The 72,089-nt window shown below is 38.0% G+C and overlaps 1 protein-coding gene across 2 annotated transcripts; it reads left to right on the top strand.

The window, feature by feature from the left end:
• The first annotated feature begins 15,977 nt into the window (after window positions 1-15,977).
• On the top strand, window positions 15,978-66,214 carry LOC122811781 (keratin, type II cytoskeletal cochleal-like). 2 transcript variants are annotated; one of them, XM_044083841.1, is made up of 8 exons: window positions 15,978-16,540; window positions 20,424-20,644; window positions 37,264-37,324; window positions 41,398-41,493; window positions 53,527-53,691; window positions 55,843-55,968; window positions 58,301-58,521; window positions 65,319-66,214. In XM_044083841.1, exons 1-8 carry the CDS (start codon window positions 16,097-16,099, stop codon window positions 65,566-65,568), a joined length of 1,584 nt encoding a protein of 527 aa, XP_043939776.1. In that variant the 5' UTR covers window positions 15,978-16,096; the 3' UTR covers window positions 65,569-66,214. The 2 variants fall into 2 exon arrangements, with proteins under 2 accessions (XP_043939776.1, XP_043939777.1); XM_044083842.1 differs by lacking the exons at window positions 55,843-55,968; window positions 58,301-58,521 and adding exons at window positions 59,916-60,041; window positions 62,365-62,585 and having other exon boundaries at window positions 15,984-16,540.
• Window positions 66,215-72,089: the final 5,875 nt, after the last annotated feature.

The following is a 72,089-nucleotide window of genomic DNA, read 5'->3' as shown; positions in this document are numbered from 1 at the left end:
AAGGGTCTGTGTGTGTGTGTGTAATGATACTTCAGTCTACCTTTATCTGTAAACAACCAGGCTAAAAGCATGAATGCTAAAAGAGACTTTTCCATTCTTTTGTCGAATCAGATTACCTGTTGCTGCCTCAGGGGAAACATCCATTAGTTCACGGATAAGCTGTTTGCTGGAATTCTCTTGTAAAACCATGTGACCTGAAAGATGATTTCAGAGTTGCTATATTGGAAGCTTCAGGGACCAGCAAATATTGCTTCTTCCTGGGGATCTTTTCAGTTTAAATGGCAGATTCAATATGACTAAACCACATAAAAGTTAGATGTATTTGTGTTTAAATTAAGCAGAAAAAGTAAGCAAAAACTGATGTTTTATGCTGGGTGGGTCTTACTGCATAGTCAAAGTAACTAACTATTCTGTATCATAACACATCAAGGCACTTTACATAGATGTTGGTAGTGCAGGGTGTTAACCACACCCAGCTGGTACTCAACTCTACTTAACAAGGACATGTGCTTTCTCAAACATAATATAAACCCTATCATTAACTGTAACTATCCCTTCATTGTTTAATGTGGGATACTGCGCTACATGTATATAATAATTATATGTTTAGTTATATTTTTCTAGACAACATCACTAAAGATAGTTTGGAATGCCTAATAATAATAATAATAATAATAATAATAATAATAATAATAATAATAAAAGTATACAAATCGTAGTACCTTTTTTTTCTCTCTTTCTGTTCTTGCTTAGTGCACATGCTCATTCTAAGGTCTAATAAAGCATTAGACCACACAATTATTTCATGTGCTTACTTGATAGAACCATTGATGTATTTCCTAGGAACATGTCTATTATTCTATACGGCTGTAACTAAAAAAAAAAGATGATAAGGATTTTGACTGCAGTACACAGAAGCATGAATCACTGCATATTTATTCATATTGTTAGCCTGAAATTCTGAATCATGATAGATTCTGTTCTTCAGCACACAGTTCTCTAAAGTTAGACATGGCATGCAAACCTTACTTTTGTTATGCATTATTATACCATATCAGGAACTATTAGCTGACAGGTTATCACAGTTATTGCTATTGAGTGATGTTGACTCCGGAAGTTAAAACCACATAGCTCCTGGGTTAGTGACCCCCTGGGTCAGTAATGTCAGGTCTTCTAACTCCTAACTTCAGTCTTCAAAGCTTGAGTCTCACTAAAACAGCAAGCAAATACGAACAAAAACACAACAAACTCAAATCATTTAAAACTGTTAAAAGTTAGTTATATATTATACTGCATCATAAAAGCGATTAGCACCACACATGTGGAAAATTTAAAGCAGTTGATGTATTCCCACAGCAAGCAAAGTGATAATATTAAAACCGGAGACACTCTTAGAGGATTAATGCAGTATAACCGATGCTTTAAACAAAATTAAAAGAGAACTGGAGTATTCTTCCCATTACTAAGACAAGTAATCATTTGTAGTGTTAAAAAAATCAATGTAGAGGAATATAATAGATGTTTATGCCTGCCAATAATACCAGGCTTACTCCTCTTAGTAATTTTGCCTCTAGTGAGCTGCTTCACAAATGGCAAAGATCTTCTGGCTGCTTTCAGGAGAAAGGAGAAGATGGGAGAGGGAAATGCTGGTGCTGGCATGAAATTAATGATAATTACTTCCATATTGTTTGGTCACTCACTAGAAATGCAGTTATGTGGCAGGAATTTGTTAAGAATATTAGAGCAGCCACAAGGACGAATTTACCGCCTTTTCATTTTCTGAAACTGTGGTTATTAGGCATCTCCCCTCACAACCTTTCATTGCCATTGACTGCGCTCTGCCTGACCAGGAACACCATCTACATCTTGTTAACCATTATTATTCAGGCTTGGAAACACAATTTTGACAACTGAAGTCTTTGTTTCATGTTAAGAGTTGCAAACTCAAGACATGGTCTAATAACCATATACACATGAAAGCATGGTCTAAATACTGGAATATTCATTTGCACCTACTCAGTAATTTTTAAGGAATGTGAGACAGATATATTGTGTTTACAATTGTTTATCAGTGTAGAATCCAAATGTGGTTTGCAACTGTGACCTTACTCAAAAACCATATAAGTGCTCGAACCATTTGAAATGTTAGCACCTGCTAGAACGAGATAGCCATTTTTTGCAATATTCTCTTTACTCCAAGGTATGGCAATCTCGAAGTTGATATATTCAAGTTCAGGAGGTGTGGGTGGGTTGCTTCTGCATTGAGAGGTGTAGGGGCTTGCTCCCTACAAAAAAAAGAAATGTTTAAAGGAGAAGAGCAATCTTCAAGATCACTCTTTTTCTGCATTTTCAATTTTTTTTTTCTTTTTCAGCGTTTTGGCCCTCAGCAGTTTGAGTGTTGGCATTTCAGTAGGGAGCTACTTGATACAATGGTTTACACTGTTGCTTATACTTGACTGTGCTAGTGTGTTTGGTCTATGGGCATTTGTTGGTCAGAAAAGATTTGCAGAACACGATGTGAATAAAGTCGGTTTTATAAAAATATTAAAGTATTATAGAGTACACTGCTGCACACACTCAGTACTTTAATGTTGCTGAGTTAGCACTATGACAAACCATAAATAATAGATGTTCTGACATGGCAAAATAGCTATAACACCAACAAGGTTTAAGATATGTCAGAAGTTTTCGCCTCTTAGCTTCTGGGTTTGGCCCTACAGACTACAATTAACATATTTCAGTACCAAGCTCTTGCACCATATACACACTCCTTACACAACCACACCCCGTGTAACAAACTGCCATCTCTCCACAAGCAAAGTAACAGAACTATGACAATGCATCAGCATATAAAATATCCAAAAGTGGATCCGGTGAGAAAAGGAAACTTTGGAGTTTACTTTAACAACAACAAAAGAAAAATAGCAATTCTGAAATAAACAAGTAGTTTTATTCAGGTGAGGAAAACAAAAACAGAAGCTGCATTCAACCAGCTGAACAAAAGGAAAAGTGAAAAAGTATTCCTGCAGCTCTCAGGGAAGCATGTAAAATGGAAACTACCAAAAGTAAAGCATGTCATGCCAAACGAAAAAAAATGCAATAATGTGGCTATAGTTATCATAGTGATAATATCTGTCTTTACCAAACTCGATAGACAAGAGTCCTGTTATGTGCAAACAGAATTGTGCATATCAGAACTGCGGTGGAAGAATTATCATGTTTACTAGTGCACTTACAGTCCTCATGTTGTATAATTTCATCAGCTGCTATCCCACTTGCCTCCCTCCTGTCTCAAAAATGTCATCAGGTCTTCCTCTGGACAGGTCACCTTCCCATCTGAACTGGTTCCTTCTCATCTGTTCTCCTTGTATTTTGAGGTACTTCTTTCCCAGCTGATTGCTATCCAAGCCCCTCCTAAATCAGCATATCCCTCTGTGAAAATGTTTCAGTTATCTTTATAGTAGCCATACATTTGTTGTTCAGTTATAATAGAGGAATGCAAATATCTAGTCCCACCCTACAATTCATGTGCACACATACCTCTCAACTGTCCAGATTTTTGCAGAATGTCCAGATTTTTGCCTCATATTTTTGGTCCATTTTTCATAAAATTGTGTTTTTTCTTGCAAATTAGTAGCAAATCATTAAAGACTGAAGTCAGAGAATAATGACAGACATTTGAGTTTCAGACTTCATACCATTCAGAAAGTTCATGCTAATGCAAAACCTGTTATTCTATCAACTTTTTAAGTTTGTAAGGGCAATATTTAAAAACTGTCCCTATTTTGGGGGCTTTGTCCCACTTTTATTTATAGCTTTTTCCAGATTTCTAGCTCTAAGAGGTTGAGAGGTATCACAGAAACACACACACACACACACACACACACACACACACACACACACACACACACACACACACGTGCAATCACGCGCACACACATTTTGCCTGTTTTCAGCATATCAAAATTCAGCATTTTAAAGCTATTTTCTTTATAATTGGTCAAACAATATGTGCTCAATATTCTACATATGAAGACCCATGAGAAAGTAAAATTCATCCTGATGTGATTATTTGGGCAAGATGTTTTAATGAAAGGAAAATTAAATGAACTATTATAGAAACAAAGGCTAAGCTGTGAGAGTTATAATGCAGAGTGAACTAAATCTAGATACATTAAAATTAAACAAAATTGAATGCTATCAATTTATGGACAAGAAACAGGTTTGGCATACACAGTCGGTGCTACATACTTAGTAACGGCAAAAGTAAAGATTTTATTTTTGGATGTTGACTTACGGTTGAGAATAGATAACCTAAAAGTCTACAGATAAGTGTGAGCAGTCGGTTATGAAGGATCTTATGGAAATTCCTGCCATATCTCTGAAAGTCATCTGTAAGCAACTATGTTGATGCAATTATGGGCAGATAATGTGACTCACCGTAAACACAATGGCAAGAGAAAAGCTACAAAACTGCATGACAGTTTGACTTTTAAATAGGGTTGCCACCTCTCCCTATTTATGTAGGACAGTCCCTATTTGGACAATTGATTTCTGCAAAGAAACATGAAAAAATGTCAAATGTCTTAAGATTCTAGGACAAGATATAGTTCCTGTTTCCTTTAATTGCATTTATGTATCTGAAGAACCTTGACAGGATATGAAACAACTCAAATTCTAAAAAAGTGAGTTCTTATTTTGCAAATAAAGTCCATTCCTTGGCACTGGTCGCAGGTACAGTTAGTCCTGAGAAATTCCAAGATTCCATTAAAATGCCCCACTTTTCTCTAAAGAGGTGGCAACCAATACAAAGATAAATGAAATCACCTTTGAAAGACAACAAACAACAAAGGGTAAACAAGCACAATGCATTGCTGAATTGGTGTTTTAAGCCAGTTTACTGAGATGTATCAAATAAGCATTGCAGAAGTTACTGACAAGGTGATGCAGAATGATGGTCAGCGTGCTGGAGTGAGCTGCTCATGTTCATATTTCTTGGTATAGTGTTGTGTCACTTAGAATACTACTAAACAATATGAGTTGTGCAAACTGAGTTTAGTGGTATCAAGTACTTATCCATTACATGTTAGAAGGCAAACTGTAGTGGTAGGTCAGTTTGCACAGAATGAGATGGACAGCAGTGTCATTGGTTTACTGACTTTAAAGGCCAGTCCTCTTTGCTGTGCATTTTCATCAAGCTATTTACAGATGATACTGACATTCTGGGATTTATCTTTAGCTTGAATATTCTATTTGTTTGGGCTCATCTGGATTTATTTGCCATTTGCTGGTAATCCTTTTCTCAAGTTTGAGGATGATATGCCACTTACGTGGACTTTGCTGGATTTAATTGCCATTTGTTACTGAGCTCTATCTGCACTTGCCCTGGATTACTTGTCATCTATCTGTGTCAAAAACTGATATAATATCAACAAAGTTCTATATTCCAGTGAAGATTGTTCCTGAAGTGTATCTGGGTGGACAACCTGTAAGCTAATTGTCTTAATAATTATTCAAATATCAGTGGACCTCTGTGGGCCATTGTTTTCAATTTGGTTATGTAAATGTTTTTATCCCGTACTTTTTTCTGACTTTCACATCTTTTGAATATATTTGGCCTTGTTCTAACTGAGACTAATGGAGCTGTTTTAAGGCTTGATTTATCAACATCGTTTTGGCCTTAGTTTTTGTGATGACTGAATATTAAGGACACAATTTTATAACATTTTAATTAATCCCTGATCTTTTATTTGTCTGTGGTAAGCTGTACATTGGCTTCAGGTAATTATTAACAGCCTGCCTTTACATTACTTATTTGCTTAGTTCTTTCATTGTTTAGTTTTATTATTTTTCTCCATTTAAAACATATTTATTTGCATTTTATAATGCAATATATCTTATAACTCTTGCACTATTGGGTTTGATGAAGTAAATGAAAGAAACCATTTGCTGACCTTCTCTTCCTTTCCACTATCCAGGCTTTCACAGAGCATAGCATATGTTTTGCTTCAGGATGGATATTATGAAAAAAGCACAGAGGCCAGTTACTACTTACACTCGCATTGGGAGCTCAGGGGATTGAGTTGTTCAATACACCAGTGCTGTGTAATTTCTGTTGTGGGGGTGAAGTATTGCTTAAACATACTTAGTGTTATCCTGCACAAGGTGCCATCTGATTCCCGAGGTAAACTTAGACAGACGGATGAAATCTGATCTCCTTCTGCACTTGTTATGGTTTTATACTCAAATACCAGCTTCATTCAGAAATAATCAAGTATTATATTTGATTTGTGCCATACAGTTGTGCTGTTCAATGCAGAGAACAGGGTGAATGAGAACTTTAGTTCCACACTTTAATTCGTAGTTCCACTTGGGGTGTCTGTTTTGCAGTATCAGCCTATGAGTCAGGTTAAGAGAGGTTATTATATGTTCTCATTTGAACTGAAGAAGCATACAACTGGGGCCATGGTTTTAGGAGCAAACCATGGGCACCTCCCCATCTACTGTCTACCAGATAGTATTGTGGTGTTCACTCAGGAGTTCATGGACTGCTGTATCTCCTCAGTTCTTGGTTTTCCAAGGTGAAGTATCCTGAATTATTTCCATATCAGGGTTGATAAGGAGTCACTATCTTTTGCAAAAGAATTCCTTTGAATTATTAAACTATTTGAGTGTGCCTAAGGTATTGCCACAGCTACCAATAGAGTCGGAAGTGCTCTTGACTGGATGTTTGTTAGGAGTGAGAACTACTGATGTGATTGGTGTGATCATTCTTTTATTCAGTCCATGACCGATCAACTACAGATGGCACCCTTTAACCTTGATTTGGTGTTATACAGAAGCCCTGGTATCATCATTCCATAAAATGTTTGCTGTACTTTGTGTCAGCAGCTACAAGAATGTAGTGTATGTAAAGGATGAATTTGTCAAGGTTTATTGCAAGCCATTGATGACTTCACTAGATCTACTGTCTCATTTCTTATCAATTTTACTTTGCACAGGTAACTATGGTTTGATACTGAGCATTACAACCTGGAAAAGGCTGCATGGTGATTAGAGCAAATGTGGCATCATACTGGTCTGTTTGAAGACACATTTTTATTAGAACAACACTTTGCAGAATAACCAGGCAGAGAGCTCCAGGAAGAAGACTTTATGCTTGTCTTAGGAGGTATCTGCAGTGGCAAAGCAACCAGTCTCCTCCAGCTCATGGGCAGGCCATGGTGTCATCTTCTTCTTTCAGCTTTTCCCGGTTTGGGGTTGCCACAGTGGATCACCTGTCCGCTCATGATTGGCAGTGGAGTTTTATGTTGTCGAGTTGTCAGCCCAGCACCCAACCTTCCACAGAAGGCACACACATGTAAGCACTCACACCTAGGGCCAATTTAGAGTGTCCAATCCACCTACAGCATGTCTTTGGGATGTGGGAGGAAATCAGAGCAGCCGGAGGAAACCCATGCGACCATAGGGAGGACATGCAGACTCTGCACAGAAGGCACCCCAGCTAAGGATTGAACCAGAGAACCTCTTGCTGTGAGGTGGCAATGCTAACCGCTGCACCACCACTGCCACCTGGCAGGCCATGGTGTCTGACCTGTCTTAATTGCCAACACAATTTTGCTTTATGAAGAGTATGAACTGGCACTCAGTAGTTTTTCACAAAATTTTCCTTAACTGGATTAGCGGTAGCCAATGGGTCCTGTCTTGGCTTACCAGTTCTTAATGACAGTATATGCTGTTCTAGAATTGCAGTGAGTATTTACTAAGTGCCATACGGCATGTACTTGACCAGGCACTTACAGCAGCTGTTGTGACCTCAGAGGTTCCTCACAGAAAATACAGGATGCGAACAACATGAACTATGTGAACAGACAAGTCCTATACCTTTACTCTGTTTTCTACAGACTATTAAAGGGCCACCTATGCTTAACCTATGTGGCACTCACAAATCCAGCCCTGATGGAGCTGCTACACATCTGCAAGTCAAACAGCATGAAGGTCACCCAATCTAGGGAGCTAAACTTAGTCAGTGACACAAACAATCCATGCTGGAGAGACAGATACATGCCTCAGAGATTGCTCCTTCTTTGGAACAGGCGTCCTATTCACACTAAGAAGAGCCTTTCCCTGACCCTCTTCAAACACAGTTTGGATCAATGGATGGGGAATCACAAATTTGCATCTAGAGTAGTGCCTATGTCCCTTATGGACAGGGGTAATCTGGAAGATACTCAATGCACAGGCACAGATCCATGCCATTGTCTTGACCCTACGGGACAGATATTGGGTAAAATTGGATTTTATTGGCTAGGTTTGTAGGGACCCTCAAGCCATTAGATGAGTAATCCTCAATGAACCTATGAATCTGATTACAATAATTTTGTTTCTTTTGCCTCCAGTTTACTTACTAATACCAGAAGGTAGATCCATTCCTTACCAGGCTTGTATAATCTTACCAGGAGATATTAGGTCCAGTCCTTTACCAGACTACGCAGACATCACTTTGAGAGTTTTTTTCCAGCAATTTTGAAGGAGACCTTGCTGGCAGCAGTCTTTAAAAATTATGAGTTAGATCCTGATGATCTAGTTAATTACAGATTTATCTTTAACCTGACATTTATTAATAAGGATTATAAGAAGATGGAATATATGCAGCTGGACTCTTATGTGAGAAACATAAAGGATATTGGTATTTAGATGGTAATGCTCTTTCAACATTGTAATCTACAAGTAATAATTTGATTTATTCTGAAGTATTGCTTAACCATAAAATTCATGTGAGTGTATTACTGTTAATATAGTCAATTTAAGCTTTAAATGTTACTGAATAGTTAATAGAGAGCAGTCATGTCATAGTTATGTATAAATAGATTTAACCATTTTTATTATTTCAATATTAGAAGTCTTTCTAGGCATAAATAAAATAGACTAGAAGGACACAGGTGGCTTGTGAAACATATCTTCAATTTTCTTGCACTATCTGGTTAACAGGAATAGCTCCCCTGTTTACGTATACCTTCCACAACTGGTATATCTCTATACATGCAGGATTAACAACATGAGTTATATAATTTATGCTGCATAGCACTTACTGGATAATGGACCTTTCTCACTTCTAACTGACTTTTACCTTCTTTCCTACAATGTAATACAAAGCCATGTCACATGTCCAGTGTTGGAAGAGTAGGCCAGAACTATAACACCAATGAGATGTCTTCTCTTTGCTCCATGCTACTAAATAGCTTGATGGTTAATATGGCTGCCTTTGGTATCAAAAACATCAGAAGTTGTGTATTCTGTCTCCACGCCAGACATTTGGATTCAGATTCACCTACTGACATTGTAGTTCAGCATTAAGGCATTACTCTCCCTTCTGATACTATCCTTTGGTTGAGACATTAAGCAGTGGTCACAGGTAACTGAGTTTGTAGCAGTTCAGGTATAAGTTAATGATCACACGTCAGTTATCAGAAGAAGAATATGAGAGTTTGCTCTGATATCCCTATCAGATATCTCTAGGCTACTTTAAATACAACCTCAAGTTCTCTCCTGCATAAGAGCCAGAAACTCAATCACTGGAATCTACCAAGTCAATACACCTAAGTAAATGGATAATCTACTGGATAGCTTCTGTTTTATTCACATGTAGTAAAAACAATCTGACGATACAGCAAAATGAAAATAGACCAAATGTAGATGGGATACTTTCTTTGTTAATGGTGTTTTGAGCATTTCTACTGTTAAAAATGCTAGTATTTCCCAACTGGAAACAATTGTGTCTGTATGACTGTGTGCATGCCCCTGTGTGAATCAAACTGAAATTTTTTCTATCGATTTCTTCTATTATTATTACACACTCTATTAATAAAAAATAAAATGTTCTCCTTAGTCATATTTTTTAATAATTACATATTGCTTACAACTTCTTTACATTTATATTAATTTGTCTAGTTGGAGTAGTTGGAGGTACCATTTTATAAGATATTCTGTGGTGAGAGTTGTTGCCATAAGAACATGTTCTTGGTGCTAAAGATACAAAGTGCCGTGATGGACAGGTTGACAGATGAGATCAGACAGGAGTCCCCGTGGACTATGATGTTTGCAGATGACATTGTGATCTGTAGTGAGAGTAAGGAACAGGTGGAGGAGACCCTAGAGAGGTGGAGATATGCTCTAGAGAGAAGAGGAATGAAGGTCAGCAGGACTAAGACAGACTATATGTGTGTGAATGAGAGGGAGGATAGAGGAATGGGGAGGATGCAGGGAGTAGAGGTGGTGAAGGTGTATGAGTTTAAATACTTGAGACCAACAATTCAGAGTAATGGTGAGTGTGGAAGAGAGGTGAAGAAGAGAGTACAGGCAGGATGGAGTGGGTGGAGATGAATGTCAGGAGTGATTTGTGACAGACGAGTACCAGTAAGAGTGAAATGGAAGGTCGACAAGAGGGTAGTGAGACCAGCTATGTTATATGGGTTGGAGACAGTGGCATTGACAAAAAGGCAGGAGTCAGAGCTGGACATGGCAGAGTTAAAGATGTTAAGATTTGCACTGGGTGTGACAAGGGTGGACAGGATTAGGAATAAGTATATTAGATGGTCAACCCAGGTTGGAAGGTTTGGAGACAAAGCCAGAGAGGCAAGATTATGTTGGTTTGGACATGTGCTGAGGAGGGATGCAGAGTATATTGGGAAAAAGATGCTAAGGATGAAGCTGCCAGGCAACAGGAAAAGAGGAAGGCCTAAGATAAGGTTTATGGATGTGGTGAGAGAGGACATGCAGGTGGTTGGTGTGACAGAGCAAGATGCAGAGCACAGGTAGAAATGGAAACAGATGATCCGCTGTGGTGACCCCTAACCTGAGCAGCTGAAAGAACAAGAAGAAGACACTTTCACCACACAGTCAGATGTACGTCATCTTATCTTATTCCTTATTAAACCAGAAAGTCAGAAATTATACTCATACGATCAGAATCTTTTTTTTTTTTTACATCAACTACTTACTATAAATGGTTTACAGGAAACAATAATGCAGCATGCTGTAACTGTGACTCTGCTTAGTTTGGACTGTACTGTCTTTTTCTTTGTTGCTCATAAGAATAATTTTGAGCTTGAATGTTTTACTAGTGCTGCAATCCTTGAATAAAACATTTTTCAGAACAAATATAACAGGAAACAACAATGAGGTGAGCAGTTCTCTTTATTATATCCATTACCAGATCTTCAAACATGATGCATTTATATTCATATTTTACATGCTGTTCACCTGGGATGTACCACATACAGACACTGGGGTACTGGGCAGAATGCTCCACATAAAAGGTACAGTGGGGTGTAGTTTTCTACTGTGATAGATAGCTAGATAGACAGATGTATAGATAGATAGATAGATAGATAGATAGATAGATAGATAGATATAGATTGTTTTATATAGTGAATCTTGAGTTTTTTTATTTTGTTCAAATGACGTATTAGTTTGGTTAAGATATTTTATATCTTATCTAACTTCATTACAGATCCATGAATAAAATGGCTTTAAACTGAATATATGGCAGGTGGAGGGAAATATGTTGTCAAGTTTAACAAAAGTACCAGCAGACTTATTCTAGTGTAGTTTCAGCAAGAATTTTTATTTATGACAAATTATTTAAACTCACTTATGAAAAATATTTAATAGTTCAGAACCTGGTGAAGCAGAAGATGCAGCATTCACTAATAAGAAAAAAATTAAGAAATGTACTTTTTAATAAGATATTTAATAATATGAAATAAAGAAGTTTACATTTTAAATAAACCAGAATGTTAGGGCTATTTCTTATTCACAAACCAGCAAAAAAATGACTATCTGAGCTGTGCATTTCAAAACTAGCTGTTTGCCATAATAATGATATTATATTAAACTTTTAAACTTGTAACCTTATTTTACCAGAGGAGCATGTGCCAAGTCTGTAACACAGGAACAGCACTGCTAACACTGCATTCACTCTCTCCCTATATGGTTTGTATGCTGGGAAAGGACCCTCAGAAAGTTGGAATTCCATATGGCGTTAGATTACCATCACTAACATAATGGTTAGTAGGGCAGGTGGTAAGATCTGAATGCAAGTATGTATTAAGGCCATCAGTTTACTAAAGATAAGAGCAAAGGTATTTTATGATGTGGTCTACTGTGGTTTCTGTTTCTCTGCAGTGATACGTTTTGAAATGTGCCAGGTGTTTCGTTTTTTTGTGACAGTGTGGATAAAATGTTACATGCAGTGATGCATCCTTGAATAAAAGTGCCCCTAAGGTTCACCTTCCGTGACTTTGAATATTTACTTATGTAGTTTTTGGTAAAGGAAAAAAAATAACAATATTTAAAAAGGGGGTGGTCTATGTTTAACGATTGAACGGAATGCTCATCGAACGGCCATTCATCATACATAGACTATTGAAAGCTCCTTTATTTGAAAGGCCAAGATCGTAAATAAGTTCATCGAACAATCACAGTTGGTCCACATAAAGGGAACGGAACTAGTATGTACTTACCAGTAACGTAGGGATAAGGAAACCTTCCCTTTCCCCCATTGTAGAAGTTGGGATATATAATTAGGGGGGAGCCCTCCATAACAGGAGGATTCTGTGAATACCAGACTCTCCTTATGTGGAGGGCTGCTCCTCCACACCCGCTAATTATATAATCCAGGCAGCTCCATAATATGGCGGCGGCATTACAGCGCTCTCAACCTCTTACCACCTAAATCATAGACAAAGCCAAAAAACAGTAACAAAGGTTTAAGAAAGGACCATTTTAATTATTAAAACTAATGACTTAAAAATCTGGCTTATGAGAAGGTTGGAACATTATGCTTTTTCCTGAGGTAAATGAAGTTAATAGCTGTAACAGCTGACATTATTTATTAAATTTAATACAGCACCTTTTTGCAAATTGTCAGGAGTTATTGTATTACTTTTTTATCGTTTTTCTAAGTTCTACACTGAGCACGTTTTCTAATATTCGGGAAAAATTGCATACAGAAATGGAAATCCTTCTGCAAAATGTGTTTTAAACTGCATGTGCTACAATACTTTGGCTAAGAATGTGGTGGTATGCAGAATGTAACTCCCAGGTTTTCTGCTAAGGAATTCTGGACAAAGCCAAAAATAATGGGGGCATGGAAAGCAATGTTTAATAATGCTATAATGCTGCAATTCACTTTAAAAAATAATAAAATGGTACGATTTGCATTAGCATGCATTTTTGAAGAACACGAAGTATGGAACTCTAATGTCTGGCTTTACTGAATGAATCCAATCCTCTGTGATTTACCAAAACATTAGAAACGTTTAGAAGGGACAGGGCAACTATATGAGACGAGATCTGGAACGGTTGCATACTTCCCAACTGTCCCTAATTTTCACGGACGTCCATGATTTTGACTCAGTCTTTAGGTCTGTAATTGTTAATCCCTCTTTAAACTGGTGGCTGTTGGAGAAAAGGTGATGAAATGCACTAAATAAATAATGGTAGCAATTAGTTATAGACTTATTTCAGGTTAGAAAAGGTATATTCACACCCTCTTATTCTGTTAATGTCTCAGATTAATAGTGCTACTATTTTAAAAATGGCCCTGATTATTCCTAGATATGTCCCTGATTCTGTTGAGAGCTATGGACCCGTGGGAGCTATGAATTCAGTCAAATGAGTGCATTTTATGGATTTCATTCTGGGGGTGGGGTGGGGGCAGTAAGATGATTACATCACTGCATTGCGTTTAGGACACAGAGAAGTTACTATGGAGAACATCTTTACAAGAGTAAGGTTTACAGGATCAGGTTAAGTAAATGTGGAGGGGGATGGTTAATGTAAACTAATGTGCGCATTTAGATAAGATGTGCGCATTTAGATAAGGACTGGAATTACCAGGTGTACTAACTGACAAGAAAAATCGCCATCACCCTAAACAGGGGTCGTATTTCACTGAAGGGCACTGTTTTTCGTTTTTCATGGAGGTCTACAACTTCTTATTTAAAAGTTTTATCTGGTATTTCTCGTCCATTTAGAAAAGCTTTCAGCGTAGGCAGTCAGATGGAAAGACAAATAATGTGTGTGCGTTGGTATTTCTGTCTCTCTGTATTCTGTAGCCCATGCTACAGCGTTTGTATTGCCTTAAGTATTGACATACGTTCAATATACCATAAATAGATACTCATAAAACAATTACTAAAACGAGACCCATGTTTCCAAAGTATCTAAGGACTGACAAATGTCCCTTTTCATAGCACGTGTCAGTGCGTATCTATTTTACTTCCTGTTTTTTTTTTCTTTTCAGAATTCTGAAAGTAAATGTAAATCTCTGTAAATGAAATATTGCTAAAATTCTTAAGATTTGTAAGCTTCGATTTCCTTGTGAAATGTGAGTCTGACAGTTATTATTTCACAGAACTGAATTTATGCATTAACCTTACATATTAAAATATTTTGCTATTACATTTGTTCCACATCGTTTGCATTTGATATATTAATCATCCTGTAGTGTAACTAGGCATACTCCCGTACTTAAATGGGTGCATTTTTCTAAGAATCTGTTCGAAGCTTTATTACTCAAAGACAAAAGAATAATAAAAAATGTATTAGTCAATATTTGCAGTACAGCTTATGCGTATGAGAGGATTGCACCTCTAAAAACAGCCATCTATGGTTTAAGTGTCACCGTTGAGAATAATGTTCCTTTCCTGTATGTACAGGGGCAACATTTTCAGGGTTGAGTACATTTCAAACGATAGATCAGTAGTGGGGGCAATGACACTAGGTCAGAGTACAAAATACAAATTTCCGACAACATCCCTGTTAAATTATCTTTTTTAATTTATCATTTGACCATCATTCATCTCAACTGTACAGGATATGGCAGAATGTCTACATTTTGCCTTATATTTTTGGCCCACTTTTCATAAAATTGTGTTTTTCTTCTGGCAAATTATTGGTATGTCATTAAAGGCTGAAGACAGCAAATGATGACAAACATTTGAGTTTCAGACTTCATACCCTTCAGAAATTTCATGCTACAGTAAAATCTGTCTACCAACTTCCTAAATTTGTAAGGGAAATGTTTAAAAATTGTTCTTATTTTTGAGACTTTGTCCCCTAATTATATATGGCGTTGCCCAGATTTCTTGCTTTAAGAGATTGAGAGGTATGTTGACCATATATTTTAATACATAATTTTTGAAACGGAACCTAATACAATATCAGTGCATGAAATCTGCACTGCAAACTCACGTTTTATTTTAGAACAATACGAAGACCGCAGGTTGTTGAAATTCATGCCTGAGTAAGCTTTGGTAACCTTTTACCTGACAGCAGTGGATACAACAACACCCGCTATGATAACAACTAGAGGATATAAACGATAAAATACAAAGACAGCAGACAGTATCTTTATGATATCCTTTTCTCCAGGTGGTATTTGTTTAAGCAAAAGTGGTGGTTTTTCACAGTGAACAGAGAATGCCTCCACAGCAAACTGACGGACCACTCCCCGGATTAAAACTTTCCCTTAAACTCACTTTATTTTAATACGTGGAAGACCTTTTACTTCATCAAAGAGTACAAGGGATCTCAGACTATATGAGTAAAATGGGATGCCATTCGCCCACTTTTCCGCCTCTCGTTAAATGAAAAGAGAAGCGTAGACAGTCGCTCCCCCCTCCCCGATGTAATTCAAAAAGCAGTTTGACTTTGACTGGCTATAAAAAATAGATTTGGCTAAGTATGATGCGCTGCTAATACAAACAAAACTGCATGCCCTCACATGTCTGCAGGAATGTCTTGGCCCCGCAGAGGCCACTGATAACACAGATAACGGACGACACAGATAATAGATTAACTCAAACTTTTTGACCAAAGCAGGACAAACCTGAAGGGCACCTCTACGCTTGCCACCTTATCCACACCCCTCAAATTCCATTTGCCAAAGGACGCCCCTCCTCTTCTGGTCACTGCAGTAGTTAGAGTAGATAAAAAGGGCAGTGTCCAGCTTGCAAGCAATTCAGAGGGCTCGTACATTCTTCTGTCTGCCACAAGACTGCTGCTCTTTTTCTTGTAGAAGCACTCCACGATGTCAACCAAGATGCCATTCGCACCTTCCTTACCCTCCAATGTCAGCTACAGCCGGGTCAGCACTGCTGGCAGTTATCATTCCCCTGGCTTCTCCAGTATGTCCATGGGAGCTGCACCTGTCTCGCGTACCAGATATAACGTAGTGGGCTCAGCTCGTGGCGGTGGGTTGGGTGCTGGTGGAGCCACTTCTGGTTATGGCTTCAGCACTAGCGGAGGGCTTGGTATGGGAGGTATTGCCGCCGGGATGGGTTCCTTTGGAGCTAGCGGCGCAGGAGGCTACGGAAGCTCAGTAGCGTATCTACCCATCACTAATGTGACCGTGAACAAACAACTTTTGGCTCCCCTCGACTTGGCAGTAGACCCTACTTTTGGAGTTGTCCGACGAGAAGAGAAGGAACAAATCAAAACACTGAACAACAAATTTGCCGGTTTTATTGAGAAGGTAAGGACCACTTTTTATTTACAAATGTCTTAACTTTAAGCCAAGTAGCCTGTTGATCAGCATGTACTACCAGTAGTGATGTACCTTCAGGTGTGTCAACGTTATGAGTAAGATGCAGGGCTCAGGGCTGTAACTCTTACCTTCAGGTTTAATATTGCTGTTCCGTGATTTATTTTATTTATTACATTTGTTAACCGGGTAATGTTCGACTGGGCTAGGAGCCCTTTTTAGCGGAGGCCCGGGGAGAAAAGCTCCAAAACAGTAACAAATACTAACAAAGCTAACAATAGTAACTGTATACAAAACAAATACAAATTCAGGTAACAGTGAGCACAATATATATACAGTGAAGCATTAACAAAGACAACAACACAGTTGGAATTACATGTACAGCAATGGTTCATACGAACCTCTGTCCCAACAGTGCAGCTGAGAGATGTAAGATATAAGCAAATATATTTTAAGCATAAAGTTAGTTTTGGTGGCCCACAGGCCCAGACATTACTAAACGAAAGTCTGTGCAAAACTTCCTTATTACTAAATGATGGTTGTATAATAGTTAAGGTGTTTACCTTACAGGCACAAAGTGCAGGGTTTGCTTGTTCACCTTTAGATTACTGGCTAGGTGTGTTGCAGTCTGCATTCTGATCATCTAGTATTTAATAATTAACACACGGATAATATGAGGCCACAGGAGTGTAGCAAAAAAAAAAATCGTTTTCCACTCCTCACAGTCTGATTATTGCTCGTCATTTTGCTTTGCACTTAAAATGTACATGTTGACACATTACTTAGGTGTGGAAAAGTGCTGGCCTTATAAAGTCACAATGTTTCTGTTTCTCATGTATATATCAAAAGTAAAATGTTCTCAGCTGAGTACGAAGAGAAAGCCTAGTTACACCTATGACCTACCATAATCACTTTCTATTTTATAAATAAACTAATTGTCTTTATTTTCTGACCCCTCCCCTGCATACAGTTCAACAAATATGGGGGGAGGGGACTAAGGGCTAAAATATGAGATTTTTTTAATATTACTTTAAAGTAACTTAAAGTTAGTAAACAACAGGTTTTACATCAACTTGACTTTTTGAGTAATAAAAAGAATGACTGTATGTATGTGACATACTGTAATTATCTGTGAATTTTCATCATGAAGTTAGTCTTCCTGACAAAAGCTTCGAAAGTTTAATGTATGACATTAATGACTGAACCTGTTACAGCAAGAAATCTGGAGTAAGCCTAAAATAGGGGGGGGGGGGGCAAGGGCCCCAAAATAGGGACAGATACACTCTGGAACAAGCTACCCATCTATATCAAGCAAAGTCCTTCATTAGCACTCTTCAAGAAAAATCTTGGAATGAGTGGATGGGAAATAGGAAATACACCCTAGGGATCACTTCTGTGTCTCTGCTCAACAGTGGCACATGAAAATAACTTTCTTGGGTGACGTAAGTTATGGAACCTTGCTGGCTAGGCTTACGTAGGCCCTTGGACCGATAGCCTAGTACCTACCTATGAACCTGTGAACCTATGAGATTTTAAATATTGCTGTTATAAACATAGAAAGTTGGTAGAATAACAGGATATGAAGTCTGAAACTTAAATGTATGTTATCGTTTTAATGACTTCAGTCCTCAGTGATTTGCCAGAAAACTACACATTTTATCAGAAAAAGATTAAAAATATGAAGCAAAAATGGTGTTCATTCTGTGAAAATATGGACAGTTGAGAGATATGATGGTTGCAATCATCAATTACATTTTTATTATAACGGTGTCATTGTGGGCACAGACATTGCTATATTAACTGAACTTCGTCTGTACAAAGCTACCTGTGGTCACGTGGGTTTCCTCCGGGTGCTCCATTTTCCTCCCACATCACAAAGACATGCTGTAGGTAGATTGGACACTCTAAATTGGCCCTAGGTGTGAGTGTGTGCCTTCTGTGGAAGGTTGAGCGCCGAGCCGGCAACTCGATACTGTAAAACTCCACTGTCAATCTTGAGCAGAAGGTGATCCGCTGTGGCGACCCCTAACTGGGAAAAAGGCGAAAGAAGAAGAAGATCATCAGGAGTTTAGGCCTGCTATCATCCAAAGACTTTCTATTTTATCTGTCTGTCTATCTGTCTAATTTCAACTTCTGTGCTCAGTAATCAAGAAGAGTACCAACAATTAATGGGGAAGGGGTCACACTCCAAAATATGACAGTTGTTTATAAGTTTTACCGGTAATTCAACTAAAAAATTAATTGAGTGTCTGCCAACAACAAAGTGTACTTTTGTCAGTCTTTGGGGCAATGCATGGTTTGGCAGATGTTAATTTTTTTAATGCGACATGGACTTGAGGGAGTAGCACAGTAATACAAGTAGAAAAAAAAAAGAGAGAGAAAATTTTGGCCACACAGCTGTAGCTGTTTCTCTTATACTTTATGCTCTAACCAGCCTCAGATCTGGGCCATTCAACATTGAATATGAAAATGTAGACATAGTAAAACAATGGAGTAGTGGATGAAGGCGTGAATCAAATTGGCTGGAGATGTGTTATTAAGTACGACATGCAAGTCCTAATGAAACAACAGATGCTGAGTTGAAATATGTGCAAAAGTCTGCAATACTTAGTTTATTCATTGTCAAATAATTTATTTTTAATCCGTGGGTTAGAGGTTTGGAACTGTATCTCGACTACTCTTTTCAGCAGCAAGGCATGTAGCAACAGATACTCAATATACACCAATACATCTCTCAAAAACATTGTATTTACAGCACCTAAAATATTTGAACTGTCTGAACTGTGCATAAACAGGCTTAGAAAAAGAAACATGCTTTCAAGAAAAAAGGGTTTTCTTTAAGGATGTAGAGAGAAATGGCTGAAAATAATGCTTATGCTAAGTGCAGCAAGATCTGAGTAAATGTACAAAGTTGTTTTTTTCAAAAGTTGACTCTGTTGTGTGTGCTTCTGTGTTTGCATGTTGGGGCATAGCTCTCAACTGTCCAGATCCAGATTTTTGCCTTATATCTTTGGCCTGTTACTCAGCGGCCACAGTGGTGCAGGGATTAGTGTTGCTGTCTCACAGCAAGAGGTTCTCTGGTTCGATCCTTGGCTGGGGTGCTTTCTGTGCGGAGTCTGCATGTCCTCCCTGTGGTCATGTGGGTTTCCTCTTGGTGCTCCGGTTTCCTCCCAAAGACATGCTGTAGGTGGATTGGACATTCTAGATTGGCCCTAGGCATGAGTGCATGCATGTGTGTGCCTTCTGTGGAAGTTTTGGTGCTGGGCTGGCAACTCAACACTGTAAAACTCCACTACCAATCATGAGTGGACAGGTGATCCACTGTGGCAACCCCTGACCAGGAAAAGAAGAAAAAGATTTTTGGCCTATTCCTCATGAAGCTTGTGGTTCTCTGGCAAATCAGTGAGGACTGAATTCAAAAAGTAATGACAGATATTTAAGTTTCAGATTGCATATCATTCAGAAATTGTATGGTAACACTAAACCTTATATTCTAGGAATTTTCTAAGTTTATATAAATAATATTTAAAATGTGTCCCTATTTTTGAACCTTTGTCCCACCATTATTTTTGGCTTTGTCCAGACTTCTTGTGCTAAGAGGTTGAGAGGTATGGTTGTGGGGTGTAATAATGTAAGGTTTGAGTATAAAATAAAAGTTTCCTTTTATAAGAAGTGAATGACTGGTGTTAGTTGCAACATACGCTTCATTCTAGCAAATTAACACATCCCACATTAAAGTAGGTCAAAGCTCATAAGAAAGAAAGCAGCAAGTAATACTTTACCATGTCTATGCTTACCTTGTTTTGCACTGAGGTCCAGAAAAAAAAAACTTTTGAGTTTCATTGTGGTTGATACAGCAATTTCTTTTCTTTAGGTCCGTCTGCTAGAGCAGCAGAATAAGATGCTGACAGTGAAATGGGAATTGTTACAGAATCAGCAGCACGGTGGTGCTCCTGGTGGAATGAACCTCAACAGCATGTATGAGGCCTACATCTCCAACCTGAGACGACAGCTGGATGGTCATGGCAATGACAAAAGCAGACTCGAATCAGAGCTCAAAAACATGCAGGGCCAAGTGGAGGATTTCAAAAACAGGTGAGTAACAAGCAATGATCCTAAGCACTTATGTGTAATGTGCAAGTGGCCCTTTTAGTAAGGGCAGGTAAATGTGTATGCTTGAGGGAACTTAAAGTGGTTAAAGTGCTCCCTATATAAACTAGGATAATTTCAGAATGCATATGGCTTATAAATTTTCTTATCCTATTTCACATCCCTCAGCGGTTTCTTATACTGAACTATAAAGATAGTTTATATGATTTTGACTCGCTGCATTTTATATTTACATAAATTAACATAATTAGTCCAGACTAGAAAACATTATCTAAAATAAGTTGCTGTGTAGCTTGGAACATGATATGGGCACAGCTAAAGGCATAAGTGCCCTCAGTCCCATATTGCCAAGAGTTGCATGCATTAGCATTATAGGTTACAGGGAGTCCACTCTGCCCACAGTGTATTCCAGCTTTTGATTTCCCTCTTTACTCACTGGTATTCACATAGAATAATATGGTAACTTATTTACCAAATGAATGCTTACTGATTGTGACATAACAGTTGTATACTGGAACCTATAATTGTGATGCAGAAGTCTTCCACTACAGCAGTACCATATGTTAAGAAATGGGCTGCATAAATGATAAAATGCCAATATGAATTTAAATGCTTGTGGTAGAGCTAGGGTGGCTTGGAGGCAAATGTTTTGCAGTAGCAGGAAATTGTTGGTAGAATTGTACAGCCTAGTACAGTGATGGCAAACCTTTTGGGTTTGGCGTGTCAAAAATTTGGAAAATGACTCTGCTTACGTGTCAGCCCCCCCAAACAAAAAAATAAATTAAACAAATTAAATAAATAAAAATACATCAGGTGTAAATCTCAAAAGAATCGTGGACAAATCTAGAAGTAAGAGACATGGACAGTTTTAAACTCTAGTACTATTAATTTGAGACACTGACAGGCAAAAATGAATGTGAATTAATATACATCTTCTGAAGTGACATTAGTCTATAAATCTAATTATTATCATTATTAAGTGTAAAAAGTTGCCAATTTTAGGAGGGATTAAGTGGGACAGTTGAGAGGAATGTAAAGCAGCACACTCCTAGAAATGCAGTCTGCTTGCCCTTTGCAGAAGTGTAACCATGAAGAGAAAACAATGTCCGCACTGCCCTTTGCAGACTATCAAGAAAGTATACCAAGTAGTCTTTGAGGTTAATAACTTCCTTTACCTCTGCAGCAGTGTTGTTGAACTGGCTCCTGGCACAAAATAATTCAATGCACATCACACAAGCAGCAAATGCAAAAGCAGTTTCTTTGGTAACTCGGGTGTTGGTGAACACTGGTGTGTCACCCAAAATGTCGTGACATGTCACCTTTAACACACTTGTCATAGGTTCACCATCACTGGCCTAGTAATATAACTGATGAACAAGTGGGCTGTTAGAATTTTATTATAAATGGGCTGTTAGAATTTTATTATTAAACAAGCAAGGAAAGCTCACTGTTTACATCACTGATTACCTATGCATTAAATATACTCTATTCACATGTAATGTAAGCCCATGCTGCCTTAACAATGATTACTTAGCAAGTAAATTAATGATTAAATGCAGGATAGATCATCCTTCACAAAAAAGGCTTCTGCTTATGCTCTTGAGTGAAAAACTTGAATAGCTAGAGATGCTTTTCTAACACTTATTTAGTTAAATGAAGAACAGTTGTTGTGGCAGTCTTTTAATCTAAACAAGTATGTAAATAAATAAATACCCTGTCACACCTTTATTCAAACTAATAAGCCTTAGCTATAGTCTTGTAGGAGTGAGCTGTTATATACCTGAGTCAATCAATCTATAGGCTTCGGCTACTAGTAGATCATGGGCTGTCAAGGAAGAAGAAGCCTGCAAATATTAAATGGTAAAGTAACAGTTATGTCATGGTGAAAAAGAGCAGTGAATGCCAGTGTTAGCAAGAGGTAAGTTTTTTTTAATCCTGGCAGGCAACCAGATAGGGGCAGTGGACATCTTTGTAAGGTTAAAGTTAGAGTACTTTCCTGTGGAGGCTGGTGAATAACTGTATGTATGTGTGAAGTTGAATTGAAGTACATTACTGTGGTACTTATTTTATTTTTATTATAATTGGTATCAGTAAATATGCACCAACAACAAAGCAGCTATAATTATTGGCCACATGGGCTGTCTTGTCAATGAATATGTCTGGCTGCTGTTATTTGTTTATTACCCAGACTTTGCAGGACTAATGTGATCTGTGTGCTGCAAATTTGAATTCTTTACTGTGCCCACTGCTTGTGTGAAACAAAATTTAAAAACATTACTATGTGTATTTTATCACACTGAAATATATGGGGGGTGTGCAAAGTCGAGGAACTAACTACTGGTTGAGGATGGGGATCTCTGTGCATGAAAGCCATTTACCATATATTTTTTTCTCAGTGTAAGCACTCCTTAATTTGTTGAAAAACATTGTACTTGTCATTATATTTTCTCACAGCCATACATCTGTGGTGTAGATAATCAACAAAGTTTCTGTAACTGCTGGGTGGGAGTTAGAGGTTGTCTGTGGATGAGACTAATGCATTTACAATTTGCAAAGTTTAAACAGTCATTAATCTGTCTTTCGAGGATTAGAGTATGCATTTGTGTGAAATTGGAATACTTTGTAATGACTACTGTGTATATGAAACAAATTTGAAATACATTACTGTGGTGATTATTATTCTAGGTTCATAGGTATGTACTAGGCTAGCTATCCTTGTTGGGTATTTTAAGCCTGGGCAATTTCTGTTTATGTGCTCAAACTAACATATCCCATTTGGTTATAGATTGTCCTTATTCATCTCATGGTCAGTAATGATGTATTACTCTTAAAGAGGATGTCTGGGATCATACCATGGATAATTTGTGGGGACCTATGCATGGGATAAAGCATTTAGGAGCTGCCTCTATCCATTAGTAGTACAGGGGGCAGTCCTGTGGTAAATTGTCTGTTTCCCATCCATAGACCTAAGTTGCACTTGAAAATGGGACAGAGATGAACTTTGATTTATGTGGAGGAGGAGTCTGTTCCACAGCTGCAGTATCCTCTGTGAGATATGCCTGTCCCTCCAAACTGTTCTGTTTATGTTGTGGAAGAGGTTTATATCCATAGACCACATGTTTTGGATGCCATTTGACTTCCTGATGTGCAGTAAATCATTCAGTAATGGGTTGAAGAATGTCTTATATTCTAGACACAAATCACCTCTTAGCAGCCTGTAGGATATCGAGTATAGTGACAGGATTTTGAGTTGGTCTGGGCAAGACGTATTGTTTATCCTTGTATCCTTTTAGTAATGTATCTCTGTGGGTATTCCAGTTGTTGCATGTGTCTGGACAGATACGTGGCAAAGGGGGTACTATGAGGACTGTCTAAAGGGTGTGGGGCAATGATATCACTAGATCTAGACACAGTCACACTATTTATAAGCTGTACAATATAGAAGGACTTTCTTGCAACAATAGATACATGTTGGTCAAAAATTAGGTCACTGTCTACATATGTTATCAAGTCCTGAAAAAAATGTCTCAATGCTTTGGGGCATATTGTCAATGTAGTAGTTCACTGAGGTAGATGACTTCCCAAAGGGTAGAATAATGCATTTTTTGGCATTTAGTTTTAGTGTATGATTTTAGCACCTGTTATTTATTTGAGACAAACCTTCCTGCAGGATGACTTAAGTCATTTGGGGATTGAATGACTGTTCCTAGCTTGCAGTCTTCTGGAAAATTTATCAAGCACAGAGCCCTTTGGTATTGGGTTTTACATCAGAAATGTAGATGCCAAACAGGAGAGGACTCATTATGCTGTGGGAATCCACTATTGACTTGTCTCTTTGTGATGGTAACGTTTCCAATTTTGATTATCTAAGTCCTATCTATGAGACAGTTGGTGATCCAGTGGGTGACATAGTAGTATAGTCCAAGTTTGTTTAGCTTTTCTACTTTGCCTGAGTGGGAAATTGTGTCAAAAACTTTGTTCAGGTCAAGATATGTATTGCCTACCATTTTGCCTTTATCCATTGCTTTGGTGATCTTTTCAAAACAATCCACCAAGTTGAGTAAACTTGATTTGCCCTTGATGAGTCCAGACTGAGATGGGTCCAGTGTTTGGATGTTCACTGTGTCCCGGTTGATTAATTCTTGATAAGTCTCTCCATGGCTTTGCATACGAGGCTGGTCAGACTTATGGATCTGTAATTGCCTGGGTCTGTGGAAGGTCTTTCCATATGCAGGGGAATGACTGTAGATGCTCTTCATTCATTTGGTACAAAACATATATGGAGACTAAGACAAACAGTGTTATTAGGGTAAATCATGCTTCATGCTATTTAAAATGCATCCAGGGTGTATTGTCAAGACACATCAATTCAGTATTTTTTAGCTTTTGATAACACTATCAGGACTTGGTCTTGTGATAGCTGGAGGTGAGTCAAGTTCAAGGGAGAGAGGGATAAAGTTAGAGATAAACTTTTTTTGGTGAGTAGGTTCACTATATCATCAGCCTCAGTGGAAGTAACATCAATCACAATCAGCTCAGTGCATTGCTGTGTTGTCTTTTTGAGATTACAAACATGACTGAAATGCCTTGTGATTGTCTTTGGCTTGGATAGTTATTTTAGCCTACTTTGTTATTATTGTTGTTTTTGTTATTATTATTATTATTATTATTAGTAGTAGTAGTAGTAGTATCATTATCACTATCATTGTCATCATAGTTTTTGTCTGAATTATATATCGGAGGTGTGCACAATAAATATTGTGGCTAAAATTGCTAGATATAAGAGTTTTCTATAGATGAAAATGACCTTCTGTTATGATGAAGTTAAACAGTCATTAGTCTTGCTTTGCAGGATTAGTATGCATTGGTTTAAAGCTAACTGTAATATTTTACTTGGCTATTTTTATCACAATCAGACATCTGAGGTGTACACAGTCAATTAAGTGGCTGCAATTAATGGTTAGGAATGTTGTCAAATTGTAATGATAATGGTCTTGAGTGGTCTTGTATGATCTAAGTGTTAAATACCAACTTGTAAGCGTATATACAACCAAATAACCAAAAATATATGCTAAAAAGGACCATAGCTCACTGCAAATGCTTACTTTCAAAAATTACTTTTAATAGAAAACAAATAAAAATGAACCCCTGAGGGCTAAAACTATTTTACACACAGGTTAAGTGCTTTTATCTGCTAATTGCAGACTGCATCAGAACAGTTATAATATATAGAAATGTTAATTTGTTCTGTAGTAAAAAATATGTACTTCTTTTGTTATATAGTATAAGAACACATTTATAAAGTAAAGAAAGATATATAACATATAAAAATGCTCATTTGTACTATGCTAAAAAAAATATATATCTTTAATGCTCAATATTGTATTTTTGTTATTTAGACATTGTATCCTGACATGTTGCCTCCTTTCATGTACCAGCTTTCTTTTTTATTTTTCAATTCACTTGTTTCTAACTTTATTCTGTGTGAACATATACCCTACTACAGCTGTTCTGATGAAGTCTGCAGATAGCAGATGAAAGCGTTTAACCTGCGTGTAACATAGTTTTAAGCCTCAGGGGTTCATTTTTATTTGTTTTCTATTAAAAGTGATTTTTTTTTGAAAGTAAGCATTTGCAGTGAGCTATGTTCCTCCTTAGCATATATTTGGTATATGATTTAAATGTTTCAAAAATGTAATTCTGATTTTATTGGTTAATAAATTTTGTTTTACAACTTGCTGGAACATTGTTTGTTCATGACTACTCAAATTTAAAACAAACAATTTTTGCTTTATTAAACATTAAATATAATTTAAAACATTATGGTTGATAAACATATATTTAAAGCAATCAGGTAGGTAAATCCAAAAGAACATGTGCACTTAAGCATAGTCTTAAAGAAAAACAAATGTGAAAACCACCTAGGTTCCAAAGTGTACTCACCCAGGGTCCAAAGTATAACCACCCAAGGTCCAGAATATACATAATCTACTACTCTATGCATTTCATGGTAACCTGGGTTGTAAAGAAAATGACTTTGAAACTAGCTCACATGCTGTGTAAAAATGTAAATGGTCAAAAATAATAGTAATTGATAGTTGAAATATGTAAACAGAAATGTGTGGCTACATTTCCACAATTTCCATTGGTTTGTCTATTTCTTAAATGTAAGTAAAGGTTACATCACTGTAATTACCATTCATCCTTAAAATGTTTAATAATTGATCTTAATTCATCATTCAGTTACTGTTACAAGAGCAGCCATAGACAAAAGTGCTTCCCACATCTCTAGCCAACTGTTTATGGCAAATGCTTTTTTTTGTCTGAAACTAAGAACTTGGTTACACCAAGTTTACTATACATCATAAATCTACATAAGTACACATTTAGAAAAGATTCTTTTAGTATCTGTAAAAGTACTTTATAAAGCCAACTTGCTTTTGAGAAAGAGCAACGTGTCTCTGGATCTAGTTTTGGTGATGATCTCATGTTAAAAATGATTGACCAGAAATAGAAAGTAAAAGAAGTGGACCAGATGCTTTCTGTTCTTTTGTGCTAGGAGGGAGTAGTTTCAGTCATGACATCAGCAGCACTTGATGTAAACCAGGAAGATGCAGGAGAGAGATGCAGTTGAAGATCATCACCAAAGGTCATTCACCTCCCATCTTTTTTTTGACAGCTCAGTCTGAATGATTGTCATTTCAAAGCAATTTTTTTATTATCTGTCCTGAATCTGTGGCAAGGTAGCAGCAGTTATATGTACTGTGGATATTGTATTGTATGCTCTGACATCATCATTTTTATCTGGATTCCTAAAAGAAAAATGCTTTGTCAAACAAATGAACTTCAGTCCGAGTGTCCAGCTGTTCATGTGCATGTTGGCCATAAGCCATTTTCAGAAGTTGTGGGGAAGCATGATTCTAACGAAAGGTTATATTCAACACTGAGCAGAAAGCAATGGATTTGGAACTTATAGAATGATAGTGGAATAGAGAACTGACAGGCACAGGATTGGCATGGGTGGTTGAAGTGGTGATATTGTTCTCCCTGGCGAATGCTTAAAGTATTGCATGGAAATCAAAGCTTAGACCTGTGCAGTCTGTGGGAGAATGCCGCACATTAGCAGACATGTCTGGGGTTTCTCATCATCTTTTTTAAATAACAATTATTTTTGGAATTAGGTGTTGTCAAAGGAAAAAACTTCAAAGACCAATACACGTAAGGTTCAGATAAGGCACAATTAATAACTTGCTGCAAGGAGACAAAAACATGCAAATACAGGATTTCGCCTAACTACTAACAGGAAGTATGCTATTCTTATACTGTTCTACAAGACATCGCCCTCTGCGGTTGACGTAATCAAACACAACTTTCAGTATTGTTCTACAGCAGATGTTACTCAGATTTTCTGCTGACATGACTGGATTTATGAAAAACATTTTGAGAAAAACAACCTGGCCTTGGTGGGCTCTAGCCCGTTTACAAGCTTCTATTGTGCAGGTCTAATACATGTGTTACATTTCAAGGTACTTTTCTAGTTTAGACACAAGCAAGTACTGATTGCAGTTTATATTTTCAAGCAATCTTTGTTCTAGTTATCTATAACTCCTGCAGCTGTGTATTTCCTCACAGCACAAGTGGAACTCCTTGTCTAAGTCTCATAACATTAATTCATCTATTCATTATTTTCTTGACACAAGCAGAGATTATCTGCTTTCCTGTAAATTTTCAAAGCATATAGCTGCGCATGTTTTGTGACAATACAAGGTTAGAAAGCTTCTGCTATTCGTACAGATTTTATGCAGTGTGAAACAGAATAAATGTGTTAACCCTTTTCAAGTCTTAAATGCACTAAGCATATTACTAATACATACACTGATACATATTTTTCTAACATTTCCCCCCTATTAATACTTTTATTCTACTTTCAAAATAAGCATAAACAGTTTTTTCTTCTCCTAACCTCTTCCCTCTTAGGATTTGCAGTTGAGAGTCATTCAATTTAAACTTATGAAAGCATTTTCAATCTTTTAACAGTTCTTCAAGCTCAGTACTTTGATATAAGGTTTCAAAAACTGACATGCCTATAAAGTCTTTAATCAGTCTTTTTATGCAGGGGATACCACAGCAAACACATACTCCCAGTAGGATAATTCCTACACAAATTGCAATCAGAATGTTCATTAGGATAGTACCTCACCCCCAAACCATTCCTGGAAAAAGTCCGTCAGTGGGTTTGGTCCTGGTTTGGTCATGTCAGACACTTGCTGAATTACCTCAAGGTGATTGTCTATCTCGTGTTTATGGTCAGGAATATACGAACAGCAGTCCTCCTGGATTAAAGCGCAAATACCACCTCTCACCGCTAGGGTGAAGTCGAGAGCCATGCGGTTTTGAAGCACTACAGTTCTCATGGCATTCAGTTCATCAGTCACCAATTCAAGGGCGGAAAAAAGTTGCATTACTCATTACTTCGAGAAGTTTAGACAGTTTTCTCAGCTCCCAGATTGATTTTGTCACTCCATATGCTGGTAATATGCCTGCCCACAATATAACAGTATCACTCAAGTCCATGTGTGTCAGTCCATCACCCACAGTATGATGATTTTTCCAGTGTGCATTGATTTGCCCTACTGGATTTACAGGTTTCTTGATGGGTTTCTTGTTGACCTTTCGGACATTCCGAATTTTTCCTCGAGGTAAAACTGCAGTGTGTCGTATGGCCCGAACCAGGTAGCCCAAAAAACAACTGCTGGACCAATTCTCAGGTAACCACTTGTATGCCTTTCTGCCACATACAAAATAACAATCCTCTACTTTAGTAGTAACTTTACTATGAATATACACTTGTCCTGCATGAAACATTTTTCTATCAATTATAGACAGTTGTTTATAGGGAACAGAGTCATGTTTTACTTCATCAATTGTTTTTTGCATCAATTCAAGAAATGAATCATAGTTTGTATTACAATAAGAACCTGCATTGTTAGCTTTAGTGTAACATTTATAAGGAACAGTCACATTGCAATTGCTCCAACCCACCTGAACAGTATCCTTTTTATAAAAACACACAGTTCCCTTTTGTGGAATAGACAAGTGCAATGCTATTTTATCTTGTGATGTAACAGTTGAGGTATCATAAATCAAGTTTTCCCAGGTCTCATTGACCCCTAGGGGGACTGTAGTCATTAATAACCCCCCCCCCATATGCTGTCGGCAAAGCTGTACAAATCCAGCAATTCGAAACATTGAAAGTCTCAGCATACACATATTTAATTGCCTGGTAAGTGTTGACGTTTGGGTGCCAGTCTATGAGTAATGCTTCACGTTTATTCAGTTCAATTTGTGTGGCTGGAAAAAGGAATGGCCACAACAAAAAGATTATTGTCACTAGTGCAGTCAACAGGATGATTATGCAATACTTCTGAGGAAATGGTTGTTCTGCATTCCCGTTTTTTCTGGATTCTATCATTTTGCTCTTGACATGTGACAAGATTTTTGTCCAGTTCAAAGTTTTTAACTAGTTTGCAGTGCGTCAGGTGGATCCACGAGGCACGCTCTGTGATTTTGACTGCAGTAGGTGTCGAAAGAAGCACCTGGTATGGACCTTCCCACTTTGGTGACGCCCAGTTTTTCTTCTTAATGACCTTTATCCAAACCCAGGTACCCGGATCCAATGCCACTTCTGATGGTCTGGTTTGTTCTTTATCTGAAACAGAATTTGACTGCAACAGATGTTTAGAATTCAACAAATTTCTCATATATTCTGCTAGTGTACAGTAGGCTTCCTGGCCTGCGGGCATGAGAAGGTTTCCACTGAGATATATAATAAGCCCTTCCAAATATTTTCTCAAAAGGAGTCAATCCTTTTGCATTCGGAACAGTTCTCATGCTCAACAGTACCAGGGGCAGACAGTACACCCAATTTCTCTTAGTTTCTGACAGTAACTTTCTTAGCTTACTCTTTAAAATCCCATTATGCCTCTCAACTAACGCTGCAGATTGTGGATGATATGCACAATGGTTCTTCAAAGAAATACCAAAATGCTTACTTAGCTGTTGTATGGTTTGGTTTACAAAGTGTGTACCGTTGTCACTATAGATCCTTTCTGGAATGCCGAATCTAGGGATAATTTCTTTAATGAGGATTTTCGCTACGGTAGCCGCATCTGGATTTTTAGTCGGAAAGGCTTCCACCCATCTGGAAAACATATCTATAATGACAACACAATACTTCTTATTTTCACATTTGTTCATTTCTATGAAATCCATACAGGTAGTATGAAACTGATCCGGTGGTGTATGGAAACTCCCTTGCTTGGGTTTTAATGCCCCTTGTGCATGATGTTTGTTACAAACGTGGCACATTAAACAACATTTTTTTGAATAGTTTGTAAATCCGTACATTGTGAACACTCAGTTCACCAGCTGTACTATCCCCTCTGTTGAGACATGGCACTGCCCATGGCTCAACAAAGCTGCATATCTAAACAAATTAGATGGTAATATCGGTTTCCCTTCCTTAGAGATGTACAGCCCTTTTTCGAGAATTGCTCCTCATCTTATCCATCTCTGTTTTTCAGCCTGTGTAGTAAGTGTCTGCATTGTCTTTAACATTTCTAAGTCTAAAATCTCAGAGGGTTGTAATTCCTCATTCAAAAGAAACATTTCTGAAGCTGCCTGTTTTGCAGCTGTATCAGCTCTTGCATTACCTTTTGAAATCCTATCCTGTTGCTTGGTATGAGCTGTGCATTTACAAATAGCTACTTTCTGAGGTAACTGAATAGATTCTAAAAGATCTAAAATAAACTGTGCATGATTGATTGGTTTGCCGGTAGATGTTATCATTCCTCGATTTTTCCACTGTTGCGCAAAAACATGTACAGTAGAAAAAGCGTACTGGCTGTCATTAAAAATGTTTACACATTTACCCTTTGCTAAGATACATGCCCGTGTCAAGGCAATCAATTCTGCTGCCTGTGCAGATAAATTGTGTGGTAAAGGTTTCGCTTCTATAATCTCAGTATCAGAAACTACTGCATATCCTACTAGGTTTTGTCCTGCAGGACCCCTTTTGCACGAGCCATCCACGTAGTATGTCACCTCAGCATTATTCAAGAGAACATCCGTGAGATCTTTCCTAGGCAGTGTCTTTTGCTCTCAATCACCTGCAGGCATCTGTGTGGTGTGCCATCTGCAGGGGTTGGGAGCAAGGTAGAAGGGTTCAAAGTCGTGCATCGTTCAATTGTCATACGAGGTTGGCTCAACAATACAGTCATACAGGAAAGATGCCTAGCAGGGGAAAGATATGCTACCTTCTCTTGTAGTAAAATAATCGCGACTTCATGAGGCACTCTCAAAGTGAGAGTGTGGAATAAAACTTCTGAGGCCAAAGCCTGTACTGCCATTGCAGCTGCAACTACTGCTTGTACACAGTGGGGTAAAGACCATGCCACTGGGTCTAGCTGTGATGAATAATAAGCAATAGGGTGTTGCTTGTCCCCATGCTGCTGTGTTAACACTGATGTCATATAACCTTGCTTACAATCTACAGTTTGGAAAAAACGTTTATGATAGTCTGGAAATCCTGAAACTAATGAGGATGCTATTAACTGTTTCAGTCTGCAGAAAGCAGATTCTGCTTCTGGTGTCCATTGTAACAAATCCTTTGCTGCCATAGGCTTCTTATATATCAGGTTAGTCAGCAGTGCAGATTCCAAGGCATAGTTTGGGATCCAGCTCCGGCAAAACTTAGTCGTACCCAGGAAGGACATAATTTCCTTCGTAGTAGTGGGTTTTGGTGCTTGCAAAATTGCTATTTTTCTGTCCTCATCTAATGTCCTACCCTCTTTGGATATTACATATCCTAGGTATTTAACTTGTTTTTTCCAAAGCTGCAGTTTATTCTTGTTTACCTTGTGTCCTTCAGCGGCTAGAAATTGTAATAGTGCTATGGTATCTTCTTTGCAATCTTGCTGGGTGGGGTCACCAGCAGGATATCATCAACATAAAGTAAAATCTGACTGTCTTTTGGTGGGGTAAATCCTGCCAAATTGCTTGCCATTTATTGTGAGAATATCATTAGACTTTCACAATATCCCTGTGGTAGTCGCATATATGTATACCTTTTCCCCTGAAACGTGAATGCAAACCAATATTGGCTGTCAGGGTGTATCGGTATCGAAAAGAACACATTGCTGATATCTACCACAGAAAAATATTTCTGTTGAGGTTGTAAATCATTTAACAGGGTGTGTAGGTCTGGCACCATAGGTGCCCTTGGTATTACTGTGTCATTTACAGCTTGTAAATCTTGGACCATACGCCATTCTCCATTTGCTTTCTTAACAGGAAATAAGGGTGTGTTACATGGTGAATCAGGAGATTTCACCAGCACCCCTTCCTTAAGTAAAGCTGCTATAATAGGTTTGATTCCTACTTCTGCATCTTTTCTTAAGGAATACTGCTGCATCTTTTCTTAAGGGATATTGTCTTTTCTGTGGTCTAAATGCTGACTTTGGCATGATAGTAACTGGTCCTGCTGTACGAATAAGTCCTACATCTGACTTTCCTGTTGACCAAAGAGTTTCTGGTATATTCTGTAAGGCATTCTCTTCCTCCTTTAATAGGAGTGCTAATCAGCTGTCCTTGCTAGACTGCAAGTGCATGGCTGGGTGGGTCTGAGTTATCCAATTCAGCTTCTGCATTTGTATTCCCTGTTCTTACAATTCTAACTCCGTCTGCTTTTCCCATCTTGTGACATTTTCTCCCAAGTCTACCCATTTTGCATTTTTGTCCTCAGTTAAGCTAACATGTGGTAATCGATTAGATTTATAGAGTGCAAAGAACTCCTGTGGCAATGAACAGCTGGCTACACTGTTCCCTTCCATGTCCCAGTACAGATTTCGTAATATCAATCTGTTTGCACGATTTCTAAACAATTCTTGCTCATATCCTTATCAGGTCCTGGTGTGTTACAATAATACAGAGTACAGTGCAACAAATGTTGTTTGTCAATGTCAAGGGAGGGGAACTTGCTGATGGCGATGTTCATCAGCTCTTCGGTCACTGCCCCTGGACCAGTCGTAACCAAGTCCTGGCTGTACCAATAGAACATTTCATCCTCCGATTGCACTGCAAAGGTATCAATTTTTTTTGCTGCGCTTCCATACCGTGCATAGTCGGAACTACTGCTATACCAAATAGCTGCATAAGGTCTCTGCCCAAGAGGTTTACTGGACATTTTGCAGAAACAACAATTTTGCTTTTCTGGGTCAATCCTGAAACAGGATCAGTTATTGCAATATTATGGGAGAGGGCCTCCCGATACAGCTGTCCATTAGCTGCTTTCACTAGTATGTAATCAGGTGACTCTGAATTCTCTGGCAGTTTGGAGGGATGTATCAGGGTTCGTGATGCCCCTGAGTCACACAAAAATTTGACTTCCCTCCCTTCCACCAAGAGTGTAATTTCTGGTTTTGTGTCTGCTAAATAGAGCTCTAAGCTCAGTAAAGCTAAATCCAATATTTAATTTTCTTCTCTATCAGTAACTTCCTGCACTTCCTCTATTTCTTCTGTCACATCCTCTACTCCTTCTATCACATTCTCATCTGTCCTTTCTCCGCTATCCCCTTCTAGTGATTCTTGACTATCATATAGTCAGTCCTCACCCTCCATGTCTCCCGTGGTTGCCTTCTTGTTTTTCTTGCAATCCCTTGCCAAGTGTCCCTTTTTACTGCATTTAAAACATTCACCCCTTTTCTTTCGCCCTTCAAAGTCCTCTGATCGCTGATCAGATTGTTTGTTTCCCTGGGCATTTCTCTTGCCCTTTTTCCCAGATTGTACTACATAAACTTCTGCTCCATCTTCTACAGAAAATACTTGGGCTTTCTTTTTCTTTTTGCTATTAAAATGCCTTTCAGCATGCTTAGCATATTCAAGTAATGACTGTAACCTGCCTGTACGATTATCTACCATGTGCTTTGTAATAAAACTGCTTATGGGTGCAATACTGCCTTTTAAAAATGCATTCTTTAACTGCTGCTCATATGGGGAATCTTGTGTCTGATCTTCAGGAACCTGCATTCCACAATGGTTATTAAAAATTCTAACAGTCTGGCATAATATCTATCAATATTTTCACCTTCTTGTTGGATGCATTGATTAATGCAAGTCCAGTCTGCCCTAGGCTTCCATTTTTCAGAGATTTGGTCTGTAAGACCTTTCACTCTGTTGTCTAACTCTGCGCTACTATGTGGGAGGGGTCTGAGCGCAACGTCACGGGGATTCCAATTGCCACTAATCATGTGCCAATCTGGTCCCACAATTTGTCTGACTACTTTTTCTACCTCTTCTCCATTTAATTTATAACTTAGCCTCATTCCTTGTAAATCTTCTAAGAACTTTCTGAAATTAACTTTTGGATGGGGAATTCCCTCAGTGCCTTTCCGTTGGGTCCTGACCCTCTTGCCCTGCCTGAGGATTAGGTACTTCTATAAGTGGGCATATTTCCTCTTCACTCCTAGATTGTGATTTCCTACCCATTTGATATAATTCAATGTCCCCTTTTGAGCTACCTGCCCATGTTCGAGACCTGGTCTCGATGGGATCTCCAATAAACAGTATTGCTTTCGTGATGTCTGTATTTTCAGTGACAGCAGGATATTGTGGGGGTGGACCAACCTGTTCACGTGCTTCATATTCTGGTAAAGGAGGTGGAGGGGCCGATGCTATTACTAAGTTATTGTCCTCCTTATCTAAAAACATTGCTTTTTATTTATTATTCTTTTGTTCCCTACGGTTTACCTCCTCAAGCCACCTGTGTGCCTGAGGAATTCCTAATTGGCGCTGCCTTTTTACCCGACCTTTAGAATCGGTTTTGAGCTGTTTGACAAGTTTGATAAGCGAGGATTTTTCTAATTTACCATCAAATTCATACTCATTAACCCACTTTAAGTAGTATTTAATATTATAAGCACGCTGTGACTGCATGTATTTTGCGTCTTCGGTTAACTGCGGATTCTGGGGTCTTTTTGTGCAATTATTACCCATTTTATTCTACCCTTTTCAATCGTTACGTAACTCCTTATTTTTAACGTGGTACCATGGATTTTGTTATAGTCTCTTCAGAATGACTGCCTACCTACTCTGTTTTCCCTGATCTATGACAAGACAGTAATCTTTCCTGTCCCTGACTTGTAAAAATACAGTCCTGACAAAAAACAATACAAATCTAGTCCCTGATCTAAAACAGAAAAAAAAGCAGATTCACCTTACCTGAGCCTTCGTGATTGATCACCTGATTCGTGGAAACCCATCCTTCAGTCACAGATCAGAAAGTGGCTGGCCTCTTTTGTACGACAATTCAGTCAGAGGGCTTTTCAAAATAATAAGAACCAATGTGTTTTTTTCACCGTACGGTTTCAAGCCACCTGGCCTGTCTAATCCGAGGTGAAGTGAGGGTTCCGGCTCGAAGGACCAATCTGTCAAAGGAAAAAACTTCAAAGACCAATACACGTAAGGTTCAGATAAGGCACATTTAATAACGTGCTACAAGGAGACAAAAACATGCAAATACAGGATTTTGCCTAACTACTAACAAGAAGTATGCTATTCTTATACTGTTCTACAAGACATTGCCTTCTGTGGTTGACGTAATCAAACACAACTTTCAGTATTGTTCTACAGCAGATGTTACTCAGATTTTCTGCTGACATGACTGGATTTATGAAAAACATTTTGAGAAAAACAACCTGGCCTTGGTGGGCTCTAGCCCGTTTACAAGCTTCTATTGTGTAGTTCTAATACATGTGTTACATTTCAAGGTACTTTTCTAGTTTAGACACAAGCAAGTACTGATTGCAGTTCATATTTTCAAGCAGTCTTTGTTCTAGTTATCTCTAACTCCTGCAGCTGTGTATTTTCTCACAGCACAAGCGGAACTCCTTGTCTAAGTCTCGTAACATTAATTCATCTATTCATTATTTTCTTGACACAAGCAGATATTATCTGCTTTCCTGTAAATTTCCAAAGCATATAGCTGCACATATTTTGTGATAATACAAGGTTAGAAAGCTTCTGCAATTTGTACAGATTTTATGCAGTGTGAAATAGAATAAATGTGTTAACCCTTTTCAAGCCTTAAATGCACTAAGCATATTACTAATACATACACTAATACATATTTTTCTAACAGGTGTTTTATAACCATTTGGCATTTTGTAATATATTTGTTTTCATCACAGAACTTTTAGAAGCTGATTTGTTTCTAACTCCTACCGCATGAATGTGATCTATTTGCATATTATGGAGAAATGACATGTTTTATCATTTTTTATAATTGTGGTGATATTAGCAAAAGCCTCAAAAATTGCTCTCAGATGACACAATTTATATTTTTATTAGTCTGCAATCTAACATCACAGCCCATATAATTTATTAAGAGTATCTGATACAGTATACAAAACTACTGGTAGTATGTATGGATTTAGCTGCCATTATGTGTACACTGTTTCAGATACTCATTCTGTTCTGCTATTCTGATTAGTTTCTTGTTTAGTCAACAGTTAGACGAGTTTATTAGTATTATTATTATTTTTTTGTAGATATGAAGATGAAATCAACAGGCGCACTACCCTGGAGAATGAATTTGTTGTCTTAAAGAAGGTGTTGTATCATTTTTGTTTTTAAAGTAAGAAATGCAATTGGGATGGTTTTAAATTTGCTTTTTGTCATGATTCTCACTGGACTGTAATTATCCACTGAGAAATCTGAAAGCACAATTAGGTACTAGGAAAGAAGACAACTCTTCAACATCCTGCCACCCGTACACAATATGTATATATATGTAAGAACAGATTTGCAAAGCATTTACTCATAAATTCAAACTGAAATATTTGCCCAAATAAATTGCTAAATGGCACTGCTGACAATGTGCAAAATATCAATACAAAGATATTTGTAAAGTCCTCTTTTGACAAGACATTATAAAGGGTATACAGATTTCCCCTAGAAAAGTAAAAGTGCTTCAGCACATGGTCTCTCAGATATGCTGTGAAATGTAAATGTTTTATAATGCACTCAGTCTGACAAGCAAAATTGCACTAATGTGAATGTTTACCCCATTGCTTAGTCTTGTCCTTATAGCGTAAGTGAAGAGCTACCTGTGCTCTGATATACACAATTTATTAGAAAGACTGACATGCATTTACCTCAAAGACAGCTAACAAATCAGACTGAAACACAGACCAAAGTAGATGAATATGAGATAGCACCAGAAAGGTACTGGCAAAACACTGAACAATCTGCAGAAAGATATTTATAACCCTCCCTTTCCATAGGCCTTGCGCAAGCTTCCCATAGACTCCGAAAGTGTTTTACTACACTGTCTTATGAAAGCACAGAGGCACATGAGATTACACTTGACACTAATTTATCAGTTAAATGCATGATGTCTTGATATTAGAAATGCAAGTATTGTGATAAATTAATTACATTTATAGATAAAAGCCCATATGATAATTTGGGAGTTAGAAGTAAACATACCCTAGGATTCAGAAATATGCTTAAAATTTACAAAAATGACCTACCGCAGATAAGTCAATTTAGACAAAGGTGAGAAGAAGTGATTCAGGGACAGCTATGGCTACAATGAACAAGACTTCTATAACACTCCTCATTACCATTTCTCTGAGCCACTCCTGTTTAATAATAGCTCTATCAGACCTGAAGGTAGTAATCTTTTACCTGGTGGCTCATGCATCACATTCAGAAAGACACCCCCTTACCCCCCCCCCTTAAACACACACGCACCACACACACACACACACACACACACACACACACACACAAATGCACGCACACACACACACACACACACACACACACACACACACACACACACACACACACACACACACACACACCACACAAATGCACACGTGCTGTTCCATGAGAATTAGAAGCTTTGTATGTGAGTCTTTGCATAATAATTTTTATACTCTACATAGACTGAATAAAATGTTCTCTGAAGTGAAATATATGTGTTGGAGATGTACAGTGGGGGACCAGGAAATACATAAATATACTTTTTAGTCTTCTTCTGGATTAGGAACTTTTAAAAAGGACTTGAAAATAGTTCAAAAAGGGTGCTTGGTAGTGATGCACCCCTTACCAAGAGATTACTTCTTTTGGGGTTTGAGAGACAAATACACCCAAAAAAGTTTGAATAAGTTATATTAAGTATTATTATGCCACTGTCAAAGAAAGCAATATGTAGAAGATAGAAAACTGATGTTTTAGTATCAGATCTATAAGTTGTGCCACAGACGGGAATCTGTGTAAAGACAGTTGCTAGGATTTGGAAAGATTCTCACCACTCGCATAAATCATCTACTGCAGTTAGATCAATTTATACAAAAGAGATGTGAGCTATGAAAGTAACAATGAGCACCACTTTGCTTAATTAGGCTCATGTAATTGTGATTCACCTCAAAATACTTCCTTCCTTCAGGTAAGACTTTAAACCAAGATTCCAAGTAGCTGGGTTAGTGGTAGCTCATGTAAAATATGTCATGGCACTAACTTAAAAGAGGGGGTTAATTAAGCTTATTTCTTCAAAATGATATAATCAAAGTATAATCAACACTAAAGAAAATGCATTACAATTATTGCACAAAATGAAATGCATTAAAGCAAGAGTGCATTCGTATTCCACATTTAATGCACAATGTCATAGCACATATTGGTGTGCATATTTTCCAAAAAATGTACAGCTAAACTAAAATTGACTTTATCATCACAATGTCCTGCATCTTTTAGTGTATGTATTAACAACTTATAAGATAAATCACAAACCATTATTTCATGGAACATTCTTTCTTTAACAAGAAATTGTCATAAAGGCTTCATTTGTTCAAATTCAGTAAATATATACAATATTTTCCATTTGGACACAAAACTACACCCTTACATTCAAACTTTTATAGACCAGTAAAGCCTAAGCTGGAAGTTTTTGATGTTCCACTCCAAACAAAATTGTTTATATATGGTACCTTATATAAAAATTATAATCCCCTCCTTAGACTTTTTAAGTAAATGTCTTATAACTGTTTCCAACAAGATTCAGTTAACATTTCTCTTACAATTTTGTAAACACAAATTTCTGATCCTTTTTGCTCACCCTTGAGGTATCTGGTTTCAACTGTCTTATCTTTTAAATGCACTTCTAAATACAATTTTAATCTCTTGGTCTTTACTTAAATTCTTGTGCAAAATATTACCAATTTTTCATTTAAAGAACTATAAACAGGCATTTAAATAAAACTGAAAATAATCATACTCTTACAACTTAATGAAGTTTGACAAAACTAGAGTAATAACTAACAGCATCATATTTAGACCCCCTTTTCATCATGTCCTGATACAGTATCCGTCTTTTAATGGGATATAACTCATTCCTCCATTTTCCCAGGGGGAAAAAAATCATTAATTCTGACACTAACTTTTACAGATAATCCAGACTCCTGCTAAATAAGTAGCTAAATTATGTGTCATCAGTAACTGAGATTGTTTTGCACGTTGTATGAAAAATAAATAATTTTTTTCTACATTTTAATAAAATCTGATCCAACCATAACTCATGTCTCATTCGTCTTACCAAACCAAATACTCAAAATGTCAAATGTAGATAATTTTAGTTTTACACCATTTGACAATTCTTGATATCCAGTTACTGTTCTTTTCTCTTAACTAATCTGTAACACCAACTTTTGCAATGCTGTCTTAGTAACTTCCATAACTTGAAAGTTGTCTTATGTCCATAATGTGTACAACTAAGTCATCATTGTACATCATAATTGAGAGAAAACCAGAAGAGTATTTTTAGAAAGCTGGCTTTTAACTTGATATACTACATTATTACACACGCAATACCTAAATGATGATGAAAAATAAAACATGCAACTTAAATTTTCTCTCTCTTCACCTCATTATCATAACCCTAAATCAAAGCACAGAATATGTGACAACACAAATTCCGTCATACTGCAATTTTGACCAAAATAATACATGACACACTTCTAGCAGTAGTATATTACGTGGCCACCAGTACACAGTAAATTCTAGTACTCCCAATAGGTAATGTGGCATTCAAGGCCTCAGATACTCCATGTTTAATGACTCTGCTTTCCATTTTAAGTCAGTTTCACTTTCTTCTTTGATTTAGTGTTTTCTGTCAGATTTCAGAAAAAAGTAATCTGCTACTCTCTCACAATATTGCAATTATTGAATGTTTTTGTTGGTTAAAAATATCTAATGCAGGCTAAAAGTATAAAATTACTGAATTTGTTGGACACATTTTCATAGTCTTAACCACAAATGCATTAGGAAGACTACACTTTTTAAAAATAAATAGGCTACATAGGAAGGCAAGAGTTCATGAAACAACCCATGACCACCCCTTTATCTAATTTACTTGTACAAAAAAACAATTCATCTAGATTTTATGTTGCACCACAAAATACCTGCATAGAAATGTATTCTGCAGCTTTGAACATTGAATTATAGTCTATGCTGTAGTGTACATCTTTTTATTCTCATAGCTGGCTCATGATTTGTCATGCATTTATGAAGCTAAACATCTGATCTAGATAATTTACTAACTGCTGTCATTAAGCTGTACTGTGCTTTTATCTGAACTGGGGTGTCCCACCACTAAGCATGCTCTTGATTTTTACTAGGATGTGGATGCTGCATACTTGGCCAAGGTAGAACTTGAAGCAAAAAGGGACGCCCTTCAAGACGAGCTCAACTTCTTGAGGACTCTGTATGAAGCGGTAAGACATTTAATTTTGGCTAGATTACCATTTATGTATCAATATACCCAAAAAGATTAATGCCAAACCTCACAAAGGTAGTTATGAGCTCTGTATTTTAATATGCTGACCTAGACAGGAGTTATTTTATGAACAAGTGAGCACTTTAGTATTACTGTACTACTTTCTAACAGCTCAGAAAAAAATAATGATAATCAGCTACTTAGCAGTGTAAGACCAATTTTACAAGTCTTGACACTATAGAAAAAGTGCGACTTATGTGGACTAACAAAGCATTCTGAATCCCACTTTTACACTTTAAAATTCTTTTGTTGGGGAGTGAACATTTTGAGTGTTTTTGCATGAGGAGTTTTTATTCCCTACACTACATACTCCTTCGTCTTAGATATTAACTGTGAGATCACGGGATCTTCAGATAGGAGGAGTACTCTCAGGCATCATAGTCTCAGAGTTAGTATATATATTAATCTAGTTGTACTTAAATTTCCTCATTTGCAAGGATCAGAATTAGTCTCTTTGAATATTAAATAGGCACTCTAAGAAAATCACATGCTTTTTATGTAAGAATGTATGACCGCATGACCCTTATGCTGCACATGTAATATAGAATAACAATGGAAAGAATTCCAGTTCACAGTACAGCAGAGCTGTAGTAGAACAGCCATTAATGTATAATAGAATGCTCAAGTAATAAATAGTGAAGGGATGTGGCTACCATGGCGGTGCTATCATACCATTTTTGATACAGTGGAACTGAGTTTTTGCAACTTTTCTGCCCACTTTTCCTTCAGTTTTGTGTCAAAATCAAATTGCTGTTTATATTTTCAACAATGTCTCATGCTTCTCTGTAAAAATATTGCCATGTTGTAAAAATATCTTGCACTAACGAGCTACAAAAAAAAAAAAAAAAAAACTTTGGATACCCAGTAGGTAAGCATTTTATTGTCTACCTAGTTCACCCTTTAATTACTGGAAAAGTAGCAGGCTTTGTGAGTAACTTTTCTTTCAGTTTTTGTATGTGTGACCTTAAGCCAGCCCGATGCATTCTCAAAGTCAGACATTGTTTTTGGCCATGATTCCTATTCAAGATGGCTGTTGTCAATATATATTATGTTCTTTGTGTAATAACTCATCATATCCCTGTGAGGTACTTCACCACTTTGCATACCTCCTGTCATACAAACCATTCAGTTTTCTCAACACTGGTTGCCTCATGGTTTGGGCATCTTTTTAGGCTTGTTGGCTGTTGGTGAAGCACCCTCCAAGAGGAAAAAACGCTGAGAGAAGAAGGGAGCCACTTTTGAGATTTTAAGTATTTTTTCTCTGTTTATTTGTTGAGTTTTTCTGCATAGCTGCCTAGCTTGAGCATTTTCTGGCTTGTTAAACTTGATTTCTGTATTAGTAGCTGTATTTAGAGCACAACCAAAAGCTGTTTGCTGAAATTCCTGTTTGCACTTAATTTTAAATCGTTTTTTTCTTAAAACTTGCATATTTTCTGTCCTTGACCTAGCACTCTTGTGTGGGGTCATTTACTGCACTGTTATAACTTGATATTACTTGTGAACCTCTGCTATCTCTGTAAAAACAAAACAAAAAAAAAAAATCTTGCTTTTTTCCCACTTTTCTGAGAGTTAAAAAAGTTCAGTTACAGGCTTGCTGTTCCTGAACTGTTTGAAAGTTTCTGTGAGGCCATTTTTGCTTGGGCTGGAGGAGGGTCTCTCTGTTGATCAGTGGCAGTGACTAACATTGAGCAGCTTCCCTGCCCCCGTAGAGGTGGTTACTGACTTGAAACTGTAGTTTTATTGGCCACTAGGGGTCATTTCCATAACTCCTTCATCTTCCTCTCTTAAAACCCAGTTGCCTCATGGTTTGGGCGTCTTTTCAGGCTTGTTGGCTGTTGGTGAAGCACCCTCCAAGAGGAAAAACCGCTGAGAGAAGAAGGGAGCCACTTTTGAGATTTTAAGTATTTTTTCTCTGTTTATTTGCTAAGTTTTTCTGCATAGCTGCCTAGCTTGAGCATTTTCTGGCTTGTTAAACTTGATTTCTGTATTAGTAGCTGTATTTAGAGCACAACCAAAAGCTGTTTGCTGAAATTCCTGTTTGCACTTAATTTTAAATCGTTTTTTCTTAAAACTTGCATATTTTCTGTCCTTGACCTAGCACTCTTGTGTGGGGTCATTTACTGCACTGTTATAACTTGATATTACTTGTGAACCTCTGCTATCTCTGTAAAAACAAAAACAAAAAAATCTTGCTTTTTTCCCACTTTTCTGAGAGTTAAAAAAGTTCAGTTACAGGCTTGCTGTTCCTGAACTGTTTGAAAGTTTCTGTGAGGCCATTTTTGCTTGGGCTGGAGGAGGGTCTCTCTGTTGATCAGTGGCAGTGACTAACATTGAGCAGCTTCCCTGCCCCCCGTAGAGGTGGTTACTGACTTGAAACTGTAGTTTTATTTTCCCTTTTGGGTCTATTCCTGCTTCTTTCTAGCCCCTGCTATCAAGCACGCTTTAACGTGCTTTAGCGCGGAGTTGCCACTAGAGCAGCATCGGGCAGTGCCAGTTAAACAAGGTTAAACTCTTTCTGGCTCCAGAAAGTCTGTCCTTCAATTTTTCCCTTAGAACTGCTCTGTTAGGAACCTAAACAGTTTACACCTACACTAAAAAGTGCAGCACTTGTTCCAAATAGCTTTTTCTTCTCAAAAGCACAGCACTTGTCTTATAAGCATATCCCTTGTCTTATAAGCATTCTCTTTGCAGGTCAAGCACTCCTATATTATACAAATCTCTCACTAGCAAAACCCCCCAGGAGTGCCCACTTCCCTGCTAAGCCCACTACTTTTCTGTCTCCTACCAACTCATAATTCTTTCTAGCATGTCGAAGGGTCAGATGCTGGCGTCCTCTCCTGCCCAGTTGGTGAATCTGGGAATTCTGAGACAATGTTACAATTGTCTCATGTACACAGACAACCCTCTCCTCCGAGGTCCCACGTAACACTAACACTTGTGAGAGATGCAACTATTTAGCCAGACTGGAGGCTGAGCTCTCTCAACTCAGGACTGGCAAGACCAGGCAGGAGGAGAAGGCAACTACACACACCACAATACCAGTCTCACATAACTCAACCACACCACTGAATCAAACACATAAACACACTAAGACATACTCGGAGGCTCTGAGTAAAAATTTACCTAAACAGCAGAGGCCTCCAAAGCAGACACCCAAGCAACTGCAAACTCAATACACCACACAAACAACACATAAACAACAAAATCAGTGTGCAAAGCAGTCACTGCCCTTAAGGCCAAATACAACACCAAACATACTTGTCATATGTGACTCCATAGTCAGACACACTGACGTGCCGCTCACCAGACTGAGTAAGGAGAAGGTCACAGTAAGCTGCCTGTCAGGCGCTAGAATCCGCCACATAACACAAGCACTCAGGTCTCTCAACAGCAGGTACAAGTATGACTCAGTCATTGTCCACGCTGGTGTCAACGACCTGAGACGTACCTCCTTGGACTACATGAAAAGAGACATTGAGGAGCTCTCTGATTATGTAGCCCAGGCAGGTATGACCCTGACCTTGAGCAGTATCCTACCTTCACCTAGAATGATGCCACAGTACAGTGATAAGATGATCAGCTTTAATAATTGGCTTAAATTCTGGTGTCATTCAAAGGGGATCCAATGTCTGTCTGCCTGGGATGACATGCTGGACAAGCCACGCTGCTTTGCAAGGGACGGCTTGTACCTGTCACCCCTAGGCATCCGGATATTGGCAAAGGCTCTTGCCACCCCCATAGTGCCTTTTTTAGGCAAGGCTCAAATTCTAAACCTACCACCCTAGAACACAAAAAGTAAAAACTAAGGGTAATGCTGCTCAATGCCAGAAGTCTCAATCTCAAGATGCACGCACTCGAGGCCCTTCTCAGTATGGAGAACATCGATGTTTGTGCTGTGACAGAAACCTGGTTCAAGGCTCCTGAGAGCACCCCAGCACTAGCAGGTTTCACCTCATATCATGCGTTCCGCCCCAAAATCCGGACAACACCAAGAAAGGAGGGGGGGTGTCCATATTCATAAAGGACACCCACACCTCAAGGTTGGTGGCAACGCACGATGCATCGGAGACCATCCAGGTGCAATTAACCATAGGCAAGACTGCTCTGCAATTTGTAGCATGTTACAGGCCACCCTCTCAAACTCAGGAACCTCACATGGCCTTCCTGAAAACATTGGAGGGATAAATGTATCTCCAAACACCATCATACTAGGTGACTTCAACTACCCTAATATAGACTGGGAACACTACTCAAGCCCAAACACTCTAGCCCAAAGGTTCCTGGAGTTCATAAACTCAAATGCCATGGAACAACTAGTCACCATCCCCACAAGAGGAGAAAACATACTTGATCTCATCATCATGAACATGGTATCAAAATGTTCAACACCGAAGTATACCCTCACTGGTGAGATCAGATCATAAACTAATCTCGCTGGAGGTCCTCATCCCGCCCCACCTGAAATAAAAAGACCACAGTGAAAAACTTCTCAAAAGCCGACTTCACACTTCTAAAAACTAATGTGGTCTCCTTTAAGGCCCCTGAGCCAGTGGTAAACATTACTCAAACCGCTGAATCACTTACAAATGCCTTCTACCAGCACCTACAGGACTGCATGGATCAGGCAATCCCAAACAAAACTAAGACTCTTTGTACCAAAGGCAAGCGTCCAGTCTGGTGGACCCCAGCCATAAACAAGCTCTACAACAAAAGGAGGAAGCTACTACAAGATAGAGCAAAATCCTTGAAAGGTAAGACACCTTTGATCATTATAAGTAAAAAACTAAGAGCTCTCATAAAATCATCCAAGGCAAATTTTGAGAGAAAAATCGCCAAGGACTCAAAAGACAATCATAAGGCCTTCTTTAGCTATGTTAGAAACCTAGGAGGAAACTCCCAGATATGCTCAGAATTAGTTCACAATGATGTGAAGATTACTGAACCTACACACATTGCCAACATACTGGCTGTCAGGTTCAGTGCAAACTTCTCTCCCCAAAAGGAGAGATATCTATAGCAGAGGATTGTAGCCCCCCAAACATCTCTCAACACCCAGGTGAAAACTGCTCTATCCAAAGCAAAAAACACAGCATCCATGGGACCGGATGGTGTCCCCGGCTGTGTGCTCCACGAACTCAGTGAGGAATTAAACCCACAGTTAGGACAGCTGTTTAATCTTAGCCTCACCTCAGGATACGTACCCAAGGAGTGGCGCACGGCAACTGTGGTCCCACTTCACAAGGGCGGTGCCTCCACCGACCCTGGAAATTACCATCCTATTAGCTTGACAAGCCTTATCTGCAAAGCCATGGAGAGGATCATAATGGAACTCATAAATAAAGACATAGGGAACATGCAGACTTTGGATCCAACCCAGTTTGGCTTTGTCAAAGGCAGATCATGCCTTTTAAACTTGGTTGACTTTTTCGAGACAGTCACCAAGGCCATTGATGAGGGAAAGGCAGTCCATACAGCCTACCTTGACCTGGCAAAGGCCTTCGACACAATACCCCACTCAGGTATCATCAAAAACTCATCAGCTTGAATGTAAACCCATACATCACAAGATGGGTTGCAAACTGGCTAAGTGACAGAACCCACAGGGTCAGAGTTGCTGGAGCCATGTCAGACTCAAAGCCTGTCACAAGTGGTGTCCCACAGGATCAGTCCTGGGTCCACTCTTGTTCAGCATCTACTTTTCTGAAGTACAAGCAAACACAGGAGGGTTATGGCTGACAAAGTTTGCAGATGACTGCAAACTGGGCGCCATAGTCGAAAACACATCTGACACAGCTATCCTTCAGAAGGGCCTCACAGAAATGGATAACTGGTGCCAGAGCCATGGCCTAAAGTTAAATGCCAAGAAATGCATAGTCATACCCTTCGGGAAAAACAAGGTTACCCCTAGCTACCATATAGGTGGCAATCCACTGAGCACAGAAGAAGTCATCAGGGATCTGGGGACCCAGGTTGACAGTAGCCTATCGTTTGACACTCATGTTGCTAAAGTAGTTAGGAAAACCTTCTACATTGCCCACCTGATCATGATGGGAATCACATCTAGATCAAGGGAGGTCATCGCTCCCCTGTACTCATCACTCATTAGACCTATGATTGAGTACAATGCCCCATTCGGAATGTATCTGACCTGACACCTGCAGCAGCTGGAAAGGCCCCAAAAGTTCCTCACCAAAAGGATAAAGGGTCTCAAAAATATGTCTTATGCTGCCCGACTGAAAGAACTCCAGCTCTATTCAGTCTCATACCGCTTGCTCAGAGGTGACCTGTGCCTGACATATAAGGCCATGTCAAACCCTGATTTGATGAATATGCTTCACCTCAAAAAATCTAGATCCCTCAGAACCACAAGGGCGGGAGACTTAAACCTTGACACGGTTATTAATAGAACGTGCTGGAGGGACAGATTCATCACCCAGAGACTCCCTATGCTGTGGAACAAAATCCCGGTACATGTGAGGCAGAGCACCTCGCTGGCCTTGTTCAAGAGGAATCTTGACCAATGGATGGGGGATCGCAGATATACCCCAGGGATTACTTCAGTGTCACTGCTTGACAGAGGCACAGCAAAATAATAGGCATAGTTTTATTCAAACTAAAGGGGTGGCAAAAGCCAAATAACTATGGGCTAGGCTTATAAATGCCCTTGGGCAGATAGCCTAGTATGAACCTATGAACCTATGAACCTATACACCTTTATTCTCTCTCCATCAGCACTCTTGAATAGCCTATGCACTATTTTTGTTGCTTTGAATTGCCTCTGCATGCTCTATTTTTTTATTTTTTATTTCTATTTTATCTTCAGAGCTGCACACATTACTAAAGAGTGATCTTACTATCTGACGTAAGTATAATGCTTCCTTATTTTCTATTAATGACATTTGTCTCATAATATTCCAGCAACCTACTAGCTTTTCCTCGCATGACCTGCTGGGTGTATCTGTTATGTCTATTTAAGTCCCTTTTGTATTTTTCTTCTTACTACAACTTGCCCATCAGCTAAAGACTAATTTTCTTGGTTTCTCACCTCCCAGATACTTAATTTTTATTTTAGGGGGTATGAATATAAGTTGATGTGTTCTTGGGAAATTTGTCAAATTATGCAAATATGTCTTTTCACCCCTTCTGCTCTTTTTTGTTAGCAGCCGTGATGTATTTATTGTTACTACTATTTTTTTTATTTATTAACTATGTTTAAGTACCTCTTTTCATGGACAAGAAATGATGAATTGTTTAGTTAAACGATTTGCTCTGAGTCACCAAGTAATCAAATGGAAAACAAGGGAATAAAGCCCAGGACTTCAGGATGAAGATGATTGCATGCTTAGATCCTTAATCTTGAGTTAAAAAGTAAGAGCCACACAGGCAAACCAGTTAGTAAAAACTACAAGAAAAACCTACCAAAGATTTATTTATTTTTTATTTTACATTTGTTTACCGGGATGGTCCGACAGGACACAGGTCCACTTACAATGGAGGCCTGGAGAGAAATGCTCCATAATTAGATTAACATCAACATGGTAATATAAACAGTAATGTAACAGTGATAACTGAGGTAAGTACAGACATAAAAAGTCTCATACAATCCAGTCTAAATAGTAAACAATGCATCAGCAGTAAGTGAGTAAATTTGCAAAGGTAGAGAGTCTTGCACATCAAAGCTTTAACATTGGATTAGTGAGATACGATAAAAGAATAAAAAAAAAAATCATATGATTAGACATGACATATTACACAGTTTCTCAAGCTGACAGTAAGATACCCAACTGTAGCATATATACAGTAGAGATAGCAGGAAGGAAGGAGTAAAGTGTGCTGAGATTTTGAGATTCATGTGATGCATGGACATAGCCATGTATTCATAAGATGTGATTTGAGAACATTTTTGAAATGTGTGTTAGTGGGGGCAGAGGTCAGAGAAAGGGGGAGGTTATTCCAAGATCTAGCTATGCATGAGAAAAAAGAGCTTTCCCTGAGTTATTGTTAGCTTTAGAGATGCAGAGGAGGGATTTCTCAGTAGATCGGAGAGGACAGTTAGTTCTGTATGGAGAAAGTAACTAGCTTAGTGCTGGGGTTTTTTCAGGATGTCTTAACAATATTAAAGACAATGACTAAGCTGGTGGCAATTGAGAAGTAACTAGCTTAGTGCTGGGGTTTTTTCAGGATGTCTTAATATTAAAGACAATGACTAGCTGGTGGTAACTGAGAAGCTGGGGAAGTTCTAACCATTGTAATTCCCTTAGAGATTGACAGTGATTCCGAAGGTGGAGTTGTTGTCAAACTTGGCAATTTTATTGTAACATGATTCAAGTCTGGTGAGATCAAGTTTTCTGACTTGGGTAAGAATTGACGTGGCATACATTAGAGTGGAGAGTAGATGGATTTGGGCTAGAGTGATCCGTGCCTGTTCTGAGAGGAATTGTTTATGCCTATGTAGGGTTCCCAGTTTTTTTTTTGTGGACTTTTTATGGTTTGTGAGATATGGACATTGAAGAGTAGGTTATTGTCATTTTCTACAGTGAGGAGTTTTGTATGGTCAGAGAGAGATACGATGGTGCCATTTTTGGAAGAGATTGAAAAGGATAGGGGGTAGGTATATATTTGTTGGGGTGAAAAGTAGCAATTTTGTCTTATTGGGGTTTAGGATTAGTTGGATATCAATAATCCAACTTTCTACAGAACTGATGGATTCTTGGGTGAGTTATTGAAGAGTGGAAAGTGATGGAGCAGAGCAGATAAGAGTCTTAATTGTCAGCACACTGCATAAGGGAGGCATGCTGGGTGGAGGTGTGTAGATTGTTGGTAAATATGGAGTAGAGTAGAGGGCCTAAAATTGAGCCTTGTGGTACACCTATTGTAGTTGGGAGCAAAGGAGATTGTATGCCTTGCCATTGAACTGATTGCTGTCTATGTGACATATAGCTTTTCACTGTGCAGTACCTTAAACCTCTTGTAACAGAGACCCGTGGCTCCATTGGCTGTGGGCATCAATGTTTCAGCCTTCTTATGACTTCATCAACACAGCATAAGTGGACTGTTTGGCCATATTTAAGAAACACAGGGTCTTTATACCTAGCTGATGCCCATAAACATTAAGGTCTCTGTAAAATCTCCCAACTAACATCCAAACCAAAAAGTTAAAAGGTCACACAGACAAATGAATTAATAAAAACTACAAGGAAAACATAGCCAAGCTAGAGTATTCACTGTGTGATACCCTAAACATCCTGTAATAGAGACCCATGGGATATATACAAATGACCCCTTAAGGACATCAAGTTTTTCAGCTGTATGGCTTCTGAATGTCCATGACTTTTTACTTTGTCTGTGTGGATACATTCAGACCAATAAAGACAAACCTCACTAGCTGCGGACATGCATGTTTCAGCCTTCTTGTGAACTCATCACAACAGCAAGTGGATTGTTTGGCTGTACTTCAGAAATATGGCATTTTTATTGTCTATGTGACCTTTTTACTTTTTGGTTTGAATGTTAGTTGTGATATTTTGCAGATACCTTAGTGGTTATGGACATCAGCTGGGTGTAAAAACATTGTGTTTGTAATGTATACTCCTAGAGTCCAATTATGCTCTGCTGACAGGATCATAAGGCTAAAACATGCATGTCCACAGCTAGTGCAGTTTGGCTTTATTGGCCTGAATGTATCCACAAAGATTAAAAAGTAAAAAGTCATGGGCATTCAGAAAGCATATAGATGAAACACTCTGTCCTTAAGGGATCTTTTGCATATATGTTTCATGGATCTCTATTACAAGAGGTTTACGGTATGTCACAGTGAAAACTCTAGCTTGGCTTAATCTTGAGTTAAACATATAATTCTGTGTCACAAGTAAAAGGCAAACATTTTCATTTGTTTTAGTCCTTTGTAAATATAATTTATGAAACTGTTGAAAAGACCCCCACCCTCCAGCAAACTAACTAATGTGGTATCTCCACTGTTTATCATCATTACATCTGTGTGTTCTTTTTAATATAGTCTTCTGTGCACTAACAACTAACCAGTATCTTGCAGTTTCAGTTATACTAGGATGTACACCAAGTGTATTTAATTTGCTCATATTGACATGTAGTACCAAATGCCTGATTAATGTTCATGAAGGCCACATTCTCTACTCTTCTCTGATCTAACACCGTGGTTATCTTGTCAAGAAGTCATTTTAGATTTCATGACTTAAACTTTCTGTTGTTTCTCTGTTCTGCTTTATGTACTCTACCATGATGACTTCCCAGATTTCTGAAATGTTTTCTTTTCACAGTAGTTCCAGCAGTTTCCCTACAACTGAAGCCATGTCAATAATTTGTTGTATTTGATTTACTGATAATCCCATCTTTTTTGTCACCACCATACAATGTAAAATTTGAGATACAGCTTAGAAAAGTCAACTTCTTTTATATTGCCCTGTTAAAGTTTTATTATTTTAAAGAGAAAATAGTAAAGAGGTTAATATAATAAGGCTATTGTAAAATAAATGTACAATGACTGTTATAAATATTTATTACACAGGCTGTCAGGCATCATTTTTTTCATTCTATATACTTCAGATTACCATTTTTTTCTGTAGAGTTATGAGCATAAATGAGGGAGGGGACAGTATAATATTTCTGTAAGAAACAGTCTTGTGATGAAAAAAGGCCTGAAGAGCCTGATGTGACCTGTCTTTTACTGTCCTCTTTGTCATTACAGATCTCAGGTGACTGTTAACAATACCAGACCTTATTGTTTTTGTATGTGTTGAAGTCGTGCATATTTCTGTATTTCTGAAGACTGTTCTGTGTTGCCTACACACTTCTTAATTTCTTAGGTTGTTTCACTTCCCAAAACACATACTCTGAAGAAATAGCTCAAGGCATCTTTCTCACTTTTTAACCTTATGTCTTTTAAGCATGCCTTTCTGAAGTCACTGACAAGAGTTTTCATCCAGTTCTAACATGTTCTCACCTTTAAGATATGTTTAAGCTTCCACTATGTCCATGCTTCCTGTTCTTCCTTTTCAGTAGTTTCTGTTAAGGGTCTCATTCTGCTTGTGCATAACTTCAGTTGCACCACTTTCATCATATTGCAAAGTAAATACTGCTTCAGCTCTTCAAATATTTCACAAAACAAATGATCGATGATGCACATGATGGCAGCTTCATCTCTTTCATCCTTTTAAAAGCTCCTCAGCAGACCTTCTCCACAGATTTATCTAATGGCTTTAATATGCTGTTAACTTACATGAAAGCATCTAGTTCCACAGCTTACCAGAGTGGTGCAAACTGATGATGCCTTTCTATGTTTGCCAATGGCTGTACTACAGCGCAATAAATTCACATCCTTGCATTTCATTACAGCAAAAACGTATTTTTCCCAGATGTTGTACATTTGCCTTCGTCTTCCTTTTACTTGTATTAAGGAACTTTTTCCTTGCCATGTAGTCAGAATATATTACTAAGTAGGTTTGCCTGTTTCTTTCTGTAACTGGAGCGCTTCTTTATCTTTCTTCTAACAAATCAAGCCACAGTTCCTGATTTTCTTTCTTATAATACCTTAATAATGTGTATTGTTATTTTACTTTTGCAATACTATTCAGAATAACCTTGTTCAGTAGTAATCATGTTTCACATTGATTGCCCACTACTTTTTTGCAGCATGTTCCAGTTAATAGCTAGTTCTGATACTTATCATAGGTTTTCAGCTCAGCAGCATGTTAATTGCCAGGTCTTTATTCTTTTATCCTTTTCACATTTCTAGAACCTGTGCTAAGCCATTGTATAGTAAGTAGGACTACAGTATTAATTAAGCATAAAACAGTGTGGGTAAACACTTTTACTAATTAACATGTACAGGGACTTGACATTATTTTGTGATGCACTTCATATGTTAATATGTAAAGTAGTCATTTGATAATGTCATGTTTCTAAACAAGTTTTATTTTTTTTCTGAAATTTGTAGGAACTTCAGCAATTCCACACACAAGTACAGGACGTCACAGCCATTGTGCAAATGGACAACAACCGTCAGCTTGATCTGGACAACCTCATTTCCGAGGTCAAACTGCAGTATGAGGAGATGGCCAACAAGAGCAGAGCTGAAGCTGAGGCATTTTACCAGCAAAAGGTAAGTCATTACCCAAGATGATAGACATCTTGCAAGGAGCATTTGATACAAAGGACATGATTAAATATCTAAACTGACAGCTGCAGCTATTAAAACATATTTGATGCTACATGGTTAGAGAAAAAAAGTATCCTTTTGTCTCCATGGTATAAAGAGAGAGGTTGGACCTTGACTCTTGCTCACCTGAGTTTGAGCAGTGGCTCAGGTGTTGAAGGAGGAGGTGCAGTCAGGTGTGGGAGTGGGAAGGACTAATTTTGCTCGCTCACCTCCTCTGGGAGGGGTTTCTGCCTGTGTGGACATATATCCCCATTGACAAGGACTGTGCCTTAGTCATGTAGCAGATTGTCATTAACAAGTTGGCACTGAAAAGGGGGGTGGAGCTAACTGGCATTATGTAATAATTTGTGTGATGTCAGTAGCCTTGCTGAGTTAGGGCATAGAAGAATGCTCTGGCATGCAGGGCAGAACATGTGACACTGCCAGCTGCTCCACTCTACTTCTTCTCCCCAACCCATGACTAGGGTGGTCCAAGCATCAGGGGATAGTAGTGGAGACATTCAATGCAAAAATGGTGCAGTTGATCATCTGATAGTCACTTGAAGGGCATAGAAAAGGGGAAAACAAAAAATATGTTTATACTGTTAAAATCTGTAAGTAAGAGTTTTATACTGTGTTTTATCTTTCTGTGAGACTACTTTCTATTATTCATTTTGAGATAAAATACTGATGCTGTTTTTAAACATTACCTTAAAACAGAATGGAATAGGTAGCAAGTTAGCTTAATGCTTTAGATTTCGACATCATAAACCTCATTTGTTAAGGATTTAGCACAGTTCTCTGTCAGTGCTTTTTCTTTTTTGATAGAAAGATAAAGATTGCCCGTACCATTTCTGTCGTAGCCCATGTTATGGTTAAATAGAAGCTGAAAAAGATGAATTTACTTAACAAATGTATAAATTAAATAATAAATGCATTTGTAGTAGTTATAGCAGCATTAAACTAAAAAAAAAACATACATAGTAATATAAGTACAGATTGGGCATACTGTAGAGAAAAAAAGGGACTTGTTCTGTTCTGCTTAAAAGTATTTACTAGATTCATTCAGTTCCATTTTGTCATAATAATTCAAAACCACTACATGATGCAAACTGCATGATTTGTAACCTATTCTGTGGGATTTTGGTCTCACAGTTAATGATGCTAAGTAAGAAGACAGATGAGGGTATGGGGATCTTTGCCCCTTCCCATTAAAACAGTTGCATAGTTTGCTGGACCAAACTTGAATTGCAGGACCATGAAGAAATGGGACTTAACAAGATGTACTAGGATGTGCTAACCTGTTTAACTTGGCAGTATTATATTCAGAGTTATGTCAAGCAGATGGAAGTCACAGCTTCTTCCCGGAGGATAAAATAAAGTGTATAAAAGTGGGGCCATTGATACAGAAACAGACTATACTTTTTTTATTTCTTGAGGTATCCCATTTATAGCAGAGACCAGTAATGTCTTTGAAGGTATTACTTCTAGTTGCCATTGTATGAATATTTTTTTTAAGATTTGAATCATGGTATAAATAAAGTGGCATGGCAGTTGGGGCACAGCGATTAAATGCTAGATATCGGGGTTTAAATGTGGTGTGACCTTTATTGGTATTCTGAGTGAATCTAAGCAAACTAAATGCCTTGAAACAATTACCTTATGTCACCCGGTGGAGAACCATCTGACTCATAGACAAAACCCAGGAAGTTAGGCCTGGGGAGTCCACCTCTACAAAAAAAGACCACTCACAAGCAAAATCCCTCAAGGACCTGTCCTAAGCCTTAATTTGCAATCTACCAAGGAAATTTAACTTTTTCCTCAAGTCAGTAGCCCTCTTGGTGTTAACATTACTTTTTTCCCCAAGAGTGTAAAATACGGTCACACTTTGATTCATAAACCTAAAATGGGTATTTGGGGGTGCCGTTTGTACAGCTGTCTATTTTCTGTCTGCAGCTCGTAATAGTTTGAGATTGAAAAAAGGCTGGCTATGATTCCATGTCTGTTGCAGACATATAAGATCACCGACCACCTGAATGAGTATAACAAACTTGACTGCAAAAGTCAGTGTTACCCGTTTTATAGACTTATTTGTCATTTTATTCTGTTTTCTAGTATGAAGAATTGGCAAGCTCTGCAGGACAGTATGGAGAGGACCTTCGTGTCACAAAGACAGAGATTGCAGAAATGACGAGAATGATTTCAAGACTAACTAATGAAATTGAAAGCCTAAAGAACCAGGTATGATTTTATAAATTGCATATTTATTTTTACTCCCAACAAATAGAAGGAGAATATGGTTAACGTAAATGCATTTTGAAAGGCATTGGAGAGTCATTCCTTTTTTTTATTTTTTTAGATCAGGATGATTTAGAAGTGGAACATTCTGGAAGAGAATCTGCAGGCAACATATGTGATATGCACAAGCCATAAGCTACATGCATAATTGGATCAGATAGTGCTTGGTAAACTAAACTGATTCTGTCACAGTAAAACAGCAGTGACATAACAATGTACAATTCCAGATAAGCACTAATGGTTATGTGTACTGGACAGCCAGTACTATAATGGTAAATATACATACACACATATTTCTATATTTTTACAAGTAACATTTTTTGGTAAAAAACACATTTTAGATACTCTCATTCATCATCAAGAAACAGCCCTTATATTTTTATTTTTGCAATATTATGAATATTCCAGTGTGTCATCTGGATTTTAAGAAATGTAGCATCATGAAGTTTGCAATCTCAAAATAATTTTGCAAAGTTCCCAAAATCTCAAAAGTCCTGCTTATTGAAATGCAGGGGTTGGGTACATTCAGCTTTTCAGCTTTGAGGTGTGGGCCTAAAAGGTATAAATCTCAGATGGTGTTCTTCAATAAGAAAGAATTCCTCCCTCATTACCCAACTTTCTTCATACACTTGCCCAATGATGTTACTAATTTCATAAGTTTACCTGAAAAGTCTGGGACTTGTATCTGCGGTGGTGCAGTGGTAGCGTTGTTGCCTCATGGCAGGAGGTTCTCCCGTTCGATTCTCAGCTGGAGTGCGGGGAGTGCCTTCTGTGTGGAGTCTGTATGTACTCCCCACAGTTGGGTGGCGTTCGAAAGACATGCGTAAATGGGCGTGCTTTCATTGAAGGTTGGACGTCGAGCTGGCACCTTGGCGTTCATGAAAATCTACTGCCAATCATTAGCAGACCGGAGTTCCGCTGTGGCGACCCCTAACCGGGAAAAGCCGAAAGTCAACAACAACCTGAAAAGTCTGGGACTTCCAAAGCATTCACTTTCCCTAATTGTGTCGTAATTTAAAACTATATAAAAGGAGAAAGGAACTATGGAATCTATCCTAACAACATGTGTGTGTGTGTGTGTGTGTGTGTGTGTGTGTGTGTGTGTGTGTGTGTGTGTGTGTGTGTGTGTGTGTGTGTGTGTGTATATATATATATATATATATATATATATATATATATATATATATATATATAAACTAAGAAATGAACTTCTTGACAATAACAGCATTCAATGAATAGTAAATTACACCAACAACTCTTGTAGTAATTTAGCGCTTTAGTCTTTATTATCAAGACTTCTTCAGAAAGACATGTTTCATAACTGTGAGCAACCATTTTTACTTTGTTTAAATACATTAGTTTTAGCAGTCCAATTAAATTAAATTAACAACAGTTCCTTTCCAATAGTAAAGTGAGAACAGGCAAGGCGCTGTGTGCATTTTCATTAACATTACATAACATTAACAAAAGTTACAATGAACATGAATGGAGGATGTTAACGTGTTCCACTAGCACATTTTCTGTATATACGTAGAGAGCATACAGTTTAAGAGATGCAGAGATCCACTCAAAAACAAATTAAAAGAAGAAATGAAGTGTGTGCTCTGTGTGATAGTGCAATCAGAACTGAAACTTCCCTTGAGATCAGCTATAGTCTGTAATCCCAGCTGAGTGGGTGAAACATGCAAAAACAATGTGATACAATTTGCTTTGGTTAAAACAAATGTCATTTATTTATTATTCATTTATTTGACATTGTTTGCTGGGAGACTCCAACTGGGTAATAGCCATTTGCAGCAGAGACACATGCCCAGGTTTTGTAGAGGTTGAAGTTACAAAAGAGAGAGCCCACTTGCAACTTGGTGGATTGTACAGGCAGCGCTTACGTATAAAAATTGCTTTGTCATTTCAGTGAGAGGTTGAGAGTATTCTGTTTAAGTTGGGTATTTGGATATTATTGTGTGTAAACACAAAGTCATTGGAATAGTTAATCTAAAATGTATTCTTAGAAAAATTAGTGGCTTATGCTGTACTCTATTCAGTTTTGGTTTACTCTATGCTGTCCTATTTTATTTTCGGCATCATGTCTAAAATGTATTCTTTGAACCAGTTCACATACTCTGTTAGCAAATAGAAAAGTACTGATATATTTGGAGATAGCATTCTACATATTTGTATTTAATATTTAAGCTAATTTCATAGATAACCTTTAGGAGCAGAGTTAGTGTTTTGGGGACTGTGATTTACATTTCAGTTGATCCTTTTTTCTATATAGCGAGCATCGCTGGAGGCTGCCATCACAGAAGCTGAAGAACGAGGTGAGCTCTCTCTTAAAGATGCCCGCGATAAGAAGGCAGAGTTAGAAGCTGCCCTACAGCGGGCCAAGCAGGACATGGCCCGACTTGTACATGATTACCAGGAGCTCATGAATGCCAAACTGGGTCTGGACATTGAGATAGCCTGCTATAGGAAGCTTCTGGAGGGAGAGGAGATCAGGTATGTAATGTGTACAAGTCAGCATAGTACATCTGTGATCTGAACTTCCTTGACATTTGTAGGAAATCGTCTTCATCCATTTGCTATCTCCGTACTGATATGGGATACATAAAGGGCATGTAGAACTGTACGATAAAGTTAGACTGTAAACTTGTGCATCTTAAAACGTTCATAAATGTTACAGTCAGAGGCTTTGAAATTCAGATTGTAGAGCTTTAACTCATAACATTTTCACTTGTTTTGGTTAAGAGCGGGAGGTAGAATGATGTTATCACAGCAGCTTATCTCACCTAATTGAATGAAAGACAGGAAATAGACATGCTAGGTTACTTATTCCTTCTATTCTTCTGCTGTCTTTACCCTTCCGGTGTTAAATCGTGTCCTCAGTGATGTTCTCTTTCTGACATTGTACAGGAACTTGGTCTGCCAGCTGAAAGTGAAATTGGTCCCCTTTTAAATACCTTTGCAATGTAGTGCTTATGAAAAGTTCAGTGGTTAAATCATGGCTAGCATAACAAACTTCCTTGGTTTTCACTTCAGAGAGAGCTATTGAAGAGTCCACCTCTTGTTATTAAATGTGGTAAAAATCAAAATGTATTGTATACTTAAAGTAAAAAAAAAAATGGAAAAAACAGTGTTTAAATGCCATCACCAATAAACTTTTAAGTTGCATTGTTTTTCCTCCAACCAAACACTGTCTACAAAATTTATAATTTAGCTCAATTTGTATATTGCACTGAGTAGCTCTGTATAGACCAGACTGAAATGCATGCATGCAAATAGATGCCTGCTTTACTTTTAGTATCGGTTTAGATTTTTGAATTCAAAGGTAATTTACCTGAAAATGCAACTAATTTTCTCGCCAAACAATAACAAAAGTGTAAGTGAATGTTGTATTTACCCTTACAGAGGTTGAAATTGCATGATTCTGATGCATGGTCTTGGTGGAACTCTGGTATCTGTGATGAAAACGGGATACAGATTAAGTACATAAGCATTTTTAGTTATGAAAAAAGTTCACATTCTACAAGGAAGGGTCAGTGCATCATTGTTACCCTAAGCCTTAATTTGCAATCTACCAAGGAAATTTAACTTTTTCCTCAAGTCAGTAGCCCTCTTGGTGTTAACATTACTTTTTTCCCCAAGAGTGTAAAATACGGTCACACTTTGATTCATAAACCTAACATGGGTATTTGGGGGTGCCGTTTGTACAGCTGTCTATTTTCTGTCTGCAGCTCGTAATAGTTTGAGAATGAAAAAAGGCTGGCTATGATTCCATGTCAGTTGCAGACATATAAGATCACCGACCACCTGAATGAGTATAACAAACTTGACTACAAAAGTCAGTGTTACCCGTTTTATAGACTTATTTGTCATTTTATTCTGTTTTCCAGTATGAAGAATTGGCAAGCTCTGCAGGACAGTATGGAGAAGACCTTCGTGTCACAAAGACAGAGATTGCAGAAATGACGAGAATGATTTCAAGACTAACTAATGAAATTGAAAGCCTAAAGAACCAGGTATGATCTTATAAATTGCATATTTATTTTTACTCCCAACAAATAGAAGGAGAATATGGTTAACGTAAATGCATTTTGAAAGGCATTGGAGAGTCATTCCTTTTTTTATTTTTTTAGATCAGGATGATTTAGAAGTGGAACATTCTGGAAGAGAATCTGCAGGCAACATATGTGATATGCACAAGCCATAAGCTACATGCATAATTGGATCAGATAGTGCTTGGTAAACTAAACTGATTCTGTCACAGTAAAACAGCAGTGACATAACAATGTACAATTCCAGATAAGCACTAATGGTTATGTGTACTGGACAGCCAGTACTATAATGGTAAATATACATACACACATATTTCTATATTTTTACAAGTAACATTTTTTGGTGAAAAACACATTTTAGATAATCTCATTCATCATCAAGAAACAGCCCTTATATTTTTATTTTTGCAATATTATGAATATTCCAGTGTGTCATCTGGATTTTAAGAAATGTAGCATCATGAAGTTTGCAATCTCAAAATAATTTTGCAAAGTTCCCAAAATCTCAAAAGTCCTGCTTATTGAAATGCAGGGGTTGGGTACATTCAGCTTTTCAGCTTTGAGGTGTGGGCCTAAAAGGTATAAATCTCAGATGGTGTTCTTCAATAAGAAAGAATTCCTCACTCATTACCCAACTTTCTTCATACACTTGCCCAATGATGTTACTAATTTCATAAGTTTACCTGAAAAGTCTGGGACTTATATCTGCGGTGGTGCAGTGGTAGCGTTGTTGCCTCATGGCAGGAGGTTCTCCCGTTCGATTCTCAGCTAGAGTGCGGGGAGTGCCTTCTGTGTGGAGTCTGTATGTACTCCCCACAGTTGGGTGGCGTTCGAAAGACATGCGTAAATGGGCGTGCTTTCATTGAAGGTTGGACGTCGAGCTGGCACCTTGGCGTTCATGAAAATCTACTGCCAATCATTTGCAGACCGGAGTTCCGCTGTGGCGACCCCTAACCGGGAAAAGCCGAAAGTCAACAACAACCTGAAAAGTCTGGGACTTCCAAAGCATTCAGTTTCCCTAATTGTGTCGTAATTTAAAACTATATAAAAGGAGAAAGGAACTATGGAATCTATCCTAACAACATGTGTGTGTGTGTGTGTGTGTGTGTGTGTGTGTGTGTGTGTGTGTGTGTGTGTGTGTGTGTGTGTGTGTGTGTGTATGTGTATATATATATATATATATATATATATATATATATATATATAAACTAAGAAATGAACTTCTTGACAATAACAGCATTCAATGAATAGTAAATTACACCAACAACTCTTGTAGTAATTTAGCGCTTTAGTCTTTATTATCAAGACTTCTTCAGAAAGACATGTTTCATAACTGTGAGCAACCATTTTTACTTTGTTTAAATACATTAGTTTTAGCAGTCTAATTAAATTAAATTAACAACAGTTCCTTTCCAATAGTAAAGTGAGAACAGGCAAGGCGCTGTGTGCATTTTCATTAACATTACATAACATTAACAAAAGTTACAATGAACATGAATGGAGGATGTTAACGTGTTCCACTAGCACATTTTCTGTATATACGTAGAGAGCATACAGTTTAAGAGATGCAGAGATCCACTCAAAAACAAATTAAAAAAAGAAATGAAGTGTGTGCTCTGTGTGATAGTGCAATCAGAACTGAAACTTCCCTTGAGATCAGCTATAATCTGTAATCCCAGCTGAGTGGGTGAAACATGCAAAAACAATGTGATACAATTTGCTTTGGTTAAAACAAATGTCATTTATTTATTATTCATTTATTTGACATTGTTTGCTGGGAGACTCCAACTGGGTAATAGCCATTTGCAGCAGAGACACATGCCCAGGTTTTGTAGAGGTTGAAGTTACAAAAGAGAGAGCCCACTTGCAACTTGGTGGATTGTACAGGCAGCACTTGCGTATAAAAATTGCTTTGTCATTTCAGTGAGAGGTTGAGAGTATTCTGTTTAAGTTGGGTATTTGGATATTATTGTGTGTAAACACAAAGTCATTGGAATAGTTAATCTAAAATGTATTCTTAGAAAAATTAGTGGCTTATGCTGTACTCTATTCAATTTTGGTTTACTCTATGCTGTCCTATTTTATTTTCGGCATCATGTCTAAAATGTATTCTTTGAACCAGTTCACATACTCTGTTAGCAAATAGAAAAGTACTGATATATTTGGAGATAGCATTCTACATATTTGTATTTAATATTTAAGCTAATTTCATAGATAACCTTTAGGAGCAGAGTTAGTGTTTTGGGGACTGTGATTTACATTTCAGTTGATCCTTTTTTCTATATAGCGAGCTTCTCTGGAGGCTGCCATCACAGAAGCTGAAGAACGAGGTGAGCTCTCTCTTAAAGATGCCCGCGATAAGAAGGCAGAGTTAGAAGCTGCCCTACAGCGGGCCAAGCAGGACATGGCCCGACTTGTACATGATTACCAGGAGCTCATGAATGCCAAACTGGGTCTGGACATTGAGATAGCCTGCTATAGGAAGCTTCTGGAGGGAGAGGAGATCAGGTATGTAATGTGTACAAGTCAGCATAGTACATCTGTGATCTGAACTTCCTTGACATTTGTAGGAAATCGTCTTCATCCATTTGCTATCTCCGTACTGATATGGGATACATAAAGGGCATGTAGAACTAAAGAGTAGCTGCATAAATGTTCACAACTGTTAATACAAATGTGACAAGTCTGTAAAACTGTTCATAAATGGATTCATGTTTTGCATGTGGTATGTAACTGTCATTTTTTAAAACAGTTAAAATATGGAGAATTGCTTAATTAAATCCATCCTTCCCCTTATGTATGAGCCACAGTTGCAAGTCATAGACTGCATATACAGAAGGATAGATGCTTTGATTGCAATTACCAGAAATTCCTTTTCAATAATATTTCATAGTTGTATAGATTAGTGTTAGTATACATAATTATTCTTTTTCGTGTTGTACCCTTCCCACACACAGGATCATTATATATTATATGAAGACTTAAATAGAAATACAGTAAAACTTCCTCTAATTTTGGGGGGGCTAATAGGATAAGTCATCTGTATGAAATACTAGAAATTCCTTTTATGTACTGATTTATGACCTTGCATTTTGAATGCATCACTGTACTAGTGTGGTACACATGGACTATGTCTTATGCATTTTCTACATGGTGTGTGTGTGTGTGTGTGTGTGTGTGTGTGTGTGTGTGTGTGTGTGTGTGTGTGTGTGTGTGTGTGTGTGTGTGTGTGTGTGTGTGTGTGTGTGTGTGTGTGTGTGTGTGTGTGTGTGTGTGTGTGTGTGTGTGTGTGGGGGTAGGTTCAGGAGTGTGTGTATGTATGTGGTACATGGATGATTCTATGTTTTACATGAGGGTAATACAGGTAGGTATGCTGAAGACATGTATATGCCACATCAGGGCAGCATACACTAAGGCAAGCTGTTTCAAATTCAGGGTATGTAAAGTTAGTTTCAATGTTCTAAAGTTATTGAGTTATACTAGACGCTTTGAGGAATCTGGAAACGCACTGAATTACCTAACTTTATGGTGTGTTTTTGGTGCTTTGCATATAATGTGGTAAGTTTGGTAAGCAAACACTGAATCTTGGCTGCTTAGTCCTTAAACAAAAAGGAACAAAAATCTTTCAAACTTCCGCTTGGTACTCATATCAGGTCAGTCATGGTAGGAGGGAATAAGCCAAAAACATCAATGTTTGATAATATTCACACGAGGAAAGCATATAGAAAGCATATTTCTATTTTGAGGTGAGGAACATGGAAGAAGGTAAATGCAACAGTTCAGTGACAAAATATTCATCAGGAAGGATGCATGATTTTGTAGCCATAGCCTATATCTAGTCATGAAGTAGTACATAATCTTCAGTTATTACTTTAATTAAACATTTGTTTGGCAAGCACTTAAATTATATTCATTCAAAATTTCTTGACTCATTATTCTAAAGCACTCTGAAAATTGAAAAAAGAAAAGTTGTGTGGAGGAATTAGCCATACTTTTAATTTGGAGCATCTCTGAGGTAAGATTAATAAAAGGTTCGGGGTAAAGCTACATACATGGGAGAGGAGGCCAGGCATCAGAATTTATTTTTTATATAATTCAGAATTCTTTAATTTGGAAAATCCAGGCCAAAACCCATAAAAGTAGAAAAAAATTAAAAGAACTAGTGTGGAAGCACTCAAATTAACAAGGCACTCGGGTCATTCTTAGTAAAAAAAATAAAAACAAAATTGGTTCCACATGGCAGGAAATAATTGTAGAAGAAATTTATTGCAAAAAGTAAGCGCTTTCGCGAATAACATTCGCTTCTTCAGACTCTTTTCTGAAGCCTGTCCGAAGAAGCGAATGTTATTCGCGAAAGCGCTTACTTTTTGCAATAAATTTCTTCTATACCTTATTTCCTGCCATGTGGAACCACTTTTGTTTTTATTTTTACTACTATTGACTTACTCCAGTGGTTCACTTGTCTACTCAGAGGCTTGCTTGTTCTTACATTCTTAGTAACAGTTGTGCTTGTAAGTCCAATTACATTACAGAGGCTGATAAAGAAGAGTGCAGGTTTAAATGAGGGAAATGACAAGGAGAAAAGAAATGAACCAAAGGGACAAACCTTACAAAGGAAAACCGAATCCAGTGGGTAGCGATGTCTGAACTAACAGCCTTCATGTCTTTGGTTGCCTTGATGTTGTGGCAGTCACAAAACCATGGTGGTTGTATAAGCACAGCAAGCATTTCATCACTCTATCTGTTATAGTGGATGGACAGAAAGGGAAGGAAGAGAGATGAGTAGGAGCATATGATAGGAAAAGGATGAAAGCTACACTCCAGACACTGTAAGAACCCACCCCCCAGGAATTTAAATATCAATACTATCTATTGCATACTTGGTTTAACCCCCCCACCCTTTGTAAGGAAGGTGGTGGAAACCAAAACCATCAAATCTCTGTTCAGAATGATGGAGTAGTTTGATATGTTAATGGAGAATATAAACATAGTTAATCCTGACAGGATTACAGTGGCTGCCAGTAGTTTGATATGTTAATGGAGAATATAAACATAGTTAATCCTGACAGGATTACAGTGGCTGCCAGTATATGTAAGAGTAGAGCTATTCTTGAAGTATTTTAACTTATTCTGTACTTTTTGTCAGGTTATTGATGACATATAAAACATGTTTTGCTGGTAGGAGAATGGTGTCATGGAACTCAGTGCTGTAAGAACTGATGTAATTTCTTTTATTAACAGGCTGAGTGGACAAGGCAGTGGACAGGCCACAGTCTTGGTGCAGTCAATGACTAGTGGTACCAGTAGTGCAGCTGCTGCAGGCGGAGGCTTCGGAGGAAGCAATGTAGCTTTTGGACTTGCAAGTGGTGCCGGCCGACAGGGTTTCAGTGGAGGAAATTCCAGCTTTGGTTTTGGAGGTTCAGTCCATGGAAGTTCAGCCATCACAAAAGTTTCATCTGTAAGAACAGAAACAGCCAGAATGATTAGATGAACCCAGTCTTTGGGAAGACCCAGTCACGTTTGTGGTTTGCCAATATTGTACTGCCTACTGACTGTAAACAAGCCATCAGTATGGTGATGATAACTGTCATTAACAGAGATTATTAACTTCTTTATGTGCTCTTTTTTGTTATCCGAGAGCATTTGTTAGATGCTGCAATACTTAGAAAAAAAATCACATCAATGAAGCATCACAATTAGGAACTGAAACCAATTACATGAGAATAGTTTTGCTGGACAGCATTTAAGGTATTTCAGGCAGCCTTTTACAAACTGAAAATAACAGGTCAGTTATTTACTGCATTGTACACCATCTCTGAATGGCCTTTACTGTTAGTAAGCAGTCTTTGCTGTAATATGGCTGTTCTTTGCTTCATAAACACCTCCCTTTATTCAAACTATTCCATATTATTTTTGTAAAGCTGATCTTATATTATGAGCTTTTGCAAAATACTAACTGAACGTATTCCTTCTGCAATATGTGAACAACTTTTGAATCGATACGGAATAAATCTAGATTTGTATGCTGTTTAAATTGAATCATGTATCACTAGTAGATTTTTCTGTCTTATGTTTTTTTTTTTTACCAGAACAATAAATAAAGTAACTTTTGACCAAGTCAAAATGATAAAGAGTTACTAGAGTTGTCATGTTTTCATTACATAATGTGATTTAAACAGCATTTACTGTCACATATAGCTTTTTTAGTTGTTTTTTGTAAACTGAAGATTTAATTTTGATATACACACTGTTGTTAGATAGCCATTTGTCATCATTTTATAAAGCATGACTATCCCTTTTGGAGAAGATGTTTATTCCTAAATATTGAGGAGTTGTGGTAACAGAGGAAGATCCACCCAGATGACTACCTTGTGTTATCTTGTCTTTCTATGTTATATGACAATCAAACATGAAAGAGGAATCAGCTCACTTGAAAAAATAATTGTAGATGAGTGTTGTGCAGCATATATGGTCTTTTAGATCAAGTGCTATTGCATTTCAGATATTCCTGATCAAGTACAGTATTAGTAATACATGTATTGGTCCTGATATAATCTTTAATATAAACACCCTGAGTGTTAAGTCACAGAAACTGAAAATATAAAACTGCAAATCAGTAAATAGCAGAAGCTGTACATACATTGTCAGTACTATCACAGATAAACAGAAACTGAAGGGGGATTCCCCAAGTTCTTACTTCTCCCCTGATTTCAACAGAAGGGATTCTGGATCCCTCAAACTGCATAGACTAGTAAGTGAACTAGAAAAAGCACTCCTGATTCCAAAACACCAGTGGAAAACCTTCTAGAGAATGTTGTAGGTCTCTGAAATCAATTGTGCGATGTGGTGGAGCACCCAACTCCACTTGTGGCGGGGCCCATATCTACAGGAATTAGGTGGCATATAACCCAGATGCTTGCAATTCATCTCCAAAATACTGATGGAGCTGCGGTACAGTCAAGGGATGGTGGTCAAGGGCAGGTGAGGTCCGAGGACATACACAGTGGTGCCTGTTCAATGTTTGCTGCAGACCCTAAAAATAACTATAATTGAAAAACAGTAGTGGATTTGAACTGTACCAATAACATATCCCCACAGCATGCACTCACTGCCCTGGCACATAACAGAATGCATGCACGGCAGGGTTTTACTTGGCATGCATGTATTCATGTCTAGCATAGAGATGTTCTTACTAAACGAATTGTAGTAGTAGCTGTCGTACTTAACATGGGTGTCACAAACAGAATCGTCAGTGTACAATAACAAGCACAGATGCAATGTAAGGTATAACCTCATCAAAACAGACACACAGAAAAAGCACAGCCCAAAAGTGCACAAATTAACTAGTAAGCAAAGAAAATGCACTCGGTGTCGATTCACAAGGAAAACTGAGCTACCTACTTTTGCCATAAAAACTTACACCAAGAAACAAAATAAATCGAAAATAAAAATTTTAATACATTGGGTTAAACAGTTCTGTCTTTAGGTTATACACGACTTCATCAGAACTGAAGTACAGAACCACACCTACCATATTTAAATACACACACACACACATTTTATATATATATATATATATATATATATATATATATATATATATATATATATATATATATATATATATATATAAAGTCTATTTTTAAATCCTGAGACCAAGAAGACCGATGTTCATTTATATGAGACAAAAGTAGTGAAAGATGGAATACCCAAACACCAAACTTTTCCCAGGGTAAATAATCACTTGCCCAATATGCGCTTTCCTCCACGGTAGTGCAATCCCAGAGTTGTTATATATAGTTGGGGGGTATGATGGGCACAGTACCCCACCGAAGTGTATTTTACTTACCTTGTTGTGTATTTGTTTACATTTGGGCAAGTAATTACTTACCCTGGGAAAATTTCAGTGTTCGTTTATTCCATCTTTCACTATTTTCATCTCGCATAAATGAACGTTTGTCTTCTGGGCGTCGGGATTTAGAAGATGAGTCATACATGTACATATACATATACATATAATATGTACGTACATACACACACATACACACACACACACACACACATATATATATATATATATATATATAAATACATTTATATAGATGTAAGTACATATACTATATACATGTACATGTGTATAGATACATATATATCAACTGTGATGTTACATAATGTTGTTGGTAAGGAGATGAGGAGAATTATACTTTGGAGATGGAATATGCACTACTATCAACCATCTTGGATCATTGAGTGGCTGCTAACTTATTCAACAGTAGGATTTCTGTTAGCTTGTTCTCCTGAATTCCTATAACTACTGACACTCCTAGATGAAAATTGTTAAGTAGTCCTTTAAATGTAATACTTGCACTACTACTCACATATGAAATACTTCAGTGACAATAAAGATGTCAAAATGGGTTCCTATTAGATTGTCGAAATTCTTGTTTATGCGAATACGAAATCATCAAGTATTGCGCAAAATACATAATCAAACGTGAAAAACCACGAAATTCGAAATGTCGAAGTGTTTTGGTTGGGCCCGTCTGCGGTATAGCTCCGTAAGGTAAGTGTGTGATAGTTACGGACCTTAGGGTTAGGGTGCGAGTTAAGGTAAGTGCATAGATAAGTAATGTGAGCAAGATTTAGTGTAGTGTTATAAGTAGGGTTTTGTTAAATGTATTTATGTGTATTATTTATTTTGTTTGGGTATATCTCCATAGGGAAAGTGTGCGGTAGTTACGGACCTTATAGTTGTGTATGTCGGGTTTAGTGTAGGGTTAGAAGTTGAGTTTTGGTGCTTTACTTTAGTGTTAGGAGTAGGGTTTGGTTAGTGTATGTATGTGGTTTATTTATTTTGTTTGGGTAGGTAGTATGTAGCGGGTGGTGGGGTTGGCCGACTATGAACATTCGATATTTTAAATTTCCCGGTTTAGTGCATTCGGTGTTTTTGAGGTTCGAGTAATACATGCCGCTGTTTTGGTATTCGATGTAATGGATTTTCGTTGATTTAATATAGACCTGCCAAAATTTGAATCTAGCCAAGTGCTCCTAAAACAAGTAGTTAATTGACTTCCTGTCTAGTGAAGGAGAGCACAGACTGAAATTTCGGTTGAGTGGGATCAGCAGAAGTGACCCTACTGAAACTCCAGTTGAGTGGGATCAGCAGAAGTGACCCTACTGACTGTTGCATGACCACCCTTGTTGAGGAGCCATACAGATTGTCCTACATAAAAAAACTAAACATGCTGTAAAAATCTTTTTTACAAGAAGAGGTGGCCCCTGAGTCCCCATTATTTGTTTTATTTTATTTTACTTTTGTCTACCAAGGTAAACCATGATCACGACAACTAACTATTTGCAGGTACCACCCAAGTGAAATAATTTACACTTTAACTCTGAATTTGCAAAATCAAAAAGAAAAGGAAATCATTGTGAACATGTAATGCCAACTGGTTCTCCTCTCTGTGCTTGCTTAATCTCCACACTGAAATGCTACCAGAGAAGAATGTAGTCCTTTGTGGTGATTAGGAATTTCGAAAACCTGCACTATTCAGCAAGAAGGGCATTTAGCACCTTGGAACTGTTGTAGCGTAACTCACTCATCAGGTGTATGTGTTATCATGTGTCCTTTGCCCCATGATATATACTCTATAACTGAGACGCTGGACACAGTAATGTACGTATTCAAGCAGAATGCACTGCTGAATAATGTTCATGTTTTCATACATTATGAAACAGTCACAGCAACATGTAAATACTAGGAGTAGTATGACTCTCCTGCAGAAAGGAGATGTGGTATGATGGATGGTACGAGCAAGTCATAAATGGTCATAAGACTCCATAGCCTTCAAATACATATGAATCTCTGAATCTTTTATACATGTACAAATGGAACAGATGATTACTCAAGCCTGACTCCATATAACACTCCTGATGATGTTTTTTTTTTTGTATTTTGTATTTTATTATATATTTTTTTGCCAGCTACTGCAGATTTCAGCTTCCCAAAGCTCCTTCTACCCTGACCTTGTGAGGGGGGGGGAGTACTTTGGACATGTCCCTTTGCTATGGATCTTGGCACCCTAAATGGAAAGAACTCTGAGACTTCAAGTTATGAATGCTCCCATGATTGGAAGAGAGGAGCGGAGAAGCTGGAATATCATACCACAGCCAGATGGAGTTTTCTTTTTAAATCCTACCACCCTCTGACATGCTAGGTTGAACTCATCTACATCAGAGTGTTGTGATGCCATAAAGCAAAATGTCCTGCCTAAATCATGATGTGTCCTCCTTTTACCAGCCCAACTACTGCAGCATCAGCCCCCATTACAGTACTGGTATCATCCCCAGCACCCATTATCTGACTCTGTTACCACAACATCACCTGGAACCATCCCTCCCTAGAAGAGACAAACAGGTAAATACCTAATCATTCCTGTTTCTACCATGCCAGCTTCAACAAATGCCCATGTCATTAATTAAACTTGGGTCATCTGAGTCATTGTTGGTGCTTCATCCCTCTCCCAATGACATTGGACTTCCCCCATGTAAATTTTTGGGTCACAGTATGGTACACATTATATGTATAGCACACTAAACTCAATTATTATGTTCAAAAATAATGTAAATAGTATCATTATAGCAGTGAAGATCATAAATAAAAACATTTGCATAACAAGCTTGTTGCACCAAAACTCATAATTAAGGACTTCACACTTAATGTGCTAATGCAGAGGTTACATTCCCAGATAATTTACTGCAGAACTAGTAAATGAGATTTTTCTGATGTCCAGAACAATTAAAATGATGATGTAGCTTGAACCAGCTGTCAACATACAGGTAGATATTGAATAGTGAAATTAATCACTGATTACAATACACACAATAAAACAAAAAGTGCCTCACATACAGAACACATCACATCTTACCACACATGCCCGTAAATACTCCACACTCGATCAAAAGTCATTAAAACAGAAACATGCTCCACACTTGAATCACATTCACCATATGTGCACAATCCAACAAATTAAACGCCAGACATTAATACATCACCATTATACTACTTATAATATTCCTTGCATTTAGTGCCTCCCTACGTCATATTATATATATTTTTTGTCATGCTATCTTGAGTATCCATGGTCCCTAGTATTCCCAGCCCTCGATCTATGTTACATGTAAGTGCTGTTCAAGCATGAGTGTAATGACCTTTCCCTGGTGGTTAGTGGTCCTACTGACCCATTGGTGCAGGCTTTGCTCATTAGTGTAGGAGTGTATGGAAGCTTGATAGTCATCTCAACCCAATCTCCCCTCTACACAGATACACTCTCACACACACACACACACACACACACACACACACACACACACACACACACACACACACACACACACACACACACATGTATACACAAAGCCCCTTTCTCACCTGAGCACACTTACAGACACTCGTACATTCACCCATGCCCACACACACACACACACACACACACACACACACACACACACACACACACACACACACACACACGCACACACGTGCGTGTGCTCGCGTACACAGGCACACACACACATGCGTGCACACGCACACCCATGCGCGCACACACATACATGCATGCGCACCCACACATGCACACACACACACATGCGCATACCTGCAAGCACACACGTACACACACACAAGCACACACACACACACACACACACACACACACACACACACACACACACACACACACACACACACACACACACACACACACACACACTCACTTACCACCTCACTAACTTCCTTACTGCTACCTCCTTCCAGGCAGACATGCACTGTCAAGCAGATATTCACACATGTAGCCCTCACATACACTCACATACACTGCCCGAACACTACATTACCACTACATTCCCAAGCACTTAGCCCTTCTGCAGTAGATGAACATGGACTTTTGGTTACGTTCATTACTGTAAGCAACCTGGAGTAGCCATGCTACTTTATGCAACCAAGCAATTCCC

The sequence above is a fragment of the Protopterus annectens genome, chromosome 9.part0, assembly GCF_019279795.1.
Source record: "Protopterus annectens isolate FY-2018-M chromosome 9.part0, PAN1.0, whole genome shotgun sequence".
NCBI classification, from domain to species: Eukaryota; Metazoa; Chordata; order Ceratodontiformes; family Protopteridae; genus Protopterus; species Protopterus annectens.
The sequence above is the reverse complement of the archived record's forward strand: the minus strand, read 5'-3'. Positions and strand labels throughout refer to the sequence as shown.

Bases quoted from the DNA above. Each gene is read 5' to 3' on its own strand.
- LOC122811781 (XM_044083841.1), top strand. From the start codon at position 16,097: ATGTCAACCAAGATGCCATTCGCACCTTCCTTACCCTCCAATGTCAGC. The intron at 20,645-37,263 runs GTGAGTAACAAG...ATTTTTTTGTAG, and splicing joins GTGGAGGATTTCAAAAACAG to ATATGAAGATGAAATCAACA. The intron at 53,692-55,842 runs GTAAGTCATTAC...TCTGTTTTCTAG, and splicing joins AGGCATTTTACCAGCAAAAG to TATGAAGAATTGGCAAGCTC.